The 60484-nt window shown below is 39.8% G+C and overlaps 2 protein-coding genes across 6 annotated transcripts; one reads left to right on the top strand and one right to left on the bottom strand.

The window, feature by feature from the left end:
* The first annotated feature begins 11090 nt into the window (after positions 1-11090).
* Positions 11091-44911, top strand: rnf24 (ring finger protein 24). 5 transcript variants are annotated; one of them, XM_028595286.1, is made up of 6 exons: positions 11091-11340; positions 26098-26247; positions 30231-30273; positions 30833-30874; positions 38857-38936; positions 41054-44911. In XM_028595286.1, the coding sequence occupies exons 2-6, from the start codon at positions 26105-26107 to the stop codon at positions 41193-41195; spliced, it is 450 nt and encodes a 149-aa protein (XP_028451087.1). In that variant the 5' UTR covers positions 11091-11340; positions 26098-26104; the 3' UTR covers positions 41196-44911. The 5 variants fall into 5 exon arrangements, with proteins under 5 accessions (XP_028451087.1, XP_028451078.1, XP_028451097.1 ...); XM_028595277.1 differs by lacking the exon at positions 11091-11340 and adding an exon at positions 15603-16163; XM_028595296.1 differs by lacking the exons at positions 11091-11340; positions 38857-38936; positions 41054-44911 and adding exons at positions 16826-16878; positions 27701-27812; positions 28883-28928.
* Positions 44912-55345: 10434 nt separating this feature from the next.
* Positions 55346-59551, bottom strand: ccdc86 (coiled-coil domain containing 86). The gene is made up of 4 exons (XM_028602923.1): positions 58877-59551; positions 55939-56068; positions 55780-55854; positions 55346-55531 (listed from the first exon to the last, which is right to left on the bottom strand). The coding sequence occupies exons 1-4, from the start codon at positions 59377-59379 to the stop codon at positions 55379-55381; spliced, it is 861 nt and encodes a 286-aa protein (XP_028458724.1). The 5' UTR covers positions 59380-59551; the 3' UTR covers positions 55346-55378.
* Positions 59552-60484: the final 933 nt, after the last annotated feature.

Here is a 60484-nt window from a genome sequence, read left to right as displayed (position 1 = left end):
CCAGCAACGAGGAGGGCTCCGAGCCAGACGGAACCGGCGACGACGAGGGCTTAGGAAGGATGCTAGCTAGCCTGGACTCTGGGGAAATGCCAGCTAGTCTAGACTCTGGGGGGCCGCTACACGACCGGGACTCTAGGAACTCTGGGGAGCCGCTACACGGCCGGGACTCTAGGAACTCTGGGGGGCCGCTACACGGCCGGGACTCTAGGAACTCTGGGGGCCGCTACGGCCGGGACTCTAGGAACTCTGGGGGCCGCTACGGCCGGGACTCTAGGAACTCTGGGGGGCCGCTACACGGCCGGGACTCTAGGAACTCTGGGGGCGCTACACGGCCGGGACTCTAAGAACTCTGGGGGCGCTACGGCCGGGACTCTAGGAACTCTGGGGGCCGCTACACGGCCGGGACTCTAGGAACTCTGGGGGGCCGCTACACGGCCGGGACTCTAGGAACTCTGGGGGGCCGCTACACGGCCGGGACTCTAGGAACTCTGGGGGGCCGCCACACGGCCGGGACTCTAGGAACTCTGGGGGGCCGCTACACGGCCGGGACTCTAGGAACTCTGGGGGGGCGCTACATGGCCGGGACTGTAGGAACTCGGAAACTCTAGGAAGCTCAGGGACTCTAGGGACACTAGAGAGCTCGGGGATCCCAGGGACACTAGAGGACTCTGGGACACTAGAGGACTCTGGGACACTAGAGGACTCTGGGACACTAGGGAAACTAGAGAGCTCGGGGACACTAAAGAGCTCGGGGACACTAAAGAGCTCGGGGACACTAGGGACACTAGAGGACTCGTGGACACTAGAGAGCTTGGGGACACTAGAGAGCTCGGGGACACTGGAGTCAAGGGAACTGCTAACTAGCCTAGAGTCAGGGGGAATGCTAACTAGCCTAGAGTCAGGGGGAATGCTAGCTAGCTGGGACTCAGGAAAGCTGATAGCTAGCTGGAACTCAGGAAAGCTGCTAGCTAGCTGGGAATCAAGAAAGCTGCTAGCTAGCTGGGACTCAGGAAAGCTGCTCGTCAGCCCAGGGTAAGGAGAGCTGCACGTCAGCTCGGGAACAGAAGGGTTGCATGTCTCTGCAGGGCAGTCGCTTTGAGCAGTCTCTGGCTTCTGGTCGACTGGGCAGTCGCTTGCTGGCTCCTGTCCGACTAGGCAGTCGCGGTGAGCAGTCTCGGCTGGTCAGTCGCTGTGAGCATTCTCTGGCTTCTGGTCAACTGGGCAGACGCTTTCCGGCTCCTGTCCGACTGGGCAGTCGAATGGCTCCCTGCTGAAGTGGGCCTGAGGCGAGGACTTTGCTGGGTACTCGCATAGAGCAGTCTTTGCAGGGCAGTTGCGGTGAGCCGTCTCGGCTTGGCAGTCGCTGTGAGCAGTCTCTGGCTTCTGGTCGACTGGGCAGTATTTGCTGGCTCTTGTCCGACTGGGCTGCTGAATGGCTCCCTGCTGAGGTGGGCCTGAGGCGAGGATTTAGGCACCGGATCGGCTGGCTCTGGATCGGCAAGCGCTACCGTGAGGGAGGAACCACAAACCCAAAGGGCTCGGTCCAGAAGCTCTCTAAACGGCAGTTCAAGGTCATTGAGTAACAGCATCCGAGCAAGTGGGTCATCTAACCCGCTCCAGAACTGATATTTCAAAAAGTCCTTCTCCCAGGCCCCATTCTGATAGTAATCAAGATAAACCGTAACAAAGTCCTCCAGAGTGTCTCCATTCTGGTTGAAGAGATGATCCTCCAGGGCGTCCTCATCCATGTCCTTTTTGTTGTGGTCGAGTCTTCTGTCACGCACGGAAGGAGCAGGAGTCAGACTGGAGTAAGTGCAGTGAGCTTTATTTACAATGATCCAACAGAGAGTAGTGTGAACAGGCTGGATACCGGCAGGAGACAAGGTAATGCTACAGAGCAGCAGCAGACAACAGGATGCCTACAACAGGTAAGTAAGTACTGGGACTAAACTAGAAATACGAGAGCAAGTCAGAGTGTCGTGAACAAATGCAAGACTCGACAAAGAGTGAGTGTGTCTGTGCTGCTCATGAAAGTGGTCACTGATGAGATGCAGGTGGTGAACTGATGATCTGGCGTAATGCAGTGCAGGTGTGTGTGATCAGTAGTGAACGGCTGAGAGGAGTGCTGGGGAATGTGAATGGGAAACACAAACTGAAAGTCTATGAAAACCTTGAAAGTCCATGAAAACCAACAGAAAAGTCCATGTAAACCTGACAGGTGCTGTCCATGGTACTAAGGTAGTAGACAGATTTTTATTAGTGCGGTCAGTTAAACACGTTAGTGCACACACTTGTTTGGGCTTGCGAGCCAGCCAAAGAGTAGTAGGCAAACATTATATTTTGAGTGGATGGCAAGCGCGAGACGCCAAAATGGATGCCAATAAGATTCTGAATGGAAAGTTTACTTTTAAAAAGTTGTCGAGGGGGACAGTAGTTTCACACACAGTCTGTACGACACGGAGAAAGCAGCCCAACTGGAACTTCGGCAAAGTGCAAACGCTGTCTCATTAACCTGTGATCACTGGACGTCAGTGAGTAATTCAAATTATTTAGGAGTTACAGCACACTATATTGACTATGTATATCAGCATATGGTTTTAGGACTGTGTTGTTTGTATCATTTTTTTTACTGTTTTTGTTATTTGGGACATTGTCCACCCCTTTTCTGTCCAGGAGAATTGTTACATTCCTTATTAGAAAAATTTAAAGGTTACAAATGTCCTGCTGTGGCATCTGGTTTTGGACCATTTTGTTTGTACTGTATAAGCAAAGTGTTAGTGTTACATCTCAGTTAGGTTAGCTACTTGGAGGAATTGTGCGATAATGACAGTTTCACAGATTTTTCTTTTGTTGACAGTAAATAAATAATAAACAATTACAAATCTTAAAGTCAAGTTCATAAAGTAACTTTCTTTGCATTAATTTGATTCCCAATGAAGATACACTGGTAAGAATTGCTTTCCATTGTTAATATGTACTTAAAAACAGTTCTGAAATGCAAACTAACACAATTTTATTCATGTGATAAAACATGCAATTAATCGCGATTAACTATAGAAATTTGTCGATTAATCGCGATTAAAAAATGAATCGTTTGACAGCCCTAATTTTTATATATATGTGTATATATATATATATATATATATATATATATATATATATATGTGTGTGTGTGTATAAATATATATATTCAGGTGTTATATTCAGGTGTTATTGAGCTCTGTGTTTAGCTCTGTCTGTATTCTGCTCCAGATGAACCTCCTGCTCAAGGAGTACCTGGTATCAGGAGACGTGTCGGAGGCAGAGCACTGTCTGCGAGACCTGGAAGTCCCACACTTCCACCATGAGCTAGTCTATGAGGTATTGAAGACTAGTTATTGTGTCAGTCTTGGTTTGGTTTTTATTCTGTCATGAAACAACCACAATCACACTTTTCCACATATACACCAAGAAAGAAAACAAGCAAAAGCACACAGATTTAAACCAATTAAAACACCGACATGTAGAAGCACAAATCAAATAAAATAAAACTGTAAAAAACATATAAAACAAAGTGTTATGTATAATATTGAAGCATGACACTGGATAAACACAACGGTTAGTATAATTCATATATACAGTATATATACAGCGTGTGTGTGTGTGTGTGTGTATGTATATATATATATATACTGTATATATATATATATATAAAACTGATTTTCAGAAAAAGCAGTGTACATAATATGTACATTAGTATATAAGACACTTGACTGGATATAAATATAATATTTGTATTAATAGGATTGTTGTTTTGACATGGGATGGAGCCATACTGTGCTCATTGAAGCAAAAATTGTAAGGGCGCAGCAAGAAACCCTGCGGTTACCTACAACACTGATTAAACAATCAGCCAGTCTTTTATTGACAGGATTATGCAATCACAAGCCAATAATGTCCTTTCTATGTATTGGCCCACTCGGATCACATGTTCCTTTGCTATCTTAATTACTTTACAGTGTGTCCCGGCCAAGGTTAAGTGATTAGCACATGAATATGCATGTGTTTGCTGCATAATTAAAGTGCAGAGGAATGCTGGCGTGGGATTGGTGAAGCAGTTGGATCATGAGAAAGGCCTCTCTGTTTGTTGGTCCAGCAAGGCACAGAGACCTCACATTGTGAGTCCGGCCAGCGTTGGGTTACTGTATTGTCCATCGTTTTCCCACCTCCCTTTCGCTCTCCTGCACAGCCACACACCAGAGAGGGGGAAGAAAGTGGCTTTTCATTGATGGGTCAGTTGGAGCATGCACATGAACTCATTGAAGAGGGGAGTCAGTCAGCTGGCTACAACAGTCTTTCATGATCCTGAGCCATTCCCCAGCAACAAGCATCCTGCATGAATGCTACAGACAGAGTGACTCATTACCTCCACCACCACCATGAAGCAGCAAGGAAGGAAAGGACCAATCAGAGTGCAGTCATTGATGGCAGGTTTACTGTTATAGTGTAACTCACATTGGTCAGACTTCAAGGTCCTCTATGAGTGGGAAAGAACATCCACTACAGAGCTTCAGGGAGTCCGCTGCAGAGTTCAGTGCAGGACATTTTGGACAGCAAACATTCTTACTTGTGTGGGACCAATGCATGATGTCTGGAGCAAATAAAAATCTACAATCTACGACTTCAACATTCTACACTTGACACCTGTTCAGCAAAGGGCTAACATCAGGGCCACAGCTAGGACTTCCAAGTCCACCTTAATTAGTCTATATCGACGACGTTTCATTTCCGCGATTGTTCAGTTGCCGACGGAAAATCCGGCGGATGTCCCTCATTTCAGTCTGTCACCTTCCGGCTTTCTTTGTGTTGGCATTTTAAACTCTGATCGATTTGGACTATGGTAAACTGCTCCTCAGATCTCTGCAGGGTAAATCAAGACAGCTAGCTAGACTTATCTGTCCAATCTGAGTTTTCTGTTGCACAACTAAAACAACCTTCAAACGTACATGTTTCACCAAAACAAGTTCCTTCCCAAGGCTATTTTGCATAGGCGGCATTGCTCTGTTTCTCTCCCATCACGGAATGTGTGTGGACTAGCCAGACCTTCCTCCAAAGTGCTGTGGAAGACGGTCTGGCAATGCGAGGCTTAATTAATGTTGCTTTTATGGCGTGTAGCTAGCTAGCTACATAGGCTAATGTTAGCTCCATGAGTTGGTTCAGTCAGCAGCTGAATTTTTAACGTTTCCAGCTAACTTGTATGATGAGGACTAACCAATGTGTTTGGCAAACATAACACTGTAACATTGGCAAAGGTTGCTGGAGTGCAAACATCCTCAAATCCAATAAAACAGGACACAGCTGCTAACATCTGCCTTAACCATGGTAGCATTAGGACCAGCTACTGTCTATTCCCCCTCTCCCCCAGAAACCAAAAAGGAAGTCTCCAAAATTATTCAATTATTTGGATTTTTGGATCTATTTATTCAACTTTATTTTTTCTGTCTTCTATTTCATTTGTGAAGGTCTAAATGCTAGCTACTGTAGTTCAAAGGCCTCTCCACACTGCCAGGAGAAAAAGTCTAGTTGAAATGCTTTTTATCTCTCTTTTTTCATAGATATAAAATTGATCAAAATTGATCAAATTTATAACTATGATGAGTCAAAAAAGTAATTACATTTTTATTGAGAATGTAAGCTTTAGGTTGCTGCAAAAACCCTACAAATTCCCAGAAAAATACTGAGGACATGGACTCAGTGTCCTCAATGTACGAGGCTGTCAAACATACAAAAGACAATTACTCTAAATGATGAGCAATTCAAAATCACCAATTTATCTGGTTTACAAGTGTTTGGAAAGTGAAATCCACTTAAACGTCTTAACCACAGAAACTTGTCAGTCACATATCTTTCTTGCTGTTAAATGATAACAGCTAAGCAATCGTGGCGCTTAAGCCATCAAAAGGTTATCAATAAGACATTCTTTTTGCATTTGTAACATTCATGACAGGCACTTTGGGATGAAGATAGATGTTTCACTTGATGGAAAACCATATCTGAGTGGAGTCGTATGTTAGAATTTCATCACCAACAAGGACGTAAGGCAAAGGTGAGTATTTAAATGTAAAAGTGTTTGAACAGAGCAAGAAAACACATCATTTCCAGACACCATTTTTCCCTCTTTTCAGTACTCTTTTCTCTTACTCTATTTCACTCCCTCACCATCACACCACTGGTTGCGCAACAGGTCTTGGCTAGGGGTCGGAGTTTTCTGTTGTTTTAGTGTAACAAGGAGCCCTGTCACAAAGAGTTTTGGCCAAATCCTTCCCCCCTTGCTAAAACTGATGCCTACCTCCTCCTCCTCCTCCTCCTCCTCCTCCTACTCTCAAGTCTCTCTTGATCACCCATGTTAACGAGTAAGCTGCCTTTCTCACAGAATGGCACAAAGGACAAAGCAGCTTATCTTAAATAAGTAGGGCTGAGTAGTGGTAACAATACAGTTATTTCAAACATTCTCCTTGTTCTTTTATATTCCTTTTATTTTTTTTAAAGAGGCAAAAAAATAAGCAATATATTGTTGTTAATATAGGGATCATTTGACTTGTGGTTATTAGTACACAATTGAATTAACTGTGCTGCTACTGTGCAGTATCAATCTTAGCATGCAGGATGTGTGTCTGTGTGTGTGTGTGTGTGTGTGTGTGTGTGTGTGTTTTTTGATTAATAAGCATGGATTTATTAACACTTCATCAGGGATAGAGAGACAGCAAGTGCAGGAGACTGTTATTGCTCATATCTCCAATATGATTTACTTTAAGCATTTCTGTGACCATCTACTGAAAGAATATGCATGTTGTCAAAAAACTAAGCCTTGTCCACAAGATGCAGTATAATTCAAACATTGACTGGGCCAATATTATCTGTAGGAGTCAATACTTTGGACACACTTACTTGATGTTCCCATCTAATCAATATAATTTAAGGCAAACTCAAGATGACACAAACCCTATTTTTAATATTAAATCACATCATACTGTACTGCTATGATTTTGGAGACATTACTGCACCTTCTCAAAGAATTTAAGGTATTTAAGGATTTTCATTTAAAGTGATGGTTCGGAGTAATTTACCCTAGGGTCCTTTGCACCATGACCTCGAGCCAAACACCCCCCCCAGAAGCTTTGTTCACCTGGGTCTAACATTGGGCGAGTTAGCGTAGAGTAGCGTTAGCAGCTGAATAGCTTAGCGCAGGGGCTAATGGACCCACATTTGTATCTCGTAAATGACCCCACTAATAATGCCCGAAATGATACCAAAGGTCTACACTAGTACATATAGGTTATGCACTCATAAAACGATGGATTGGAAAGTTTGTAAGTACACCAGAAGTTTATGTAAATAACACTTGCCTGCTGGCTTCTGCTCTCTGCTGTTGTTGTTGCTGCTGTAAGACGAGTGCTTAGGGACGTCTACAAATTACAACACCGAAAAGAGATGCAACAAAAATATTTTTTAATTTAACTTTTTTTTTTCAAGTAAGTGCTGTAATATAACTAGCAGGAGACAAGTAATAATTGAGGTAAGTTTGGAGACATTACCTTATTTAATCATTAAATTAATAAATATCTTTGTTGTATCTCTTTTCGGTGTAGTAATTTGTAGACAGCCCTAAGCACTCTCTAACTGCAGGTAGCAGCAGCAGCAACAGAGAGCAGAAGAGAGCAGGCAAGTGTTCATAAACTTCTTGTGTACTTACAAACTTTCCAATCCATCGTTTTATGAGTGCATAACCTATATGTACTAGTGTAGACCTTTGGTATCATTTCGGGCATTATTAGTGGGGTCATTTACGAGATACAAATGTGGGTCCATTAGCCCCTGCGCTAAGCTATTCAGCTGCTAACGCTACTCTACGCTAACTCACCCAATGTTAGACCCAGGTGAAAAAAGCTTCTGGGGGGGTGTTTGGCTCAAGGTCATGGTGCAAAGGACCCTAGGGGGAAATTACTCCGAACCATCACTTTAAATTTATTTTTGTTAAAGCAACACTATGTAACTTTTCCTGCTTTGGTCCCCCTACAGGTTGGAAGCGGAATTGTCCATTACATTACATTGTGCAAGTTTGCCAGATCGGGTCGCCTCAGATCTGTAGTTTGAATGAACTGGACAATGTAATGTAATGGACAATTCCGCTTCCAACCTGTAGGGAGACCGAAGCGGGAAAAGTTACATAGTGTTGCTTTAAGTTACTGTGTATCACCGAACAAGGTGGCAATGGTGATTGAGCCTATGAAAGGCCTTGCATTTGCATTATTACAAACTGGTATCTGTTGAAACATTTTATGGGAAAAATCACAAGTGGTTCACAGTTAGTGACAAGTTTAATTACCCAGCAGTGTTTGGTCCACCAGAGAGGTTAGGCAGAGCTAACAAAACAGTCTCGCTCTTCTTCTGGATAATTCTATGATTTAAATCAAGTTATTTAGTTATTGATATAGCTCAATATCACAAATTACAAATTTCCTTCAAGGGGTTTTTAACCTCATTGAAGGAAAGGACAGGGACCAGGGTAGGTGAATTTAAACAATGTCTGAGTTGAAAACGCATCTTGTTGACACGTAAGGGCCCTGTTCATGTGGCACAGACATATTAATTGCATATTGTGTCTGTTAAGAGGCACAAAGGCACTCTAAAACTTGCCCCGAGCACTGCCGTTTTAGCTCAGGGGACACTTGTAGTACGTAGCTGCAGCTTCTCAGTGTTACCTGCACTGATTCGGGTAGGGGTTTTTTCTATCGAAAGTACTCGCGTAGCTATAGCGATCAAGATTAACGTAAAAATTGGCCGGAATTATCCTTTAACTTACCAGCTAACGCTAACGGTAGATAGCTAGCTTTGGTTGGCGTATAGCTGAACAAGACATTTTTAAGCAAACCATTTAACTTTGATGAAGTGAAAACACAAAGTGAGAGTGTCAAAGTTTAAAATAAAAACATGGACAACACCAAAGATGATGATGATGTTGAAGATGCATGTTGAGTTTAAATAAGGTAGGAAGCAGACAGAGATAGACGTGAAGAGGGAGAGGAAGGATAATTAATATAGCTTCCTGCCTTATCTTTGGCCTGAAGAACAAAAAACACGACGCATGACAATGACATTATTGTCCAGGCCTCTGTGTCTCATCCGGTGGTCCTACAGTGAGGACATGAATGGGAGGTGAGTGATAACCCTCTGACCTGACCTGCGCACGTGTGGAGGTTATTTTGGAAGTCCAGGAAAGGGATGAGAGACCAACGCCTTGATGCAGTCATTGACCTGCAGCTATTAATGCTTCTTGCAATCACCAGTTACTGGTGCAAACAACAGCTCTGAACCTTTAGTAACACATCTTACCCAGACAGAAGAAGCAAGATGTTACAGATGAGAGATCAGTAAAATGTACATGTGCTCTTCCTTTAAAGCAGGATTAATTCATTTTTTGGCCTTTTGAGGGCAGCGCAGTCTCGCTTGCCAGACCTATCTCTACAGCGTAACAAGCTGCAAACACAACAATGACATATGATCACCTTATAAAGTTAATTTGGTGAACATATTAGCAAACAGTTTCTTATTTACTCATCCAGCAGATACAGAGCAACATAAGCATTCATTTGGAGTTGTGTTTCTGGACACCTGATGATTGAAAAATATCCGTCTCTTTAGCTACTAAATGCTCCACTTTGTTAACCAGCTAGTTGCTATATGCTAAGTGCTGAGCAGTGTACAGTGGGTTTATCTTTTTTGCTGAAAACAGCTGCCTGCTGCGACTAAAAACAATGCTGATGGACCAAAAGCGTAAAGTACACCTAAAACAATAGGCTGAAAGACAATAATAATAACCCTCTGTCACTACGAGCGATGGCTTTTATTACCATATATCCATTGTTCTAGAGGAATCACATTGTGCAGTTATTCATTGTAATACAGTCTCAATCACAAATTAATATACTATGACACTGTGCAAAGAATTGTTGAATTGTAAAACAAATTTGCATGTTTTGCATGCAGAAACACTCCTCCATATTTTGTTCAATGAGGTCAGTGAACACACTTTTGTTCCCATCTTGCCTGTGTTTAGATACGCTGCCTCGTCACAGGCGACTCTGCTATATGTGTCTCACTGGGAGAGCTGCGGGAGTTATGTGACCGTGGACCTCTCCTGTTACAAAACATACACTGCAGCCGCACAACCTTGCTGATTCTAAATGTCAGACAGTCTGCAGGAGGTGCAGGAGGTCTCTCACATACATGGAACATGTTCTTCTAATTTCCAATCCAGTACGGCAGGCTTGTAAACATTAAACACTGTCCGTGGCTGATCTGTAACTACAGCAGCAGGAGTTGATTTGTATTTGTGAAAAGAACGTTGACTCCTACGGGCCCCTGTGTTAAAGCTAGGCAATAAAGCCAACAATCTTGTTAAAGTGATAAGAAACGTTGACACGTTGAATCTCTAAAAGCTCAGAACTCAGACAGCTAAGGTTGCTGAATCCCCACTCCATCAGCGACCTATGTCTGGCAAACGACCTCAGCAACTTTTACCATCTCCTGTGACTCCATTCTCCAGTACTAGCCCTCCAGTCCCACCTCAGCACAGCCTCGGGCTTGTTCATCACTGCCCAGCCCAGAGGCCCCCACCCTTCACAACAACAACCTGAATCGGCTGAACCGGAAGTTGTTTTAGTCCTACTTTGTGAAAGCTGTCTCAAAGCTCTTCTTCCTGCCCTGAGGACCGATGGATCGAGGAGGGATCTCTGAGGAGCTATGAGAGAGGATACACAAGAGCAGCCTTCCTGGAAGCCGTGCAGCTGAAAGCCGTTGCCCATACAGCTAACTAATCATGTGACGCTTCAGAGGAAAGGACATGTCATCCATCTTTTCCTCTCTCCTCCCATGATTTCCTCCATCTCCCCAATGCTGCCTCGGTGGGATGGACTAAGACGCGAGTAAGGGAGGCAAGTGGAGGAGCCGGGGATGCAATTTAGGGGAAGTGAGAGGCCCCTAAGCTCTCCCAGCTGTGCGTGCCTGCCTCCACCTGCAGGTGGATAACAGACTTCCTGCCTGACAGGAAGCAGCATGTGAAGTTGTGGAAACATGTCTCTGACTCAAAGTCCATTGCACTGGTTCCCCTCAAGGCTGTGTCTTTTCAGCTGCACCTCCAGTCACCAGTCCGTCAAACTCCTGAAGTTCGCGGACAACACCACCCTCATTGCACTTACAGGTGGGAGATTGACCGTCTCGTGACCTAGTGCAGTTAGAACAACTTGGAGCTAAACGCTATAAAGACGGTGGAGATGCTTGTGGATTTCATGAAGAATTGTGGTGAGTTCAGCACAAAAAGAAGACCAGAAACCTGACACATTTGGAGCTTTTGACATTTCAAAACCAACTCTTTATCACTCAGGCATAAATAAAATTATAATAGACTACCTAATACACGAGTTTGTTTGCATGCAGAAAACCAAAGTTTTATAATAAATCTTCTATGCATAACTTTTTTCCGACTCTTTAAATGACATGGTGGGAAATACACCACATAAAACTAACTTGAGTGTGAGTGTTTTTGTAAACACACAGGACATCTATCAGCACACATCTGAGATAGAGACACCTACAGTAATCAGGCCTTATGTACCATTACTGACTATTCATCTTCAGGTCTTAAGCCTAATTTGTTTCACATCAATTAACTATATTATGTATATTTCATAGTGAGCCTTCACATTGTCCTACTTTGAAATTCGAAGCACAGATCTAAATGTAATGTAAAATGATCGCCACTAGAGGGTAGCAAATAATGTGTCTTCGTATGAATGCACTACTCAAACATTACACATTGTCACTTAATGTCTCGCTCTTGCTGGAACAGTGCAAACATAATGTTGACATACAGTACAGTATAGGTCTGTAAAACATCTCTAACTTCAGGAAATGAAACAAAGAGAATACGTTTTAAGTTTGACAGCTTGTTCAGTCGAGCCAACAGCTGCTTGCAGTAGAAAAACCTTAAAACGCCTGAGAAATAAGAGGATATCAGTGAATTTTACATATATAGTGTTGGTAATAAAATGCAAACTAACAAGCAGCACAATATGTCATGCATTTCTGTTTAATTTAAGGTAAAAAATATATAATAGATGCATAGTGTGTACTCTTTTATTTTGGTTTGTATTCTGTGCTATGCCTATTTGATTGTGTTATAGTGTTGTTACAGTAAGTGTTCCTGAGGAATATACTGAAAACAGTCCTTCTGCTTTTGAGATTAAGTGCACTTTTATCACAGTCTTCTTCCTATGCTAAAACATGAGTCTGTAGTCAGGCTGTCATTTTACAAACAGTATACCAACTAGACAAAACATAGTAAACCACAAATCCAGATAATATTTGCTTTCAATAACATCTAAAACTTCAGATTGTTTCACTATTCTTCAATCTCTGGTATTTTGCATATTTAAAGTAATTTGATTGCCATTAAACCTGACCCACCACTATCATCTCCATGACTAGATGCACATAGTTTGTGTTAATTATATTTCTGGCAGAATTGTGGGTTGTTTTCTAAAATTGTGACATGTGCCATTCTTGTAGGTTTGGTAGCATTCATAGAGTCATATCATGCTCTCTTATGGACTGAAACCTTTGATAATGCATTTTTGAAAATCTAATATTAGTACGGCCTTTCGAATGGACTGTTTTTTATGCCAGCGAGGGGGGAAACATTTATTTCATTACTCTCATTTGGTGTCATTTGATGATGCTTTTGTGGTGCTGAAAACACAACAGCCTATTGTTGGCTGTATGAACAAGACACAGTGGTAAATGACACAAGACATGGTGTATGTGCAGAAGTGGACATAAAGGCCATCAACAGACGAAAGGAAGTGTAACATGGTGATAATAAACCTCCTCTCTCCTATTCTTCTGAAATAATTCCTCCATTCAGTCAGTACCAAGCAGCAGCCTCCTCCTGCCATCCCATGGAAGGGAAGGAGGACTAGTGCCAGTCTTGTACCTAGTCTGCCATCCCTCAATGGGCCTTTGTGGTTGCTGCCATCCTTCCCCCCCGGCCAACCCCCGGCAGCCCATTCAGGAGTGTCACATGGCACTCCCACTTTGCACCCATCTCACAATGCAGCCCTGTCATTCGCACCTCATTGACATGCGCTCATAGTGATGTGCATTGGGGAATGGTCGTGCTCCTCCTTTACTTTTAAAGGAAATGAAGTGCCGGGCTGGGTGGCCAAAGTGTGGCTTCCTGGATACGGTATTCATATTTCTTAGGAATCAGGAGGAAGTGCTGACATAGTAGGAATTGGCGATGAGTTTCAGCAAATGTGTCACACCAAACTTCCACACCTTAAACTGTCAGTTACCATGAGAAAATGTTGTGTATATTATAAATTGTTAAACCCCAGTAGTCTTGCTAACAACATGTAAAGGATGACTGTTTGAATGTTACTATGAAAAAAGACTTTACATGTTAGTGCTAGGCTACAATAAACAGTTATTGTGGTTATTGAAGTTATTTATTGTCAGATCCACAACAATTACAGAAGAAATAGTTTTCAACAAGTTAAAAAAAAACGAGAATCCAAGGCATAAGACATAATAGTGCAAGTTAAAATATAGGTATAAATGTATTCAATAAAAGGTGTTTTATAAGGTGATATACATTTGTGGACGACAGTAATTGCAAATGAATAAGCTGAATGTAAACATGAATGTAAATATTATATGCATAATGAGAAGTAATATAAATATACAGAGGTGAAATCCATTGTTAATCAAGTTGTTGATATTTGATGGTTTTAGGGTAAAGAGTGACATGTGATGAGCTCAGAGCTCAAGAGTTCAAAAGAGTTCAAAGTTGATAAATGTTACTCAGTCTGCACATGGAAGTGTCTACATAGGCCAGGCAACTTAGATGATTCCACAGTGTTTCAAAGCTGACATACATTTTTATGCACTCAATGTAATTTCTTATGGACAAATCTAATCTAGCAATACATCTTCATAACTGATAACTTGAATAGGGCAACATGTTGCCAGATATAGGCATTGTTTTTGCATTTTGCATCAGAGATGGCAATATTGAGAGCTGATTGTGGTTTTGCAGTTGATCTTAACACCAGAAATTTCCACAATATAGTGGATCCACTCCTCAAGATTTATTTGACAATTGCATATTATAAAAAAATCTTTTTGAAATATTCATATGAAATAGACTGCATGAAACTGTCACCTACAGCAGAGAATAAATGAGCGATTAGGAGGTGTGCCTAAATAATTTCTGAATTGCCTAGCAAAAAATCTCAGAAACTCAGATCAGATTATTTACCTTTTGAGCATTTCCCCAGAGCCGACACTGCCTTTATTGTACAATAGTTATAGTAATTAAGAAAACCACATGAGAAAAAAATAGCCCTACAAATAGCCCTATAAAAAGCTTGAAATAGCCCTGATGTCCAAAAACATGACTGTTTTTTGGCTTGGCAACATTTTTCCCAGTCGTATCCACCCATTACTGAAACAGGCAAGAATCACCATTATCATCATCATTGAGAAACACCAACAGCATGTTTACTATAGCAGGCTATTATTAAAAATAAAGGCTCAAATTAGAACCAGGGGTGGTTCCATATAGTGAAGAAATTAAACTACATCTTTTTGTGCTTAAAAGAACATGTATAAGTAAGTATTTTTTAACTCAGATGGTTCTTAAAGGGAGAGTACACCACCAAATAAAAAAAAAACATATTTTTTTCCCTTACCTGTAGTACTATTTATCAGTCTAGATTTTTGGTGTGAGTTCCCCAGTGTTTGAGAAATCGGGTGTAGAGATGTCTGCCTTCTCTCAAATATAATGGAACTAGATGGCACTCAGCTTGTGATGCTCATTACGCCAACAAATTAATTAGAAAAACTCATCAGCGATGTCTCCTTCCAGAAATCATCACCTGGCTACTCAAGATAATCCACAGACCTGGTTGTGAGTTGTTATACAGGAACTATTTTTTTGTATTTATGGCCAAAAGCAGCAGCACTAAGAGGAAAAATATGTATTTTTCATTTTGGGGGGAACTTTCCCTTGTTCAACGTTCACATATGATGTGTGTTATAGATTACACTAAGAAACATATAAAGCACTTAAAAGCTCCACCTCAACCAGCTACCCCAGTAAAATACTGCACCAGTCTTAATTAACCAATTACAGATTTATCTTTTTTTTCTTCTTCTTCTTTTTTAATGTATTGTTAAATTTGTAATTGTATATTGTACATCATTTTTTAATATTATCTTATACAGTATTTTGGCACTTTATAATTGTTATTTTAGTCTATTTGCTAGGCTACTTTTATATTGTTATTTTTATATATCTGAATAACTTGATTGATGCAGCTGCAATGCAAGTTCATTGACTTTTTATACATGACTAAAAACTGGTCCCCTGCATCTCAAGGCATTACCATTACAAGAACCAGTATTGGTTCTTATTTTAACCATTATTTTAAAAATCCCTTGCAGTCAGCTAGCTACGTGACCATTTGCGGCATCCCCTCCCTCCCTCCCTCCCATCACTCCCCTCGTCGTACACGCTGTTCTCAAAACCTCCAGCGGCAATAATACATCCGTGCATTACCCCCATCGGTCTGTATGGGTCTCTATATGCTGAGCTGACTGGGAGGAGGTGGGATCTAGCTACTGGTGGAAGTGGGCTTAACGTATACGTTACGTGCGAGTCGTGCTGATTGCAAACCACGAATATCATTGCTGCCAACGACGGATTCTTTCGGGAGAAATCACTACGAGAAAGCCCCTCGCGGGATAACCTCCCCTCCCTGCCAGCAACATACATCCATCCACCACTTTCCTTTATTTATCGTCATTTTTCTTTTGCCTCTGCTTCCCACTCAGACCCAGCAAGGTTCTCGTTAACCACAGCCGCCACCGTCGTCCACATCACAGGCGGGGGCTGTGTGATGAGGTCGCCCTGCAGCAGGGGTTTGGTTACGCTAAGATTTTGTTGTTAGGACACTCTTCGCTTTCAGTTCGGGTCAACTTGTCGGCTTTTAAAGCCTCCTAGCACCCCGAGTGTGTGAAGAAATACACAACAGACGCAACTACTGGGGCTGTGGGAACGGCTGGTGAGTGGATGGTCCTCTTATCATTAGCTGCTAACTGCTTAACGTTACTGTTATATTGAATGTATTGCTCTTGGCAAGAAGCATTGATGCTGTCATATTTGGAGTTCAAGACCAGTCAAACGTGTGGTCTATTAACTAGTGAATATATTATATCATACAGACTTTGTAGAGGGATGTGCGAATGTTTTTGAATTGACATAACGTCAGCGCTGTTGAACGTTACCATTGTTTAGATATTTTGGACTGTATGCTACTCTGCGATAACGTTAAGGAACGCGATGTCATTTGTGGCTAAGGTTAACGCTGCTAGCTAGCGAGCCTACGCCCAGCTGTCCCCTGTTCTGTAATGAACAATAACCACACCAAGCCGCAACATAGAGATGCATGATCGATATGTATATAATGTGAAGTGGAATCATTAAGCTATCATAGCGCCCAATGGCTGGGTAAAAGTCAACTCAGCTTAATTATGTCCTATCACCCGGGACAATAACACTTTTTTTGCACATTATTATAATGTCAAGGTATAAACCTAAACTCGCTTTTAGCTAAACAGTGATAAGGTGATAACCCTTGTGAAAACGCATGGCAGGGAAACCGTAGGGCTATCTCTCTGTTTCCGTCAACACTAACAGCATTGTGTGGGCTCATGGGCTGTAACACGCATGAGCTATTGCACGCTTCTTCTTGGTGGATGTAGCTGGCAGCAGTGCAAGTATGACATTGTTTAATTATGTGTATGCTGTCATGTACTTTTTTTGTTGTAAAGAAAAAGTTATCTCCAATCTATTAAAATTCTGTATGAGATGAGCAGTTTTTTTTCTGAACTATGCAGACCTGAGAGTGGCAGAAAATATTGATTGTAGTACTGCTTACTGTGGAAACAGCTGCCAAGTAACCAGAGATAAGTTGTCCTCACCAGAATCAGTCATGTTAATAGCAATCTGATGACAGAATATACATCAGAATTTTTAAAAACATACCTTTCAGCCTTCTTCTGCTATTCAATGGTCTAAGGATTCAGGGTGTCTTACCTGTACTTTACAGACTGTAAAGCCCTCTGAGGCAAATTTAGTTGAAAGGAGGTATGTTGACTGGCTAGAGTCTTGAGCACTTAAGTATGTTGTGGATAGTGCACTATACAAAAAGTTTCACTTTGTTCAACTTTCTATGCACTGACTAATGCAAATGATTGACATCCCTGTATGCATGATGCACATATTCTCCAACAGTGGCAAAGTTGATGTGTAGAGTTAGTGAACCATCAACTGTCACTGAACAATGCAGCCCTGATAGTGCTCGAAAATGTGTTCAGTTCTGTATAGTGACTTCTTACTGTGGAAGCAGCTGTACAACAATGGTACAATGTCTTACAACATTCTGAAGTCTTTCTAGCATCTAGGAAAAGAATATATATTACAAAAATGTGTTCTTTAGCCTTACTCTGCATTGTGTTGAATTTGGGCTATTTGACTGGCAACATCCCTGCACCAATGCAGTGGACGGCACCAAAAGTTCAAATTAGTTGAACTTCTGTGCACTGACCTCTGAGAGTGATACCACTGATCCCTGTACACATGACTGTACCTCCTGTCCAAAACAGAGTAGAAATAGATGTGTAGTCTCTCTGAATTTTAAGCAAAACAAGTCTTAAAAGCATACAGAGATGAAAACAGTGGCAGAAAGCCATCATTTAGATGTAACATCCAAGTCCTAAAGGCTTTATTTGAGACTGAGTTTTGAGTATTGGTAGAGATCAGACATGTTTGCCAATGTGAGTATTTGCACTCTTCTAATGTTGAGTTGCAGTGGTTAAACGTTGCACTGCACGAATCGGTGCACAAATGTAAATGCCCCTCTAGTAGTGTCTGCTCTTGGATACTTGGATTTTCCTAGTATTATATGGCAATATCTAGCAATATTAGCGGGCCTAAATCATTTAGCATTTGCATAACTATAATGTTCCTAACCCAGAGGTTAAGCCAGATAACATTTTCATTTTTCAATAAGACCGTTAATGGCAAACTGAAATGACATAATTAATAAAATAGCTCAACTATCTATGAATAGCTAGTGCAACCCAATCCTGAAGAGACTTACTGTAAGAGAACTAGTTGAGCCCAGTTCATTTACTTATAGAGTGAGTTTATTTTCCAATGGATCATGTAAGTACAACACTGGGCTTCTGTAACAGCAAGGTGCTAGTCTTCCTCTGACTTCATTTTTGTAAACGGATGTTTTGGTGTTTAGATGGCTTCTATAAAGGGTCTTTAGACAGTCTGAGAAAAGTGGTGGTCAGCTATGTGTGTGTTGACACACACTATTACCAAATAAAAATACACTTGTGTGATTAAAGGGATTACTCATTCTACTTTGACGATGGACACCTTGTGAACATCCCAATACAAAGCCTGCTCGTCAATGGCAGTATACGGAATGTCATTTCATACTGTGTGTTATGCCATTTTCCAGTTAAGAGGAAATTAGCGTTACTTTATATGTAGGGAACTTACTTGAGGGCACTGGTGCCTCCCGTTGAGGGCAAACGTTAAATAGTCAAATACCACATAACAGATTTTAGGCAGACTGGTGTCTCCTTCAACACTTAGAGCCGGTCCAACATGTTCCAAATACACATTACTGCAGCATTTGAGAAGTGGGTGATCAAGAGGCCTCCTTCAGACTCCCTCAGTGTACGCCATTAGCTGCAGTGCTTAACATATAAAGAAGGTGCAATATGCAGAATTAGTGGGAAAGAACATAAGGGGATTTTATTTTACATAACACAATATTGCATTTAGCTCCTGTAATTGGGGGGTAAATGTAGCTTGTTGAATGTGTCGTCAAACCATAGTAAACTAAAGTACCTTTTGTGTGGTTAATCAATAGGCCAGACTTTTACTTTCAGTGTTTAACTATTGTGTAGCACGTAATGAGCTGAGCTTAAAGGTAAATAAGATGATGTGGCCCAGGTTTATTTCCATGATAATAAGCCCCTGCAAAGAATCACTAGTAAATTGGTTTGTATTATTATTATTTAAACATAATAAATTAAATCAAAGCTGGACCTACAATTAAGTTATTAAGTGTGTGTGATATAGTGATGTAATGAATAAGTGATTCATGATTTGGTTTTGTTGAACAAATTATGTATGATACCCCTAAATACGCAAATCAAATCAAACATAAGTTGCCCCTCATTGCTAACAGGATAGTCCACCTTAACTGATACAACTGATCCATTTCTTTTAACACTTTTCAAAAACCATCTTGTTACTTTAACTCGCAATTCTTAATCTGGTTTGCTGAAAATTTGCTATATAATTTGACATACTGTATGCATTATATAGCCTCATGCACAGTAAAACGAAAAATGCAAGCAAAGAGTTGTGCCTAAAGCTTGCATGTGCATTGATTGTTGATCAATAACTGGCCCCTTCCCGTGTTATCTTGATGCAGAGCAGTTAGTGGCTACCTTTTTTTGACATTATGTCTCTATTGTGCTACTGTTTGGTTTCATCCACTAATCCTAGTCCCTCGTTGTTTCTCTTGGCTTCAAGCACAAGGCACTTGGCCAACTCAAATTCTTCTTAAATAGATTGACTAAAGTAATGCTTCACTAAGAAGTAGGTTCATGGAGTAAGCATATAACATTTTAGATTTAGTCACAGTGTGTGAACGTGACACATTTTGGATGCTACATTTTGTCTCAGACTATTTATTTCCTGCAGGTCAGTAGTGGATAACCCCAAGAACTGATGTGACTCGTATTGGGTTCAGGTTGTTTTTATGTTTCAGCATGACTTACTCACCCTCACATGACTACAGGTTTTATTTATAGTGCCTGGGACAGACCAAGGGTCCTGTTTCTCTAAAGTAGGTAGCTGTGAAAAGCATAGCATAGGATTATGCTTGTTACAATTTGAATATTATCTTGTTCAGTGCTATTTTTTTTTAAAAGCTTATTTTCCAAACAAAATCACTCACCAATCTTGATTTTAAAGGGGTGTGTATGTGGCTACTCGACAAAAGTCAACAAGAGTGCTATGAGACAGCTGTGTGTGTCAGTTCCTCTTGTTTGTGTCAGCTTGTGTTACTATCAGAGTCGACTAAGGAATGATGGGCTTTAATAGGAGGGAGCGACAGCAAAAGAGCATATATAGTAAAGGTCATAACACACTTTTTGATTTTGGTCCCATTCAGATGATTTTAGTTCCCAGACGTTTGGCTTCATATTAGGGTTGCACGATATACTGTTTCAGCATCGACATTGCGATGTGCACATGTGCAATAGTCACGTCGCAGGATGTGCAACAAGTGAACTCAAACACGTCATGCTACAACTTCTTTGCTCTTTCATACAAAAGGAAAACTTGCACTGTTCTAATTTTTTCACAACTAATCTAGTGTTTCCCGTTAATTACCTACAGTTAAGGTAGGCCCTCCACAGTTTCATAGTGAACCGAAAAGATTTTTACACTTCTCAACAGGTGAGGTCCGCACACGTGGAGTGGCATTAGATGTAAATCCAGTAATTTAAATTTTCTATCAGCAGCCTGCATTAGGTTGACATTGTCAGCTCCACTCAAGTCCTGTGCCTCCCACATCTCCATAACTGTAGTTGTAGTTACAGCGACCTACTTACTGTAGAACTTGGCCCAACTTTGGAAAAACAAGTTTTTTGTAATGCATATTTTGGGGCTCAAAGTGGAAACACTGTTGGCTACTACCGTAATTAATGGGGTGCGTGATCGTCAATATTGTCATCTTCATTCCTCTCAGGAAGTAACCCTGTCGGACAGTTTAAAAAGAGAAAGATATCTTTTAAAGCTTTCTACATCCCTTACTGACAGCTGTATCCTTGGCCTGCATCTTATGATTTGTAATTGATCTGTTTTTCCTCCTCTCTTGCTGAAAGGACAAAGAAGGAAGACATTTCAACTGGGAGCAATAATGTTTTGATGGATGGTCAGATATGTGAATGCCCAGTGCCCCGCAACATCTCCCCCCCCTCTCTCTCCCCCCCCCTCTCAAATTGCTGAGAAATTGGTAGTTCAGTATCATCTGAATATGGGCATTTCACTTACCACAGCCAACACATTTTGAGGAGCCCTTTTGCTCTGCCTCTGAGGCCCTGGTGTTTGTTGCTGCCCTTCGGCATATTAAGTTTCAGATGTGCAAATCTTATGGCCGGCTGTGGCTGCTAGTGGAAATTTCCATTTCTCATTCAGCATCTTGTGAATGTGTTGTTGTGGGCTGATCACAAGAAACTACTGAACAGAGCTAAGGTTTTGGGTTTGTTTGTAATGGGAATTTTCTATATAATAATACGATAAAACAAGAAAAAAAAAGAAATGTATCAAAGATGCATGCACTAAATTACTAGGTCATTAGGGGGCATTTTGGAAAAATACAAAGGACAAAGGTTAATTTAATTAACCTGTTTTTGGTTAAGCATTTGGATACATTGTCCTTGGAACAAACCCAATGGCAGTATTACTCACTAGCTTCCTAAAACATATTTCATCACATGACAAATATGTGAAGTATCATGGGTCCAAAGGTCATCATTTGTCCATGTGATGTGTCTACTAATGGTCCAGCCCCTATTGATTATGAGTAATATGGAAGAGGGCTGGGGAAGTTGACGGATGGAAGACTTGTTTGTTCAGCACGTTTGATTAAGAGTACAGTCATACCATTGTGGGATAAATTAGTTATGTAAACGGATGAGCAAGGACAAAGGGATCGTTCTTTGATCAGAGAATTTGTTTGGTGATAGCAAGTGCCCCTACAGGACTTTCGCCCTGATTTTCTGCTTGCCAGCAGCTCCATATCGGAGGCAAATTTGACATTAGTTTGGCGCTCGAGCACTTGCCCGCAAGCATCGATGGGTGAACTGTTCAGAAATGCGAGACCAGAGGCTCACTGGTGCCTCGCAGACACATTCCAGATATCTAGCTGGCTAAATATCTGGAGCTGTCAGGGACTCTGCCAGGGAGCTACAGCCAATGAGCGCGCCAGACACAGGTTGAGAGGAAACCAGGGGGAGGGGTTGCCCGTACTTTACTGTATCTAGACCGAAGTTGTTGTTGCGCATAGAGAAAACGGGCTATAAAGATGTATGGAAACAGGCAATGACAACACCCTCTAAAAGCACGCTGTCTGATATTTCTTTTTCTACTTGGTTTCATTGCTGCAAATCAGCCACCAACAACTTGGAATGCTTGTTTCTGGCGGCCATCCAAAAATCCCATAGTCTTACATGTCAAAAGAGACGTTTCTAAATCAATGGATACATTTTTGTTAACATCATAATGAACGTTTTTGGCTTCATGCGACACTGATCAACTCTCATAGGAATGAAGGAAGCTACGCCTCAAATGCTGTATCCAGTTCTCTTTATACATCCATGGTGCGCCCCTGTCGCCAGTCAGTTAGTGAAAAGAAGACAGAAAGTTGTGTAGTGTGAACTACAGCAGACTGGAGTCTAGCTTAAGGTAGTGATGGTCAAATGATGCTTGCGAACCACTGTCTTTATTTTCTGAGCTCACTAATAGGCGCATTTGCACTGAATTGCCATTCCTTTTAACCTTTTTCTTTGAACAGAGAGTGCCATCTAGTGGGCTCAGAAAATAAAGACAGTGGTTCACAAAGCTTCATTTGACCATCACTAGCTTAAGGCAAGTCTAGATAAAACTACCAATGGGCTATATGGTTGTTCTCTACGATCTACAAATACCTATTCTAACTAGGCCTACTCTAAACTACTCATCATTATCCTGAATCAGATTGTGATCTAAATATTTTGATATCAATCTGTGAAACTGGTATCTCAAACTGAACTCTGCAAGTACTGTAATGTGTAATTGTTTTAAGAAAGTCTATTTGCTTGTTTCGACATAGCATAGGTCAAAATGAAACCATTTTGTGACCTAAATAAGTGGTGATAATAATAATAATAATGATGATAATAATAATAATAATAATAATAATAATAATAATAATAATTTATTATTATTATAATAACTTTATTCAGGACACAAATGGTTCATAGTACCTCCATTGATGATGACTCATTGGCATTGTGAAAAATAGTTTCTGCTTGTAGACTGGGTTAATAACTTGTCTAGAAGAATCTAATAGATAAACTATTTAGGCCTACCAGCCAACAACAGAGGGGAAGAAGTGTAATACTGATGTGTGATCTTTGCTTCACATAGTTAGGGAGTGATGTTATCCTCATGTAAGACTACAACTACCCATACATGAGGAACAGCAGCTCATTAAATTGTTTTATTTAGTTTTACTGGAAATGAAAATATATGGTGTCAGTTGAAATTCATCCTGACCAAAACAGAATCTAGCTTGTATGATTAGTTGGTACACTGCCCTTGGCACATAAAACCAAACGTTTTGTGGCCAGACGCCACTATAGATAGGAGAAAATATGTTCTTATTTTCTGTCTGTTTTTATAATTTTGATGAACTGACAATTCAACAGGGCTTTCCCCTTTATTAGATAGTGACAGTGGATAGACAGAAAAGAGGGGAGAGAGAGGGGATGACACGCAGTAAAGGGCCGCTGGTTGGATTCAAACCCGGGCCGCTGCAAAGGACTCAGCCTACATGGAGCGCACACTCTACTGGGTGAGCTAGAGGTGAATTCAATCATACAAATATATAAAACAACCAACACGCTGACTTATTGGGACTTTAGCTTATTCACCTTATCCCCCCAGAGTTAGACAAGTCCATACATACCCTTCTCATCTCCGTGCGTGTCGTAACTCTGTCTGACGCACCTTCTGCTAGCCTAGCTTAACGCACATCTGGAGGTAACTGGTTCCAACTTGCCTACTGCTCCCAATAAGTGATAAAATAACGCCAACATTTTCCTGCTGTGATTTGTATAGTCACAGCGTGTACAAATAACAAGGTCACATGAGACACAGCCATCTTCTAACCATATATAAACTGGGAACTATATTCTCAGGAAGGCAAAGTTTAGTTTAGTTTGCTGGGAGCAGTTAGTTAGGCTCATTAGTTGGTGCGGGGGGGGCTATTTATCCATAACATACTGTGGCTTCTTATTGAATTACTCTAATGTTTTGTTTGTGTGTGTGCATGTGCGTGCGCGTGCGTGTTCAGATAAGCAGGAGGTTGTTGTGGCTGTTGAGAGAGATAGTCAGGAGAGAGAGAGAGAAGCGAGGCTTGAGTTTGGCATGAAGCCATTATGAGCGGGGCAAAGAAGGGCTATGATCCAAATAAGTCAACAGGAGGCAACCCACTGACAAGGCTCTCAAGGACAAGTTATGTCACTTCTCAAGAGCCTGTGTTACAGATCCATGCATTCTTTTTTTGCTCTTCAGCATGAAGGCGCCACGTGGGTATGTGTGTGCTATATATTTTTAAGTCTACATGAAAAAAAGAGATGGCATATGTTGTTGTTGGTTGTCTTGCAAGATCGACTCCATTCCTTTTTTTAAACTAGCCGGAGAACATTAAGCTTTATAATAAATGTAATAGTGTAGGTAGGGAATGAGTCCTTACCCCAAGTGAAGGAGTTCAAGTACCTTGGGGTTTTGTTCGCGAGTGAGGGGACAATGGAGCGGGAGATTGGTCGGAGAATCGGCGCAGCGGGTGCGGTATTGCATTCAATCTATCGCACCGTTGTGACGAAAAGAGAGCTGAGCCAGAAGGCAAAGCTCTCGATCTACCGGTCAGTTTTCGTTCCTACCCTCACCTATGGTCATGAAGGCTGGGTCATGACCGAAAGAACGAGATCCAGGGTACAAGCGGCCGAACATAAAACGCGACCCGACACCGGATAAGCGGACGAAGATGGATGGATGGATGGAGTGTATTACAATTTGTAGGCTAGTATTTATCAATAACATACTGTGGCTTCTTATTGAATTACTCTAATGTTTTTAGAGTGTGTGTGTTTCTAGGAACCAAAATAAAATAATAACTTTAATAGATGTTCGAACCAGTTGAATCAGGTGAACCTTCTGCCACAGCACGAGGGTACACCCCTCAAATGTATTACAAATAGTTTATAAGTATTTTGGAATAATTCTATTAGTTTAAAGTCTAGATGTACTGTGAGTAGAGGATATTCAGGACTGTATTGTATCTTTAGCTCAGGGGTATCTTTTTGCCTCATGTTGTGTCTGGTTGCGTGTTAAAAAATATATTATGATGCTTCAGTATCACATATGCTGTCATTTAAAGTCTTCTGTTGCACATGATGGGGCACACACAGAGTGGACTCACTTTGCATGGCGTCGCTCTTCCTCAAATGTCATTCTGGGCATTCTCTTTTTGGACATTTGGACATGATCGGTTTGCGTATAGTAAAGGCAATGAGTCTGTGTTACCGTATTTGACAGAAATCTATTTTTAACTAAGTCATTTCTAACAATTTGATGAACAAAATTGTCTATAACGCTTGAGTAAATGAAACCCCAATCAGCAAAACTGCATATATAAAAAAAAAAAAAACTGAGATAAGCGCTCCTATTCAAATTTATGTTCTGCTTTTTCAACTGTTGTTTTGTAAATTGCTATTCAACACAGTCGGAGAGGATTTAAGTGCTATTTTATCTCTTAATTCTTATCAGTTTGGCACTGGTCATTTTCTTTAGGGGCTGGCTAAAACCTCTTTGGGGAGCTGCCAAAAATTCCTCTATGCAGGAAAAACCCTGCATTTACAATAAAACTAAACTGAAATTAAACCAAACCCTGAATAGGTTCCTGTTATTCTGAAAGTGAAACTAATTTGAAAGTGCAACTAAATGACCTTTAGTTCCAGTTTTACTTTGTGTCATGTAATGCTGTGCCCTTATTGGTCCAAGTTTTTTTTTCCATCCACTTTCTGAATGTGTGTGGTAATACTAATGTTCTGTATTATTTGTCTCTCTCCATCCAGAATATCCATGAGCTCAGATTTCCCGCACTACAGTTTCAGGATGCCAAATATAGGGTTCCAGAATCTTCCCCTTAATATCTACATTGTGGTGTTTGGGACAGCCATCTTTGTCTTCATCCTCAGCCTCCTCTTCTGCTGCTACTTAATAAGGTAAGATCTGTGCACCCTTCAACTCTGAACTTGCCTAGAATTTTTATTGTGTTTGATGTTGCTTTGCTGTGCGAGTTTGTGTCAATAAGTGTCATACAGGGGTCTCTTTGGCTAGGCAACACTGTCTATTTACTGGGTGTAACAAATCATTCATCTGGTTGTAGTGCATCACAATTTGTTTTAAGATTTTAATGAACTGCATGGATTGTATTACCTGCTCATGCATTGCGACTTCTCAAAAAGCCAGAATGGAAAACAGAAATATGTATTTATCTTTTTAAAGAAACATGTTTTTAGGCTTGCAGGTTTCTCATTTTCAAACCAGTCAACCTGAGAAACCCAAAAAATCACCTGCGCGTATTGATACCTCCACAACTATAACAGCATTGAACACTGGCTGTTGACTGTTTTTTTTTTTTTGCAGAGATATGCTTGTTCTACAAATTCATTAACACATTCAAATTAAAAAGCCAACTCCAACAACTGCATTTTTCCACACACTCAACTCTTTAATCAGGTTTTAACCCTTTGATGTGAGTTTATAATTTACATAGCTTTGTTCAGAAAACGCTTCGTGCAGCCTGAGGACCATGATGGCTTGAAACAAAGTGTACCTCTTCTGACTAGCAAACTGCATGCATCTCTACTTATGTGAGACTTGAAAATTATGAGAACTGAATGTTAACTCTCCCAGACTTTCATTATATAACTGTCCCCATAACACATAACATTGTTACATTTCAGGTCACTTGAATAATTTTTTCAACAGTGTCCTCATGTACTACTTGACTATAGCTTTATCCATGTCTATGCATAAACAAGATACATTAACAGGTACTAATGATAATGGGAACGTTTTATATCTAGTCAAATCAACAGTTAAATGAAATATCTAATATCGTGTAGTTTCTATCCTACAAACTGTATGGCACTTGTTACTATGGCTTTTAGTTTAGGTTGAATGAAATTTAAAGTCCTTTTCTTCCTTTTTTTAGAAATGTGTGTTTTTGTATTTGTCTTGCAAATGTTTGAACAGCACAGTTTGGAGAAGGTAGCTATGATTTTACAATTGGTGACTTAATAATCTGAATTAGTATGCTCAGGTCCAAAGCTGCTTGTCTACATTATTATGATCATGGCACTTAGCGTCAAAGAAACTAGATTTAACTCTTTTTCTTAAGAGCCACTTTACCTCCTTAATGTCCTCACCATATTCTTGCGTTAATTAAATTTACTTTTGGTTATTTAATCAATTTGCAATTGGATGTTTAAATCTCTTGCTTGTAACCATTAACTTGTATCTTGTTAAAGCTCCCTTTTTTAAGCATTTAGCCTTGAGTGTGATCCAGTAATCGTTTCCCAAGGAAAAGTGGAGGTGGTTACTAGTCATTCCCCTGCCCCTCTTTTTAACCCCACTGGTCTTATAAATTGTCCTGGCTGCTATTGCTGCAAGGGTTTCTCCTGGCAGCAACAAACTGAACAGAAATAATATCCAGCAAGACAGTGTGATGCAGCAGTTCCCAACAAAATTCACCCCTCGCCACCCTGCCAGTGCAGGGCAAATGGTAAGTAGGTTAACTAATACTGTGTTCCTACAATTCCTCATCTAACTGTTAAAATACACTTTTTGACTTTGATGCAGTACCATGATTCAATACTGAAAGTCAAGATTGCCAGGTTTAGTCACTAAAAAGAGCGATTTTGCTCCATGAAAGGCGTTTAAAGATGCAGTCTCCCAAAGGACCCCTTGCAAAATGACTTAAATTATATGCACCATCATGCATGCATTACGGCTACATTATAAGCAAATTCTTCTTTTACAAATTGGCCACAGCTTCGTTATACCTCAAATCCTGCCTTTAATTGGGGAATCCTATGCTGTCTGTGCAGTAAGCTTCATTGCTCCTGTTTACATTGACAGTTAAATGATATCCCCAAAGAATTGACGTTAAAGTTGACGTGCTAGGGCTGGGCGATATGGAGAAAATCAAATATCACAATGTTTTTGACCAAATACCTCGATATCAATACTGCAACGATATTGTAGTGTTGACTATAGTTTGACACAAGGCAGACACTCATAGAAATACTCAACCACCTCTATTAGTGAGTCTTCAGTCCACACACAAACAAGTGAAATATGCATTGTAGCATACATAACAAGGATTGACATTATGACAGTATTTCTTGAGCATGGGGTGTTTCTCAAAGAGACAGGAGGCCTTGATTGCTGAATTTATGAGCATGGCCTACATGTTACAGATCTTTGTAACAGTAAGTATGTTTAGTGAAGTGACATACCACAAGGTAGACCAAACCATTTAGCCATTATTCACTATGACGAAGGCCGTCGCACAAATTTTACATTCCAAGTTGCCCATTGACTGCAGGAAAATTATGATAATTATGGCTTTGAGAGGAAGGTCAATTTGGACGCGTTTTTAAAAAAAAATCTTTAGCAGGTCATTCTCGTTGCCCACTTTGACATTGCACTTAAAGGCCATTGAGCAACCCAAATGAGTGACCCTCAACCCACGACCAGTTGTCCCCTACCCTTGGGAGTCTCTGCACCTTTTCCTGCTGACCTCTTTCAAAATGTCAGTTTCTCTCCTAGACTGTGCTGCTTGTTTTACAGATCCCTCTCACTCTGCTGCGAGAGGTTAAGGTTACTTGTAATGGAGGTAAAACCTATGAATTTTTCCTATCTCTCTTGCTCTTGTTTTCTTCCCCTTTTTCCTACGTATTTAAGTCTCATTGTCATTACCTAGATTTCCTTATCCAGTGCTCTTTCTGATCTCTTTGTTTTGAGTTGTTCTGTTTTTTTCTCATGTACAAGAGCAATGTTTATTAAAGTTCCCATGGCATGAAAATTTCACTTTATGAGGTATTTTAACATTAATATGAGTTCCCCCAGCCTGCCTATGGTCCCCCAGTGGCTAGATATGGCGACAGGTGTAAACCGAGCCCTGGGTATCCTGCTCTGCCTTTGAGAAAATGAAAGCTCAGATGAGCCGATCTGGAATCTTGCTCCTTATGAGGTCATAAGGAGCAAGATTACCTCCCCTTTCTCTGCTTTGCCTGCCCAGAGAATTTGGCCCACCCATGAGAAAGAGAGACATCATGACCTGCAAACAAGCAAATTGGCAGTTGGTCAAGGCCACACCCCCATCCTCCACCTTGCCCCCACTCTCTCCTCCTCAATAGCTACAGACACAGAAATGGCACATACTAAGGAAAGCTCATTGTGGGACTGGCTCTAGTGGCTGTAATTCTGCACCAAGGCTGAATTCCGGGAAAGAGACTTCAGATACAGTATTAGGGGACCACTAAGGCCTATATAAAAGCATCCAAAAAGCAGCATGTCATGGGACCTTTAAGAGTTACACCAAGTTGGTTGTATCTGTGGGTACTCTCCTTTTAACCTGGAGTTTTGCAAGAGTTCCTCAACAACCTCCAGTAATGCTTTTAATGTCTGATCCAATGTATGTTGGGTGATATTGTGAGTTGATATGTTACTTAATGTCCGGTGATTGTTTTGACAAGAAACTAAGGGCTCAGGTCTTTTAAGTATGATATCTGCTAATGGCCTACTATTGCATTACTAACCAAAACAAATATTTAACAGAGTTCAGGGAGTTTTCAGTCAGAAGTCTCATGATTGGTTCACCTGACATATGGCTGAGACAAAATCTTTGTGAGATATATCATTTATAAAATCTAGAGCCAGTATGTATGCCAAATTATTATTATATTCTCAATTCTTATATGAATTGAAAATAGCTTTTTACGCCCATTTGGTACCACAGTGATACACTAGAACAGACAAGTGGCACTTAGCAGGCAAGTATTTATAAGGAAATTACATCCATGTTTGTCATTTCTCTCTTTTTCCAGGATGTATGATTTATTTTCTCTCTATTTAAAGTAGTCAGTTGAAAGTCACTTACTAATCAAGAAGATGTTTTGTCTTTACGTCTCCCCAGGTTACGGCACCAGGCGCACAAAGAGCTATATGCATACAAACAAGTAAGCACTACACACACACACACACACACACACACACACACACACACACACACACACACACACACACACAGGTTTTTGTTGAGCGCAACTGTACTCCCAAAAATTCTGAATTGCACTTGAGCATTCCATCAAAGAATAGCCTGCAAAGCTAGTAAGAGGGAGAGATGGAGGACATAAACATGACTCTCATGTCCTTAAATTATGTAATACGAGCGCGCAAAAACTTAAACGCACACACACTGGAAAAGTATATGCTATGGTAACCATTAACTCTGTGATTTGCCTCCTCACTACCTGCCAGCTAAAAACATTCATTTGTCCATCTTCTCTTTGGGTTATGTAAGACTACCAACCTCATATAATAGACACCCACACAAACCCCCACACACATTTGTGCACATGCATTTACTGTAAAATCCAAATCATATCTCTGTGTCACTATTCAGCATGACTGCTTGTTTTTTCATCACACACTCATTAGACAATGAGTCAAGTCTTTTATTGTATTTCCAGAGGAATTGGTTCCTAATCTTTCCTTATCTTTTATCATGCCTCATAGGTCATTCAGAAGGAAAAAGTCAAAGAGCTAAATTTGCATGAGGTAAGCACTCATCTTCTTCGTTAAATTGATGACATTTTAACACCAAAGAAAATTGCTCTCTTTAATAACTTGGCCTATCTAGTATTCAGAACATTCTAATGTGTGTAATGTGACCTGACAAGTACACACTGTACTGTTATATCAGCTAATTTGGACTAACCAGGCGTGTGCTACTTAATTTTAACAATGCTTTAGACACAATGTTGTTCATTTACTTTGATTATCCTTTCTGTCCTTCGATCCTCTTGGTTGTGCAGTTATGATGGTTGTGCCATGATGCACTGTGCTCTTCGTTGGTTTAAAATAAAGGGCTAAGGCCTGGGACTTAGGGGCAATTCATGCTGTCATTATGAACATAAACATCCTCCGCTTCGAGATGGACAATAAAAGGATCAGAATGGTACAAACTCCTGTTATGTAATGTGCATCAGGAGCAGACATATGCCATGTCTGAACATATCAGGACACAGTCATTTTTTTGGCTTTCTGCACAGCTGTACTCTTGGCTTTATATTTCTGTTAATCTGCTTTTGAGAGTTTTCTGGGTTTAATCTAGTTTGGCAACAGTGATGACATATACATTGTTAGTTATTTAACATTCAGTGCATCCGTTTTGTGAAAACTAGCATCTTGTGGTTAAGTCCTGAGTGTTTTCCCTACATTTACGTACTATTACATAATGTTGTATGTCAGCCCATGTTGGTTGGAAAATTGCAAGCAGCAGTCAGTGTGTAAAGCAGCACCAGTGGCTTTGCAGTGGAACAAATTTTATCCTCGGCCAGGAACACTATCCCTTTAACACTGTAGTGCAAATTAAATGTTAACAATAGCATCTTCATGTGTGCTTTGACACGTGGCTAAACACAGTTTCTTATCATCAGTGTTTGAGTTTCCCACTGTCCATCAGGCCTCAGGCTTGTATTGTTTATGTTGTTCGAAACTGAGAGAAAGCATTAGGAGGTGTCATGTGAGTGACGACTGACACAATTACCAAGCTGTTTTTGTTTAAGGACAATATCTCTCTCACTCACACACACACACACACACACACACACACACACACACACACACACACACACACACACACACACACACACACACTGTAAAATATTACAGACCCATTTAGTTATGTCCACTTATTTCTTATTTTTAACTGAACAAGCTTATACAAGTTGTGGATTTTGAACTCAACTTTATGAGTTTTTGAAAGTTAAACTTGCATTTATTTGTTGGGTTGACTATTTAAAAAAATGTATGTGTTGATTGAACTAAGGTATGTAAGTTAAGTTATCAACCAATTGCAGTCAGGACTGCAACTGGTTCATTGTCTGGCCAATTCCCATGATGCAAGGCGGTAAATAGAGTTGTTAAAATTTGCTGAAAAGTTTGCAGTTTGTTCGAAATACAAATTTAACTTTATGAATTCCGTTTATTAAACGTGTGTTTAGAATGTAATGTTTTGTTGCCAGGTAAATGTCATTGTTGTGCTGGTTCACATTTGTAACCATGAGTTAAGTGACTGTTAAGTTTGATAAGAAGAGATGGAGTATTACGGTGTTAGACATTGAACAGTAATAGGCTTCCTTCAGCCATTAATCTGCGGCGTGTCACTTCACTAGCGGCCATTTTGTGCCAAGTGACGCAAGATCAGCAGAGAGGCCCCTATTTCGCATGGGGGCCCTGGGGTGGCCCTACTCAAGCACCTGTGGTATCTCTGCTATAAATGTGGTTATGTTGTTTTAACTTGAAACTGTGAGTTGAAATAAAGCTGAAAGGTATGACTGTTATACTAGGCAAGGAAGGTTTCTTGCATTATTAAAGAAAATAAATTATTTGTTTAAACTTAAAGTATGAAGTTAAACCAAGTAATACAAAGTTAAATCAACTAAAAGAACAACTTTAACAAAACTAGAACACTGTAGTTATATCAACCTCATTAACTTTAATTTCTAAGTTGAAACAAAGGCAGTCTTCAAGTTGAGTGAACTTCAATTTTCAAGGCAGCAGGGGAACTTGCATTTCCAAGTTAAACTAACATGAAATTTATTACAGTGCACACACACACACACACACACACACTCTAGCCTGGGTGGATGACCTAGTTTTAAAGGCTCTCACGCCAAAGGATCACCCTGAAGACACTGTCATAGACTGATTTGCACAAATTCAACCCATTATTTTTATGGAATATCTAGAATAGGAGTGCTAATATGGGATCAGTTTACTGGCCAAGTCATGTTCAAGTTTGTTTGCTGTGTAACCTGATCAGTGATCCATTTTGTATGACATTGATCCCTTTCTCCATTTAACTGTCCCATGTGTTGTGTGTAAAGAATACCCTAATATAAAGGATTCATATATGGTATCAAAGTAACACTGCTGTATGCCTCTGATCTTGTAAAGAAAATCATAATGCAACACCAACCAACACACACACACATATATATGTGTGTATATATGTATATGTATGTATGTGTGTGTGTGTGTATATATATATATATATATATATATATATATATATATATATATATTTTTTTTTTTTTTTTTTTTCTCGTGTTTTCTGACTGGACCAATTTGGGGATTTTTAAGTTCCTCTGGCCGCAGTTCCTGTAACTCTTTCAGGGCATGGTCTTTTTGCTGTTCCCTTTTCAGCATAGGAACCTAGGTCAACGAGGTTCGGGTTTCCGGTACAGACAGACCAACAACGGGACAATTTTAACAATTTTCGCCATCTTATTCATCACTAAATTCCCTTCTGACAACGTTCTAGGCGAGAAATTAACTGTTTCAACTTCAAATATAGGCATTCTTGTGAAAATTGATGCCGAATTGACAATTTGCTTCAAAGTTTTCGAAGTTGAGAAGCACCATGAAGTGAGGCGACAGCCAGCAGGCACCTGCCGCTAGCTCGTCACTTGCTCAGAGACCCCACTGTAAGCTGGAGGTCTTTAAGACCGGTCTCGTAAATAAGAGCCTTTTATTTTGACGTTGATGGTTTGGAACCTGTGCTTAACTGTCTTTTCGGAGTTAAATTCCACAAGCGTGGACACACATACACACACACACACACACACACACACACACACACACACACACACACACACACACACACACACAGCTTGTTTAAATTATGACAAATATGCTATATACATTAGATTTAGTATTTAGTTCACACTTTTTTTGGTGTATTTGTTTTCTGATTTTAATGCTATAAAGACCGTTGCTGTGCTTGCATCACTCCCTTACCCCTCCTATAGTCCCTATGGCCACTTGGGCAGTGCGAATGCAAATGGTAAAACGGTTTTGGGGGAGATTAGTTAGTAGATCTGCTTAGAAGTGGACTTGTCCTATAACTACGTTCCTGTAACTACTTGGTCTGAAAGCGGCTATTGTGGCTTGCCTTTCATTCAATTCACTCTCATAATCTGTGTGTAATTAGTGTCTGTTTAACTAAGGCAGGAAATTATTATGTGATAGGCTTCTCAGACTAACTTCTATTGTAGATAGAAAAGCTCAAAAAGAATCAAAATGGGGTTATGTTGAAATAGAAATTCTCAGCAATGAAGTGATTACATCCAAAAACAAACAACTAAGACTAGGCTGTGTGATGACACTACACATTAAATAATAATAAGTAAAAATGTCAGTATCTATTATGGTTACACTTTCTATTATCTATTTGGAGAAAGATTCATATGGCTAATGCAGCAGAAATCTTTCTACAAAATACTAAAGAAAAAAAAGTTCAGCACAGGAGGCTCAAACATAAGGTGGGCTGGCTTTAAGGTGTACCAGCTATTCTCATTTTAGTGACAAGCCAAGTTTGACTTCACTGATCTCTCCCTTGCCAACCCAGGGAAAGCCCTGATTAGCCACAAAACCTAAACAGGATATTTTGTTTTATGATCTCTAGTTATTGATTTGCACTTGCTTCATGTTATAAAAGTAGGCACAAACTAGTTAGTTACTTGTTTTTCACCGTGGCCCTGTTACCTAATGAGAGGAAACAATGCCGAAAATCTATGATTTATGGACTTTTTCAAATGTTTTGCAAATAAAGAAAGACATTACTTTTTCAAATTCCCAGTGTTTACGCATGTTTTTCAGTAGGTAGAAAACAGGTAGAAACATTGTTTTATACATATCATATTGATTTAGGTAAAATCAGTTGCAGCCGCAACTGCAATGTTTTATATCGGTTGTTGGTATCGGCCAATATGTTCATATCTGTGCATCCCTATAATTAACCACACTTACTATATATTCTCCCATTAGTTGTGCAATCGTCATTTTAATGTTGAACGGGTGAAGTGAAGATAACATTGTGGGTAACATTTGCCTACTGGTAGTCTCCCATTGCCAGACCTATCTCCACAGCGAAAAGGAATAAACCTCTGTATATGTGCGCCCGCTCTACCAACTGAGCTAACCGGCCGCAGGTGAACAAGCTTTAAGGGCGTTTTCACACCTATAGTTTGTTTGCTTTGGTTCAAATCAGTTGATGAGTTTGTAAACTTGGAGCGATTTCCCCTTGGTTCGATTTTGTTTCACACCTGGAAAAATCCATGCGTACCAAAATGCGTCCAAATCATGCAAGAACGTTCACTTTGCTTATTGGTCAGATGTGTCTGGGGCGGGAGCAAGAAAGTTAATACAGGAAGAAGGTCCTGTGTTCTGGACTAGTGCATATTTCATGCATCTCCATGGTCAAACCACCTGATTTCATTTAAATAACCAGACGTTATTTCACGAGCGACGTTACTACGTCTGCTCTGCTCTGCCGGTGTATCCAACTTTAGCGGCGGCTGGTTTGACCATGGAGATGTGAGTGATGGATGCCAAGCTTGACTGCTGTCTGTTTCTGTGCTAAGCAAACCTGACTACACGAGACATTAGCTCAGATTGCGGAGTATATATAGTTGGTGCCGTTTGAGGTCGGATCATGTTCTCAACACAAACCAACCGCTCCAGGGTTCAACTGATTGGGTACCGAGACCACCTCATCAAGCAGGTCTCAGTACACTTATTTGATCCTCTTTTGGTGCACACCCAAGTGTGATTGCTGCATTCTCACCTGCCCAAAAACCCCACTAGCGGGCCAAACAAACTCTAGTTTGAAAGTGCCCTAAAAAGTCATATAAGACAAATGTATGGTGCAGTGGTATCAGCACCCCTCCATCCCATCTGCCAGTCTAAATCAGTAAACCTTGGGGAAACACTGGCCTTGGTATAGTATTCTCTGATTAGCCTCAAATCTTCTATGCTGCAGGATTTGCTTTGTATTCTAGAATAACTATTACATTTTCCCTCTCGTCTGAAAGTCACACGTTTAGCAACCACAGGATTGTATCCCGTTTTACATTTCTGTCCATATGGGCTAGAGGAAATTATTTCACATTTTATACCTTATCTTGGAGTAGTCGTATCGGACATTATAAAGTTCATTGCTGTTTTCATTTTGATAATGTTTATAGTGCTTTGGGTATTAGATTAAATTGAAGGCTTCTTAATATTTGTGCCAAAATATAGGTATCTCTGTGTTGTATGTTGACAATAGTGCCTACTTTAGATATTTATTTTCAGAGTGATGCTTTGTGAAGAGTTTATTGCATGTTTTTATTGTGTAAAAATCCAGTTTAATGTCCAGTACGCCATTTATCCTTTACTAGTATCTTTTCTGTCATTAATGAGGCATTTTGGTCAATAGTTTGTCTGTGTGTCACTATCACAGAACTAATGTGATTTTGTGTGTGTTACCACATGGAAAGGAATGATTTTATTTTTTTTACGACTATTACAAATTAGTGACCAGAATGTAAATGTATTGCCATATTTTTAAATGAGATTTACCTGTCCTGCAGGCCTGAGTTACATGGTTTCGAGGCACAAATGTTTACAAAGTGTGTGGAAAGACAAAAATGGAAGAACATAGATGCAGATCTGCAGAGGTGGTACCAAAGATGAGAAAGGGCAACGTATCTTCGTCACTAGAGATCCAGAGAGAGAGAGAGAGAGAGAGAGAGAGAGAGAGGGGCCTGTTGGTCTAATTACCCACTTAGGTTAAAGGCTTACTTAAAACCCTTTTCGTTACCGATATTCAACCAATTTTATATCATAATAATGTTGGTACTATGTGTAAATGAACCACGTTGAACTCCTCATTTTACCAGTGCCCAGATCTCCCTACTTATAGACTAACAGAAAAACCACCAAGTGACATGGTAATAACACAGTATACATGAATAGACAGTCTATATCACTGCTGAGACGTAGTAAAGAGTCAAACAAAAAAACAGTGCAAATTATGATCTAGTTAGTAATGTAGATCAGTTATAACGCAATATATATGAATAGACTATATAAATGCTGAAATGTAGTGAAGAGTCAATATACAGTTAGTGCAAATTGTGGTCTGGTTAGTGATGTAGGTCAGTAATAACACAGTAAACCGGAATAGACAGTCTATATAAATGCTGAGTGTAGTGAAGAGTCAATATACAGTTAGTGCAAATAGTGGTCTAGGTAGTGATGTAGATCAGAAAATAACACTATGTGTGAATAGACAGTCTATGTAAATGCTGAGCTGTAGTGAGGAGTCAATGTACAGTCGGTGCAAAGTGTGGTCTAGATGTTGATGTGGATCAGTAATAACACAGTATACATGAATAGACAGACTATGGTTCATTGGTCCGGTGTGGCACAGTGGATTCTAGTAGTTGTAGGTTTTGCCAGATTCCAACTGTGAGTGAGACACCATAGACAAGTCCAAAAATCATCAGAAGAGAAAGCTAAGAGCCACCATGCTGTTCCTTTCATCCTTCCTTATCCATCCACCTCTATAAAGTAGAGCTGGGAAAAAGAGAATCTGTGTGGCTAAAGGAGTAACGGTTGCAGGGTTAGACAGCCAAATGTGCCAAAGTAAAACCTCTTTCATGGAAATGTTACCCACTGGTTGAATGACGTTTTGTGATGGGAATGCTGTGCTGTGTTTTTGCAGGTTTTTGCCTATTTTCTCACAATTTGAAATGTCCAGTTCCCTAAGATTTGTTGTCCTTGTCATTACAACTCTAATGTTGGTCTGGAGAGGATGTAGTCAGCCCTGTGCTACCTACATTATATATGGTGTTGCCAGTCACCTAATTTTATAAATTGCCAAAATGAGTTTCCCTGACAGGGTGTCCAAGCTTACCTGTAAGAACAGGGTGACATGCTCTGACATCCGGCAACAGCGTGGAGGATAACCTTGGTTCCTTTTCTTTAAAGAGACAGTTGATGTGGGTCTGCCTTCTGATTATATACCATTATATATCCCAGCTACCTCTAAACCTACCTAAGATACCTCAGATCATGAACTGTTGATGGTGCGTGCGTGCGTGCGTGCGTACATCTGTGATCAGGATTGCTGCAGTCACCCTTACAATGACACCAGTCATGGATATAGGTCTACTGTTATCACCGCTATTAACCTGTTCTATCCTACAAAATCAAACAGCACTGGGATCATACTCATAGAGTCGGGTAGAATGCCATGAGCTAGATAGCATTAAAAAATTAAAAGATTAGGTTCAAATATGCCCCAATTGTCCTGTCTGCTGTGTTGTGGGTCCACTTTTATGGCTGTGTCTGTCTTTCAAATTAGTCTTTCTTCGTTCTAAGTCTCTTACCCTGGAAACATTGCTGCTAAAGGAAGCCTTTGACCACTAACTGAACAAGTCCCCAGTGTGAGTTAAGTCAGAGTTGTATAACAGAACACGGTCAGTTGCTGCTCTGTTGTTTGTGTCAATTTTTTTGCAGATGTTGGCCACAGTTTTCGTTTTCCATGAGTGCTTGACCTTGGTTGTTTGGATAGTTTGTTTCCAATCTGCCAAGACAAAGTTCAGATTTAAGACTGAAAGAACCAAACACCAGAGAACAACCAACAAATTCGAAATTGTTTCATGCCCCCCTCAGAAAATATCTGTAACTCCCCCTCTCCCTTTCAGATTTGTGCGGTGTGCTTGGAGGAGTTCAAACAGAAAGATGAGCTGGGGATTTGTCCGTGCAAACATGCTTTTCATAGGAAGTAAGTATAAGGTTTTGTTGACATTCATGGACACACACACACACACACACACACACACACACACACACACACACACACACACACACACACACACACACACACACACACACAGAGGACACATGGATCAGTACAGATTTCCTTAACAAAGGATAGATTTCAATGCATCTTTACCCACTCTTAGGCATTTTAACCATGACACAGTGAACAAAATAAAAAAAAATAGTTTGCATGGACAGAGAGCATGTTGATGACGACCATAACAAAAAGTTAATAATTAAATATTTTTGTACATAAAACTAATGCCAGTTGTGTGAAGTGCGGTGCTACACAGGACATGATATATTGCATGACCCAACTTTACCCCACACACCTCCCCCCCCATACCCTGACCATTTCAACTCAGTTATTTACATCAGCACGACACCTCCCTTGCCTAGTGTCTCCCCCCATTGCTGCAATTTGTCACCACTCACTGAACTGTGTGTGTGTGTGTGTGTGTGTGTGTGTGTGTGTGTGTGTGTGTGTGTGTGTGTGTGTGTGTGTGTGTGTGTGTGTGTGTGTGTGTGTGTGTGTGTGTGTGTGTGTGTGTGTGTGTGTGTGTGTGTGTAAGTAAAGCCATGCTGTTATACAAAGAAAACACACATTCCAAGCAGACCATTAACAAAAACATTCAGTGGTGAAGAGCATGCTATCTTCTCATCATTGATTAACTACTTGATCAATAGTTTACTCTAAAAATGTCAGAAAAAAGTGAAACATACCAATTAAAATTCCCCAAGGCCAAGGTGGTCTTTAAATAGTTTTTTTTCTGGTTAACAGTTCAGAAACAATAAAAAAAGGAATAAAAAAAGGTATTTACTGTAATTAACAATGATATAAAACAGTAAATTCCCACATTGGTAAAGCTGGAACAACATTTTTTTTGCACTTGGCATTCATTTAATAAGTTAATTGACTGCTTGTTACTCCTAGATAAACTGTTGTTGTAAAATGGAGAACAAGAATAGAGAATGTAATAAAACTGCACAGTGCCTGCCTCTGTCTGATTGACAGTAGGGCCTACTAGCACCACAGCTGGAGAGCAAAACAATTATAATGTTTGGCCTTATGCAATTGATTAGAGTCACACTTGTTCATAAGAAAACGTGTGAGTTGAACATATTTAACTGCAGTATGTGCATGGCTACTACATACTGTCTCCTCCTCACACCATGATTTAGTACTCTTTTGGGGGAGGGGAGTGAAAGCAGCCCTGAGCCACTGAGGACTACAGGGTAAATAGCTTCAACTGCCAGCGCAGAGGAGCTTACATACCACTGACCATCCACACAAAATCTAATCTTTTTTATGACACACTCTTGTGTAATTCAATAGTGGCTGTAAAGATTTGTAGTTTGCTTCTTCACAGTAAAGTTTTCATAGTGAATAAAAGTCTAAACAGCCAAAGAAAATCAAACCACTCCTAAAATTAGGGCTGAACGATTTTTGAAAATAATCTAATTGCGATTTTTTCCCCAAATATTGCGATTGCGATTCGATATTCGTTTATTTTTTTAAGCTCTTTGTCTTCTGTATTATTCAACAAAGACAAAAAAATCATTGTATAGTATGAACAACACACAATTACACAGTAGACAGTTAAATAAGTAAAAACACATATATATATATATATATATATATATATATATATATATATATATATATATGTATGTATATATATATATGTGTGTGTGTGTGTATATATATATATATGTGTGTGTGTGTGTGTATATGTATGTGTATATATATATATATATATGTATATATGTATGTATGTATGTGTGTGTGTATAGATAGATAGATAGATAGATAGATAGATAGATAGATAGATATGTGTGTGTGTATATATAATAATAACAGATAATACTATTATACTTAATATTATGGCAGATGCAAGTGTCGACACGTTAATTTTGTCAAAACAATGTGGCTTAATATATGGGCTAGGAAAGTGACTTTGAATAACCTTTTTGTGTGTCACGTTAACCCAAGCTAACCCAAGTTTACATTTACTGTACCCATTCATCTCAATCTTCTTGGCCCCAACCATATGCTAAGTGGTTTTACTTTGTTTCCAGGTGCCTCATTAAGTGGTTGGAGGTGAGGAAAGTCTGCCCGCTCTGCAACATGCCCGTCTTGCAGCTCGCCCAGCAGGCCGGCAGCATGGACCCCCCCGTGCCAACACAGCAGCCTCTACCCGGCATCGAGAACCTGGTGTAGAAGAGTCAACCCCTCTCTTTTAGTACACTACAAACACACATCCCGTCACTCATACTCTCACCTGTACAGCTACACCTTTGGTATGAGTCTGTGGATAAACTGGAGTTCACGCGCAGATACTCAGAAAAAACTGTGACTCTGCCGCCATCGTCACCTCTCGTATTCTTGCATTGGTTCACAAAAAGGTTTCCTGATATCAGTTCTAACTGATAATCAACTGTTTTCATGTTTGTTTTTTTCTTTTTCTTTTTTCATGGACGATGAAGAAGAGTTGATTTAGAAGAAGTTTCCTTCTTGGCCGAGATGTGGTCGATAACTTTTTCTCAACCAATGCACTTTTCTGGGGACACCAGCTAAAGACCAGGAGGGAGGGGGAACAAAAAAGCCAAGAACTACAATACACTAAAATACATTTTCTTTATTTTTTTAACAAGCACTTTACGAGAAGGCAAAACTTTAATTGCTTGTGATCCTAGTAGCAAGGTTATGTTTTATATTTAATCATTAACTATTATTTCTATGTACTTTTCCAGCCACATAGGTTTTCATTTTGAATTAGTACATTTTTAAACAAAAAAATAAATCTATCTTAAAGGGACAATGAAAACTATGTCGGTAGAGAGATGTCAGGAAATTTGGACAATGCTTCTAGTTTTAATTAAACACACTCAAGAAATTAAACTCAAAGCAACCTTGAGACTTTATGTATGACTAAATGTGAAGGGTTTGAATGTGTTGAGTTTTTCACACTAAGCCTATAGAATTTGTTCCCTCATCGCCTGTTTTTTTTTTTTTTTCATTCATTACAATGTGACTGTTGTTATTATCCTCTTTTCATTATTCTGTCTATACAGGAAGGTGATACAGTGAACAAATTATATTTTCATTAAACAAATATCCCGGGTAACATCCTCCATATACGAGCGCAGACTATATGCTGTCACCCGAGGCATTACTCAGAAAAAAAACTATTCAGGACCTATCCAACTAATAATCACTACTGTGATTATCTAAAGCAGTATTAGTGTGTAACACCTGGTGCTTTATCTTTAAAAAAACGTTTTACAGAAGAAACACCAGTCATGAGGCAATATTAAACAAAGATCTATAACATGTAACAAAAATGTTCCAGTTTTATTTTGCTCTGCTGCTGCATCGTTTTATTTTATTGAAGCTGAGCTGTGTGGATGTTACAGTGGCTTTGCTTCACATTAAGGAGACACAAAACAAAATGTCAAAACAGTACTGTTGATTTATCTTTTATCTAGCATTACATATCCTGCCAGAAAACCATTGATAATTCAATTTAGGAAGAGACCAGGATGAAGTAGACTTTTGCCTCCTTCACTGTTATGCTCCTAACTAAAAATGTGCTGCATACACAGTTGCAGTTATTTTTGCTTTTAGCCCAATAGAGTGTTTGTATTTATTTTTGTATTTATTATACTTTCTTGGTACAGCTGCATTAGGTGAATGAGTTAGCAGAATCATCAGAATCAGCACATCTTTTGGTCAAGATACACACTACTTTGTAAAACACATGCACACAGGGAGGGGCCATGCCACCTGGGCTGCCAGAGAGTCAGTGGTCAGCAAGTTGTAATGAAGCAGCATTTTCATTCATGCACACACATACATGCATAAAGGGCAGTTCTGCTTTTTGCCTGCAGTATTCTGGTGCTTTCGCCCCTCTCCCTCTTTCTGTACGGTACAGAGGGCTGTTTGTTTTGTGCCACACATACAGTAACTCTGAGCCTTGCCAGCTTTTGTGGTTATGTTTTTTTGTCCTCACCCTTTGTTAGCTGCATCTGGTAAATGGGTTGTGGGTAATTGTGCTGATCTAAATGGGTGGCTTAACAAAGAAAAAGCTGTGCGTCAGAGTGATGGACCTAAGATAAATTGGAGATTTAGTGATCTGTATTGCCAATTACCAATCATACATTCTTATTATAGGCACAATGTAAACAAAAGAGTAGTCCCACTAAAAAAAACAAAAAAAAACTAACATTTAGATTTAATTTTACAATGTGTTCTGGTGCTGTAAAATGTGTGTTTACATGTTTAATGTTTACATATATTACTGATGGAAAAAAAATAACTAAACAGGCTTATATTTTCAATTCGGATTGGTTTAGAAACAACAATTTTCATCTTACTTAAATATCTTTGTGTATATACTTAAATTTTGACTTTAATAACACAAAATTCCCAATTAGACTTTATTCTCTAACACCAAACACTGTCAAGGACAGAGTTGCACAGGGTCCCAACACATGGATGGTTTTACAAAGTGACCATGCGTTTCACCTTCTATGGCAGATGCGCTTTGTTACTCTGTGGTTTGAATGTTTCATCTCTGCTGAATGTCTGCCCACACCCCACAGTGATGACCTTTTTGGTTGGGTCAGAGCGTGCAGCAAGGTGAGAATGTCAGCAGAGCTCAATCAGGATTTCTCTATCCTGTATGTAGCGTATTAGTCGGTTGTTCCGTGCCCTTATCCAGGTCCAATCCTCTTGACATTAATGCAGCACCATGCCACCACTGATGATAAGCTATTTTAGAGGAACTTCAAAGAAACCTATGATCCACATTAGCCTTATTTGAACAAAAAACTGCCACAATTTCAAAATAAAAGACCAGGGCTCTTTTTAATTGACCTTATCCCAAACCTTTTCACTCTACAGTAAATTAACAATTAACTTTGTGATCAGAAAATCATTTTTATTGCCTGTTAATGAAGAGGTTGTGCTTTATGTTGAAGAAAATCAGTAACATAACCTTCAGTATGGTGTGTGATGTACATTACGTCGTACCTTTTTGCTTCCAAGTCTTTGGTTGAACTTAAATCTCACTGCAAATTTTACAATATGAGAACCAACATTCTCCTTCATACCATTATTCCCAAAATGTCTCTATATAAACTATACATGGGCAAGTATGTCTGCCACTGTCCCTAAAAGGCAACCTGTTTTGTAGCTCAGTGCTAATAACGCAAGTCTTAAAGCTTTGTCTTGGAATGTAGGTTCACAAGAGAGACAAGAATAGGAGGAGATGTAATTTGAAAGCATGCCTCTTTGCATAGTCCAGTTGCCACTGATATCACCATTGTTAAATGTATGTAGAACATAGTATCTGTAGTAGTGTATTTATACATAGGGTGCACAACAAAAGGCTCCTTCATATAAACTAAATGGCAGCTGAACACTTCCTGCCATTTGGCCATCTTAAGTGTTTGATTGTAAACACTTTTAGCCTTTCCACCTGAACTTCCCCGTTTCCTCCCTGTGTGCCATCCTAATCCCACTGAAAACAAAGTGCCAACCCAAAATGAACTGTTATAAATCAAAGTCCCAGCCAATAAGAAAGTATGTTGTAAATGTAAACTGTATAGGGGAAGAGTCTCTGTCATATTATGGCCAAAAAAGAATGGAAACTGAGCCAGTCATAGTAATAAATGGCTTCCCGCCACTGAAATCACTATTGATGTCCGTGCTGCTTCTGAGAGAATTCTAATTATCAATAGACAAGACACAATCAGATGAAATATGACAGTCAGGAACACCGCTTCACATTAAAAGAATACTGATACTCAGAGTAGAATGTGTCTCAATGATGGCATCCGAGAAACATTTATACGATTGTCCCTTTTAGGGCACAATGTTTGTTGGCAGACAGTGTTCTGAAGAATATGACAATACTGTGTTATTAAAAAAAATTAAATAAATAAATGTGGTACCCACATCCTCTGTAGAGGAGGGGTTTCATTATATTTACATGGTTGGTTTTAGCGACCAGACCATTAATGATTATTAATCTCTATCACTGCCTCCCTGAAGTGAACTTTCCTCTTGTTCTTATTGTGTGTTATTTATTCCTCTGGAGCTCTCGTAGTGCCCTTCCAACACTCCTCCCCTACCCTCACACACCTTTTTGTTAACACTGATTATGTTTGTGGACTCTCACAGACATTGTTTGTAAAACTAAGAATTCTGCAGCAGAATATTTTTGGAGACAATTGCTGTACAGTATTTGTAAGCTCTATTTTTGTATATTGCTATTTTAAAAGAAAATAATATGCTTTTTTTTCCTTTTCTTGTTTTTGCTAATTTCATGTTTATTCATTTGAAGAAAATGTTGCATGTGACTGACTTGAACTGTAAATAAAATTTCCAAGTTTTGGAAAGATTTGAGTGTTTTCCTTGCAGACACAGTCAAAATGTCTTTTTTGGGGGGGGTGTCCGCCTTTAATCTTTGACAGGACAGCTAGGTGAGAGAGAGAGGGAAGACCTGCAGGAAATTGTCACAGGTCGGATTTGAACCCTGGACATCTGCATCGAGGAATAAACCTCAAAGCATATGTGGGCCTGTTCTACCCACTGTACCAACCCGGCCACCATTTAAAACAATTCTACCCTGAATATGATCCAGTTATGTAATACTTCAGGTATACATTTGATGCAAAATTGTTGTTATATTTCTAACTCGTACAAGTTACATAAATGATTTGTTGTACCGAATCATTTTTTGGCCTTATGACAAATGTGCTCAGAAGTTATCTTTGACTTTATTTAAAACTGTTGACCAGATACATCCTTAAAGATTGTGCCATACCGCCACCCTGTGGTTAAACAGCGTTAGTCCACATTTTCTGCATTAGCCTACTGGTGTAGGCTTACATGAAGACCTTATTCACAATAATTTCACCACATTTGATAACGACGTGTTATGCTGAGTTTATATATATATATATATATATATATATATATATATATATATATATATATATATATATATATATATCAAATATATATTCGTGTATCAAATTCAAATCGGCAGAACCAGAGATCGTCTTTTCCTATTCCAAAAAAACCTGGCGCCTACATTACCCACAATGCAACTCGACCGCCGATAGTTGGGTCAGGTGTGCTAGTAGCGGGCGGCTAATGTAGCTGCTAGTCTCAAGCATAGATAAAAGGAGCGGGCCACAAAGGTCTGGTAAGCTCACTTCTTTCTAACTCCACACCCCCAGAGATTTTCCATTTTCAAACGTTCCTTTTCTGTTGACGGTTCAACTTCATACAAGTCACACACGGATTATTGACACCGTCCACCCCTTACATATAGCCTACTGTAGGCCTACCTGTGCAGGTAGTTTCACACCATGATTCCTGTATCTCAGTTTCTTAGTGACCCTGATATTTAGCTAACATGTCAGTTCTAACCTATACTCTATGTTTTTTTTTTATTTTGCACTCACTGTTTATGTTTTGTCTTGTGTTTAGCTATATCCTGTGGTTGTTTCACCGACCGAACAATCGTCCTTTGGGGACCTATATAAAGTGATTAATCAGCAGCCATTCATCTTCTCTGAGGGATTCATTGGCATTCACTTTGGTTTAAATTACCATAAACTAATTGAAACACAGCAATTAACTAATTTCAGCACAGGAGTACTGATTGGTTTCTGGGACTCTAATCAGAATATAATTGAGCTGCAATTAAGGGGCCCACATTAGAGTTTTGACTCAAGGCCATTAGTGGGTTTATCTGACCACGTTAGCCAGGACTTGTCTTTGATCATTACACACTTCCCTTCATTTGTAATGTAGACAAGCCTTTGCTTTGCTTTGCTTGTGTGTGTGTGTGTGTGTGTGTGTGTGTGTGTGTGTGTGTGTGTGTGTGTGTGTGTGTTAAAGGAAACATTTTCATGCTTTTTGTTCTTTTAATGTGGGTGAGCCCTGCTTTTTGAAACTGTGTCACTTTGGCAAATACTCAGTCTCAACAAGTCATTTTGATGGATGGTGACACACCCAGGGTACATTTTGAGGTAATTAATTATAGAAGCCTTTTCTCACTGCCTGATTGTCAAAACAGACATTAGAAGAAACGTAAAATTACTGAGCAAGGATGAAAGTATGCAGATGATAACTTTTGTGCAGACAGATGTATATAAAAGAGGATGAGCTACAGTATATATATATATATATATATATATATATATATATGATCAATATCTTAAAATAATCAGCAGATACTTAAAAAAAAACTCCAAATCACGGCATTTAACTGAAGGTAGATTATTTGCTATATATAGATTAGATATATAATAACTTTACACAGAAAATAGTTAAAGGTTTTCCCAAAATATCCACCCAAAATATTGAAAACACTGGTACAATCAATCAGTCAATAGCCTACTTTTATAATAGACTCAGGGTCCAGATAATGAGTTTGGCTTAATTAAAGTTTGTAAAAAAGGTCATTTTACCATGTTTTTTAAGGGACAAAAGTGAATGTGAACTGTGCAGAAGAAGCTTTGAAAAGCTTTAAAAGTGATGACAATAAAAAGACAGAAACCAAGATGTTTTGAATTCTACTAAACATTTATTATTAACATTTTAACACACTGGATCATCTAGATTTTCTAAACCTATCAACACGAGTGCTTCATAACATGACCATTAGGTTATAAATATTAACATAAATGACTGTAAAAATAGATAAAGGCAACACAACCAAGTTACAGTGCAAATGGGAACTTGTAGAGAATGACACTGAAGTGACACATAACCAGACTGCTCATGTACGTGATCCCAGCATGTGCAGCAGCAGTGTTAGTGGCAGTGGTCTTTGTTGCTACGGCAGTTGTAGCTGTGGCGGTCGTGGCTACTGCAGTCGTGGCTGCGGCGGTCGTGGCTGCGGCGGTCGTGGCTGCGGCGGTCGTGGCTGCGGCGGTCGTGGCTGCGGCGGTCGTGGCGGTGGCTATTGTGGCTGCGGTGGCTGCTGTGGCTGTGGCTGCTGTGGCGGTGGCTGCGGTGGCTGCTGTGGCGGTGGCTGCGGTGGCTGCGGTGGCTGCGGTGGCTGCTGTGGCGGTGGCTGCGGTGGCTGCGGTGGCTGCTGTCGCGGTGGCTGCGGTGGCTGCTGTGGCTGCGGTGGCTGTGGCTGCTGTGGCGGTGGCTGCGGTGGCTGCTGTGGCTGCGGTGGCTGCGGGCGTCGTGGCTATTGCAGTTGTAGCTGCGGCTGTGGTGGCTACGTCGGTCATAGTTGCTGCAGTTGTGGCTGCTGCAGTTGAAGACTGAGCATTTGCTGATGCTATTAATCAATAAATAATACATTAATATAATAGAAGACTGTGTCCCTTTTCCAAAAATTGCAATGCACTGTAATGGGCTGAACAATTAATTGCAATTTTATCGGAAAAAATTGACTAGTGCTAGTGCAAACCATTCTGAATTAAACCTGGACTCTATTTCCCTGTGTTTGTGTGAACAACAATCTTTGAAAGTGGTCCAGTATTAAGCGTGAACGCTGTAACCAGCAGCCACTTTTCTGTTTAACAAGAAACAGCTCTGAGATCGCTAGCACTAAACCCACCAGACTCCATTTAAAGAAACCGTACTTTTAGTGTGTATAGAGCCAACATATTTTTTCACGTGTATGTACATTTTGTTTCTGTCGACTTTGATTGAAGTGTATTTTACGATGCTAAAATGACTGTTATTTACATGGAGTCTGGTGGCTTAAGGGAACGCAATTTCGTGGATGTTTTTATATTTAAATAAAGGATCTTACTCTTTAACAGAAAGGTCGACCTTCTTAGAAATCCTTTCTATAATGGTGTCAGACACTTGGAATATTAATCTGAGCTTGTTATTGGCAAAACAAGCACTTGTATAAAGGTAAATACAAGCTGCACAATTGCCCTATTAACTTTGATTGTAGCTTGTTTCGGCGCTGCCAACTGCAGCGATCTCGCTTAATACTGGAAAAATGTCAAAGATTGTTGTTCCCATCAGTCACTTAGACACAAAAACATATGGGAAAAAAACAGTATTTATCCCTTAAGTATTGTGGTGATGCAGAGACACCTCGGCATACAAATCGTATACAGACTAAAGAAAAGTTCTTCATTTGGTACAGATCCTGGCAAAAATCACACAATCATTTTTTTAATATTTTTCAATGAAAATTAAAATAATGATACAAAAATGACCATTCCCTCCAATATCGTGAATCATATTCCAATTGCAATATCAGTCAAAATAATTGCAATATTTGATATTTTCCTCATATCGCGCAGCCCTACACTGTAACAACAATAAAAACATGATTGACTTACCGATGAGCAAGAGCTGCATCAGAACTAGTAGAAGCATTTTGAATCTCTGTTGCATCTAAAAGAAAAAAAGAAAAATTATATTTTCTCACATGATCAAACAAAACAGTTCCTTCCACTTACTATGCAGTTTAAACATTAAGACTAAGTCTATCGGACATTTCTAAAATAAGAAGATAATACAAAAAAATAAATCTGAATAATGCAATAACACCAGTACACTAAAAGACAGAAAATTATTGTACTTACAAAACTTATCTCGATTTGACTTGTGTAGCTGCCCTTAGCTGTGATGTGAATACTGCTTTCTCCCAGCTCGTGCTTAAATTAGTTCACCTTCAGATGTGTACTTCTAACTCAAGCTCTGAGTTTGTCACTGCCTTTATACGACGAATGACCTACATGAAAAATTATGTGAAAGACACCCAGCTTTAAACGTGTTTGAAGGATGATCATTCCTTCCACATCGGTCACCTCAGTGTAACAAATTGCTTTGTTTATCCATGTGTTTTGAAGGATGTTAGATTATTCTACTGCAACTGAAAGAATTTACAAAGCAAACAGGTTGGTGACGAACTGAAGGAGTTGTTTCTCAATGTGACACAAAGACCGTAGTGAGTTTGTCACTGCCTTTATACAATGACTGACCTACATAAACAAATTATGTGAAAGACACCAGTTTTCAACGTGTTCGAAGGATAATCATTCCTTCCACATCGGTCACGTCAGTGAAACAAATTGCTTTGTTTAGCCGTGCGTTTTGAAGGATGGCAGATTTTTCTACTGCAACTGAAAGAATTTGCAAAGCAAACAGGTTGGTGATGAACTGAAGGAGTTGTCTCCCAATGTCACACAAAGACCGTAGTGTCTACTTTAATATTGAATGTCAGTTAAAGTCTCTGGAATGAGAATAAATGTGACGGGAAAAGCAGGGTCTCTTTGTGCGTAACTTGCTCTTCAAATTTACTCTGCTATTCTGGGTGAACACCGTTTTGGATTGAAACCAGAGTCTTGTGATGCATTCATTTAAGTAGATGCTGTGTTACAAAAGTTATGCGTCACTCAATGTCACACAAACTTATGTGTCTAAAGTGTTTCCTTTAGGATTTTTTTTAGCAGTGGGGTACCTTTTTTCTGTACTTTCCCTCTGTAATTACAAAATCTATTATTTCAGTTGTAAAAATAATTCCAAACCTATTTATCCTATTTACTTAGAACATTGTTATTTATTTAGAATATTTTACACTCTAAAGAAATTAAAAAAACAAAAATAAAAACCCTCCCTCTCTCCTCCCAAATCCGTCCCTACAACCTATTAAATTGAATAATTATTCATTTCTTACTCACTGTAACTTTTATTCTTGTTTTATTTTCATCATGAACTTTTCTTACTGCTCTTTAATGTTTTATGTAAAGCACTTTGAATTGTCTTGCTGCTGAAAGTTACTGTAGAAATAAAGTTGCCTTGCCTTACAACCTCAGCCTGTCAGTCAGTCACCAGGGCATAGAAACCACTGTGCCTGCTTGTCGAGGAAGTGTAACGTCAACAGCACCACGACCGCTTTCGCCTCGCCATCATATTGCAGTGAACGTGTCTGCGTGAAGTTTTGCAAAACTGTAACCACGCTTGAAACCACTTTATCGGCATTGCTGTGACTCACTGTGACTGTGCCGATGTAGTTTGTTCGAGTTTACTCCATTTGCACCTCTGTGCGTGCACGTGTGTGTGTTGGAGCTCTGCTCTCTGTCAATATGCAGAGAGGACAGATAAGCTTGCGCTTACGCGCTCTCAGGTACCGAAATTTGGTACCGTTTGATTTAGCGTGAATCAATCCTCGGTAGTACCGACGTAATTTGGTCGGTACTCAAAAAAGTACAGAGTTCGGTACCCAACTCTAGTGCACTTACAACTGCAGCCGCGACTGCGTTGTGTGTCTACGAGGTGCGTCTGCGTGGTGTGTCTGCGTCTTCCCTGTTTCTGGTGCCGTGGCGGCGGAGGTTTTGCCATGGCGGGCCACCACTGCAGGGTCAGCATAGAGGAAACACTGGTCAATACCAGTAGGTTGTTAGAGGTCAGAATAAAACCGTACCGTTGCTAAACATAAAAAAAATACATTATTATTTCATGAACCGCTCCAATGATCCTAGTACATTCATGTCTTCATGTGATAATCTCAGTCAACCTTATGAATTTCTTTTTTTTTAAGATTATTTTTTTGGCATTTTAAGGCCTTTACTTTTGACAGGACTTAGCTTAGGCTTGAAAGGGGAGAGAGGGGGAATGACATGAACTGAACCCACGGTCACTGCGTTGAGGACTGAGGCTCTGTATACAAGGCACGCGCTCTACCAGGTGAGCTACCCAACCTTATATATTTCTAAAGTACAATAACTATGGGGCGCTGATTGCAAAGTGGCGTACGCTGACATTAACTGCAACATTTTGCCACATTTAGCTTCAAATAATGTTTTAAAAAGCAGTGTGATCTTATTTTTATATTTACAGCAATATATGTGAACTTTTTTTTATAGTTACTTTAAAAAGAATATATTAAATTTAAACGTGCCTGGTGAAAGTAAATGTTAAGCTAGAAAATTCACATTGCAGGTCAGCGGAAATGCTGAAATAAAAGCTTGTTGAAGAGATCTAGCGTTGGCTAACCGCCTCTAAAAACCAATGAACAAGACATAACTGCATGTCAATCACTGTTCATGCACATGCATTCATTCTCCGTTGTGGGGGGGGAGGGGCTTAGGAGACCATCTTGGGCTTAAACTGAAAGGGGGGAGGGACTGAGAAGTTGTCGATGTTCACATTTTTGGGCAGAGGCCTGGATCTTCACAATCCTATCTACAGCACCTTTAAAGCATTAGCACTTTCAGAGTGACTTTTGCTGAACACCGGCCACTGTGGCCACAAGTGGCAATTACAGGATGATGGAATATTGAATTTATTTCTAAGGAATGGTGCGTTTTGAGATAAAACTATTGGAATCCTATGTGACGTGCTGAAATGTTGTGTATTAGTAGTACAAATATGAAAGAGTAAAAAGGCAAGGAACTGACTCAGTAATATCAGTTACACAGCAGTATACGCTCAGTTGCCAGTTTATTAGGTACACCTAGCTAAAATGAATGCCTATATCCTATGAGGTTTATAATGGTGCTGAATTGTATTGCATTATGCTGACAGGTGTTTACGGTGGTTAAGGGTGTGTTTTATTGCTTATGAATTACATTTTTGAACTGAATTCTTATAAATTAATTCATTTATAGAAGTTAGATTGTGTTACTTAGTCTTTGTGGTCTCACTTTAATCTCATAGTCGTAGTTTAAATCCAACTGAGAAGTACAGAGCCTAAACATCAAGATTGAGTTACTGCCGAGTGTCTGCAATTCTGTGAACCGACATCTGGTCCCATGACAGCAGCCTCTTGCTTAACACTTTGAAAAAAACAGTGTGTCTGACATTAGACACCCAAACCTCCCACACACTTATACAGTATCAGCTGAAGCCATAATAATGACACAAACTGACCATTGCCACCAAGTAATTGTTCAATCATAAAAAAGTGTTTTAGTTAAAATGTCTGAAAATGTACATAAACATGAGTACAACATATAGCAAAGTTAAGTAGGCCTATTAGTGTATTTATTTACATAACATTGATGACCGGTAATTTGTCGGTAGGTAGCCATCAACAGATACAGTTAAGCTTAAAGGTCCAATATGTAATATTTGTACTGTAATAAATCTCATCAGATATTAAGGAAACATGTTAAACTGAAATACTATCTTTTCTGACAACAATGCTAATGTCAGTATTTTTTCTTTTTGAAATTTACATTCCGTGACGGAATTTATGTTTATGTTTTGATCTGTGTGTTGTTATCAATGGCCCAGTTTGACAGGCAGGCCGGGTTGCCAGATATACCTGTAAAAACATAAACCCAGCACGCTACAGCTGTAACGGTAGTACAGCCATGAAAGCAGCAAACAAACAAACAGGATCAACGGAGATAGATTCTACATGACATAAAAAAAAAGAAAACAGCATGTTTCTAACGTTGCGTGACCAGAGACGTAACAACCCCCTGGTAAATATTGGAGATGTATTTGAAAGATGGAGACAGCTTAGATCCCAAAAGGACGCAGAGTTGGCTTATTTTCTCCTGAACAGGTAAGAATTAGCTTCAGGCTAATTTATCACAGCTACTAGGGACGGGCATTTTTTTGTCATTTCAACATTTGTGTTCTCACATTGAATTATATAGCTAGAGTACCCGAGTTGGTTACTCGCAAAAACAATTGAGACATAGCCAGTAAAGTGATCCCGACTGGTCCTGGCTTACGCCGGCATGCTAACCCTGCTAACTGTTAATGTTACCGGGAGGACCAGGCAAGCAACCCATGGCTGTTTACAGCGTGTAGCCTCTTCAGCGGCTGGAGCCGACAACGGTGAGTTATTTTAAGCCACGAGAGGGGGGCTGTAAATCGGAAAGAGAGGACTGTGAGTTTGCAGTGTGTTTAGTGATTGTTGCCGTAATTCTAAGCTAATGAAGTGTGTTCCGTCGGCAAGGTAGTGGTATTTTTAGCGTTTCGTATTGTAATTCTAAGCCGAGGCTTTTATGACTGTCAATATAGCCAGCATCTAACGTTAGCTACTCCGCTGTGCTGTGGAGTAACGTCTGGCTATGTTAGAAAAGCATCTAGCAACATTGTTGTGAATGCTGCGGTCTCAGCCTGGCAACCCCCGTGAACTTCGAGTCTGGGCAGGAGGGGGCGGGGGAGACGACTCTCCAGTATTTTGAATTGGTAGTGCAGTAACTATTTTAACCGCTAGCTGCCAGTATTACATACAATATTACATATTGCACCTTTAAGGATTCACTGTGCTACATGTATGTTTAACATTAAAACATGATGTATAAATATATGAATGTCAATAATTATTTCAATAGCTTAGTTTTGTATACATGCACCATAAAAAGGTATGTGTAAGGGCTCTACTTGTTATTGTAGGCCCAGTTAGAATTAACATTGGAATTTCCCCTTGTGGGATTAATAAAAATACATAGTTTTGTCTATGAAGTGTCTAAAACATAAGTCTTTATTTACTATTATTTCCCAAAGCCCAAGTCTACACCTTCAAATTGCTTGTTTTGTTGGACCTACAGTCAAAAACTCATTCATATATTTCATATATTCAGATATTCACTATCATATAAACTAAAAAGGCCAAAACCTCACATTTGAGAAGCTGGTGCCAGGGAGTATTTGTCATATTTGGATGAATGACTGAAATGATCAACAGAAAAGCAATTAATACATTTTCAAAATAATTGCCGATTAATTTTCTTTCAGTCGACTAAAGAAATCTTATTTCTCAGCACCCATTTCATCAGATATTTGGGTCCTATTTTTGATGATCATCTTAAATGTGATGGGAACGCTGAGGCTGTTGTGACAACGGCAACGGAGAATTTTCCTTCAGCAACAACTAAATTCCTTTTCTGCCAGGCCTGTCACCCGGTCGTTTTGATCAATATTTTGAGTTCTGCGTTTTACGTGTTACATTCCATGCCATTTATGAAAAGGAATTTAGATGTCACAATACTCCGAGCACCTCAACTTAAAGGAAAAGTACATATTCTACTTATTGTTGTGCTAATGGTGCATACCTTCATTGTAAATTTTTTTTTTTTTTTTTTTACCTATGTGCAGCTTTCCCGGCCATCAATTAGCGTGACAATTTGATGAACAGTAAGAATTAAAATTTTATTTAATATAAAACCCTGCAAGTGAAACAGTCGGTGATATATGATGTTTTACAGGCTTTTATGAGAATATAACAGAGATAGGCAAAGCAAAATAGGATACTTATAACGCCAAAAACAAAACAGAAAAGGGTGAATCTTAACAGTTTTTGTTGATCACTTTAGTGCGGTTATCTTTTAATGTGGAAATACATCCTCCCATAGAAACGCATTTGTTGTATTTCAGACATCCAAATTTAAGACATGTAGGCAAAGTACTGAACAGATGCATTTTTATTATCTCAGTCTTTAGGTCAAATCTTGGTCAACCTTTTGACTTTTTTGCCCTTTGGCTTTTACTTGATGTTTCTGTGACTTCTGCAGCAGAGCCAGAGTGTCTCTCTTCTCAATCTTCCTGAGCTGCTTCTTCTTCATCCTCTTGATCTTTGCTGTGTTCTTGATCTGTGATACAAAAGAGACGGGAGAATATGAACAAAAGGTCAAATCACTGATGGAAAGATTGTGTGCTTGCGTTGCTAATTAACAACTTTTCACTTGATAAGCTCTTTTTTTATTGCACAAATTAAATTCTGAAGCAGTTTCGAATTTTCTTCTCCATAACTTTAATGGGACTCAAATGTGTCACAAAACTTATGTAACCTATTAGACGCCTATAGACCTTTTTATTTAGACAATAACAGTTGACATACCACTTGCACAATCTCTGATTTGCGTTCGTTCTCTGCGCGACGTTTCAAGTTGTCTTCTCTCCTTTTCCTCTTTTCCTATAAAGCACAGAAAAATAGCATCAATGAAAAAAGGTGCAAATACTTAAACATTACAGGGGTTAAATCCTCACACAGCTTTACCTCTTTCTCTCTGGCTTTGTCCTCTTTAAGCTTCAAAGTATACTGTTTCACCAGCTCCTTCTCCCGCTTGGCCTCCATCTTCTTTTCCCAAGAAGAGCACAGCGGTTTATCTCTCACCATTGCAGAGAACCTAAAAGACAAATCACATAAAAGCAGCTTTTTAGATAACACAAGACAAATTGTAACAGTGTCTCATTCATAAAGCATCCCATGAAAGTAGGGATTAGAGCTGGGCGATATGAAAATCAAATATCCCGATATATTTGACCAAATACCTCGATATCGATATTGTGGTGATATTGTAGGGTTGACAATTGGTGCCTTCACAAAATATGCACACAATGAGATTTTTGATAAATAGTCATCAGTTATGTTGATATAATTATGTGGGTAAAGGCAAATAATAAAACCGCTAGAACAGTCTAGTGTGTTCAGAAAAGTACATCACTCTACTGTAATGCAGCCTTTAAAACCAGCAAAAGACAACACTTGGGTCATATCAGGATATTACGATATCCAAAATGTAAAACGATATCTAGCCTCATATCGATATATTGCCCAGCCCTAGTAGGATGCACCGATCCAACTCTTTCAATCCCAAAACATCACTGCAATTATTTCCATGTAAGGAACATGAGGCTAGGGACTGCTGTGGCAGTAAATACTGACTAATGTAATTGATAGGAAACACTGAATTTCATAATTATCATATTAGGGGTGGGTGAAAAATGTATACAGCATAATATCGCGGTATTTTCTGTGGAAATACTGTATCGATACAAACGCCAAGTATCAATCTATTATTATGTGTTAGTTGGTCTGCTTGACAATCCCATTCAGCAGCAATACAATTTAAATGAGATGAACAAACAGAGAAATGTTAAATACTGGTGGACTTTTGATACAAAAAAGTGCTCAGTATAAACACTTTAAAATGTATTTTCATTCAGTGAAATAAACCAAGCTTCATTATGTTACATGTTATGCTGTAACACTAAAGGCTGTTTTATGCTTCTGCGTCGAATCGACGGCATACCCCCGTAGACCCCTCTGCGTCACCGCGAACCCCTCTCCGAGCCCTGCACCGTAGCTCGACGCGCACCTCCAAAAAAATGATAACTTTGCGTGGAGGCGACGCAGACTGCAAGGACTGTGATTGGTCAACTCGTCCTGTGTGTTGATAGTTGGTGTTTCAAGCAGCCTACTGTGGGGAGTAGTAACATGCTAGTTCACTGACATAAGCTTTGCAAATGAACTCAGACATATTTGGTTACAATGACGGGGTTATCCGTTTTTAAAGTGTCTATATGTCAGTAGTGTTTTTAAATTAGCACTTCGCCAGCAAGCAGTACTTGTGTGGGCAGTTGTGCTAAAGTTTGCTTGCTAACATAACAAACTGACTGGCAGACACCTCGCAAATAACCTCAGACTTATCACCCCCTAGCGTTATGGAGGTGAAATGCACTGTGATGCAAAGCAACCCCAACGCAGAACTCCGAAAGAGTGTCACTACCCGATGTGAGTCAAGTGCAGATGTGAGTTGCACATCTGCATCACTTTGCGACAAGCAGGTGTTGGAGCTTCGCAAAGGATGACTCGTGAGGCTTTTTCAAGTTATACAGATACAGTACAACGCTCACATCTGCACTCGACTCACATCGGGTAGTGACAGTGGGTGTGTCTGTCATACTGAAATTTGTGAAATGCATAAAATAATAAACTTTTCTCATTACAAACAATAACCGAAGATGGAAATCATTTCAAAAACGTTTTAGCTATCTAGGATTGTTTGATTGCTAACGTTAGCTCAAAATGCCATTCCAGTGACAGCCTTTGTTGTGTTGGATTAACTCGTAGCCAGCAGTGAACAAACTTTGTTATGTAGGTCCATTTTTATTGTATTGACATTACAGAAGTCTCTCGTTTGCAGTTTGCAGCTGGATGCGGATCCCTTGGCGTTATGCCGTAAACAGTTTAAATCTGAGCATGCTCAACTCACATCTGCACAGGGTCACCCAGTAGGAGCAACGGTGTAGAGTTGGTCGCAGAAGCATAAAACAGCCTTAACTGCCAAACAATCACTTTACACTGTGCAGAGACAACGTACTCTCCGCGAGTAGACTTTTCTCTTATGTATTTTAATTAAAAAAGCATAAAACAGCCTTAACAGCCAAACAATCACTTTACCTAAATAGTGACAAAATTATGATTGAAATATATTATAAAAAGCCAACTTTCAATACATGACGGATTTGACATTTGCTGATAAGGACACAATGTGGTCAGTAGTACTCAGAGTACTGAGGTTTAATACTCAATCCTAAATTTAAACATTAGCACCAATTAACGTTACACATTCATAACTGTTATCATGCAGCAGCTTTCCATAATGAATATCACGTTCTCTTTCCGCAATCTTCCCAACAACATTTCTCTCCTAAATGTAGGGGAGGACAAGTAGTAGAGGTGTTGAAATTAATCAAATAATCGATGCATCGAATTGTGGACATGGACGATGCTGCATCGATAATCGGCAGGCTCATAATCGATTATTTCGGTTTACAATTTAATGTAGGCTTAACAACATTTGTTTACATATTCTGTTATGTTTTACACATTCAGGAAGTGACGTGCTCAGTGCTGTAATTTTATGTATCCAATTTATTTAGTATTCGAGCACTGCAGAATGTTTTGTTTTTGAAGTTTGAAAAGCTATGAATTAAATATCCTACATGGCTTTCATAGAAACATTTATTTGACGCATCGAGATATCAAATCGAATAGCTGACATGATAATCGTAATCGCATCAAATCGAATCAGAAAACCATTGAAGATTCACACCTCTAACAAGTAGTATAAAATAAAAACAAGTACGTTACTTAATAATAACTGTGCAACGTTAAATGTACTTAGTTACTTCACTATACTGGCACACACCTCTGCTTGTTGCGGTCCTTCCACGCTCTCCCAGATTTGGGTTTTCCCAGCGGAATGACCGGAGTTAATGGTTTCCCACTTGAACCCGAACGATGCTTCTTCTTTGGAACGGCCTCGGAACTCGTGGGTGCCGTTTCTACTGCTGTAGGCCCGTTACCGTTAACGTCCACTCGGTCTGTGTCTGCTGCAGCCTCCGTGTGCAGCTTCGCTGGCTCGGACACGTCACACGGCTCCGGTTCGGCAGGCAGACTCTCGAGTTTTTGCCCTGAATTCTCCGTGTTTTTCTCTTCTACAGCCGGGAGCTCCTGGAGGACAGACCTCCTGGTCCGCCTGCTGGGAGTTCTCGCCGGGGGTTCTGAGTCCAACAGTGCGGCAGGAGTGCGCACTTTGCGGCCGCTGCGGGTCCGTCTGGTCAATGGCGGTGGATCCTGGACATCCTCCTCCTCGAGTACCACTTCAGCAGCGGTATGTTCTTCTGACATGGCTGTCTGCCTCTTCGACATGTTTCCTAAATAAGACTACACCACATTACTCTGATAAACTTGCGTACCCACGTGTGGCGATCACCGCCAGCGTTAATGTGTACGTTGCTTTACTTCCGCTTCTGTGACGGATGGTAAACAACGTGGGAGTACATTACCGCCGCCTCTCGGTCCGGAGTGTGAACTGCAAACTCGATGCTGCACAAACTCCAATTGCACCTGACTGATTTGAATTGTAAAAAGGAAAAAAGAACGGGGTTGGGTTTAGGAAAAGAAGAATGGGGGAAAAAAAGAACGGGGTTGGGTTTAGGAAAAGAAGAACGGGGAAAGCAAACATGACTCCCGGGAAATGAGCCCTGGGGCCCGTTTCACAAAACCAAGATAAGGGATTAAGCCGGGATTTCCTGGTTATCCTGGATGAATTTAGCCTTGACTCGGTTTCACGAAAGCAGAGGCACATAAATCACCATGGAGATTTATTCTGTGCAGCTAGCCTGGTCCTGACCAGGCTAACAGCCAGGATTTATTTAATCCTGGAACCTTTTCTGTTCACTCAGCAGTGGTTTTACCCTTTTGTTATCAGCCTGGATTAAAATACAACAGGTGCATATTGCTGTTCATTTAAGTACTGTTATTATTTAAAGTTGTGACCATTATTTTTTTTTATAATTATAAATTTGTCATTGTTACTGTTATATTGCTGTATGAAGACGGCTGTTCATATTGTTGTAAGAAGTTTGATGAATATATTACGGCAGTTGAGATAATTAGAAAAGGCTAATAAAATTTAAAATGAGTTTTAAATGAAGTCTGTTACTAAGGGCAATACATACAATGCTGTACATTTCTAGAGTTCCCCAATGCACCTTAAATTATTTTAGTTTATAATTTCTTTTTTATTTCTTTAACAATAAGGATCATGTTTGTTCTGCTTCCATGTGCATTGTATTTGGCATTCTTAGCACACAATTTGTGTTGTCCAGTAAACTGGGACTATAATTTGGGAGGATTGAACAATTTTAAGAACATATCCTAACTGTACAATCCTCCCAAATTATAGACTTAGTTCACTGGACCAGTAACTATCTAGTGATGTAGACTACTGTACATTCATGTAACAACAGGG

This window comes from Perca flavescens, chromosome 2, assembly GCF_004354835.1.
Source record: "Perca flavescens isolate YP-PL-M2 chromosome 2, PFLA_1.0, whole genome shotgun sequence".
NCBI classification, from domain to species: Eukaryota; Metazoa; Chordata; class Actinopteri; order Perciformes; family Percidae; genus Perca; species Perca flavescens.
The sequence above is the reverse complement of the archived record's forward strand: the minus strand, read 5'-3'. Positions and strand labels throughout refer to the sequence as shown.

Bases quoted from the DNA above. Each gene is read 5' to 3' on its own strand.
- rnf24 (XM_028595268.1), top strand. The intron at 26,248-30,230 runs GTAAGATCTGTG...ACGTCTCCCCAG, and splicing joins TTCTGCTGCTACTTAATAAG to GTTACGGCACCAGGCGCACA. The intron at 30,274-30,832 runs GTAAGCACTACA...CATGCCTCATAG, and splicing joins AGCTATATGCATACAAACAA to GTCATTCAGAAGGAAAAAGT.
- ccdc86 (XM_028602923.1), bottom strand. From the start codon at position 59,379: ATGTCGAAGAGGCAGACAGCCATGTCAGAAGAACATACCGCTGCTGAA. The intron at 56,069-58,876 runs GTGTGTGCCAGT...TTTGTCTTTTAG, and splicing joins AAGGACCGCAACAAGCAGAG to GTTCTCTGCAATGGTGAGAG. The intron at 55,855-55,938 runs GTAAAGCTGTGT...TGTGCTTTATAG, and splicing joins ACAAAGCCAGAGAGAAAGAG to GAAAAGAGGAAAAGGAGAGA.